This window comes from Sphaeramia orbicularis, chromosome 15, assembly GCF_902148855.1.
Source record: "Sphaeramia orbicularis chromosome 15, fSphaOr1.1, whole genome shotgun sequence".
NCBI lineage: Eukaryota > Metazoa > Chordata > Actinopteri > Kurtiformes > Apogonidae > Sphaeramia > Sphaeramia orbicularis.
This window is the reverse complement of record NC_043971.1, coordinates 36,771,666-36,832,613: the sequence shown is the minus strand read 5'-3', so window position 1 is coordinate 36,832,613 and position 60,948 is coordinate 36,771,666. Positions and strand designations below refer to the sequence as shown.

The 60,948-nt window shown below is 36.4% G+C and overlaps 2 protein-coding genes across 2 annotated transcripts; one reads left to right on the top strand and one right to left on the bottom strand.

The window, feature by feature from the left end:
• The first annotated feature begins 19,324 nt into the window (after nt 1-19,324).
• LOC115433777 (solute carrier family 22 member 7-like) lies at nt 19,325-31,880 on the top strand. Its single transcript, XM_030155269.1, has 10 exons — nt 19,325-19,713; nt 20,503-20,606; nt 20,727-20,881; nt 23,514-23,682; nt 24,089-24,212; nt 24,798-24,907; nt 27,358-27,572; nt 28,192-28,300; nt 29,072-29,278; nt 30,930-31,880. The coding sequence occupies exons 1-10, from the start codon at nt 19,333-19,335 to the stop codon at nt 31,006-31,008; spliced, it is 1,653 nt and encodes a 550-aa protein (XP_030011129.1). The 5' UTR covers nt 19,325-19,332; the 3' UTR covers nt 31,009-31,880.
• A 1,330-nt stretch (nt 31,881-33,210) lies between these two features.
• LOC115433888 (uncharacterized) lies at nt 33,211-50,408 on the bottom strand. Its single transcript, XM_030155445.1, has 3 exons — nt 50,265-50,408; nt 39,072-39,282; nt 33,211-34,025 (listed from the first exon to the last, which is right to left on the bottom strand). The coding sequence occupies exons 1-3, from the start codon at nt 50,406-50,408 to the stop codon at nt 33,301-33,303; spliced, it is 1,080 nt and encodes a 359-aa protein (XP_030011305.1). The 3' UTR covers nt 33,211-33,300.
• Nucleotides 50,409-60,948: the final 10,540 nt, after the last annotated feature.

Below are 60,948 nucleotides of genomic sequence, written 5' to 3'. Positions count from 1 at the left end.
ACATTAACATCAGAATCAGAATATTGTATAAATCCCAGGAGGAAATTATTGGGTGTTACAGTCGTTCCAAGAAAGAATTATCGATATAACAGAAGAAGACAAATATCTAAATATATATAAAGCTCTAATATACAAACATAGCTCTTCATATGCTTCCAGTCAAATCTCATATTGATTTAAAAATTTTACTCCTGACTTTCCAGGCACTGCATAGTCAGGCCCCCCCATTATATTGCCAACCTGTTGTGCACTACTCCTCAGGGTGCACCCTTAGGTCTTCAGGTCAGAGCCCCCTGAAGGTCCCACAGGCTCATTTTAAAACCCACAGAGACCGGTCCTTTCAGGCTGTAGCCCCCAGACTCTGGAATGACCTGCCCCTGACCCTCCGTGTGGTCGACTCCATGGACTCTTAAAAAGCAGCTCAAAACATTTTTATTTAGGAAAGCTTTTGGTTGATGGATTTATCCTTTTTATTTATTTATATTTATATTTATTATATATTCCTTTTTTTATTTAAATTATTCTTATGTTGTTTTATTGCACCCATTTTATGTGCAGCACTGTGATTTTTAGCTGTGAAAAGCACTTTATAGATAAACTTTACTGACTTACTTACGTATACAGCTTTGAATATATATATGTGTGTGTGTGTGTGTGTGTGTGTATACATATTAAACCTTTCATGCATTAATTGTGAGAACCTTAGTCAAGATTTTTTCCTTCAGTGTTTTTATTCCTCCTTAGGCATGAAAAAAACAATGCGATCGAGTTTTTTTTTCTGTGGAGTTACAAAAATATCCATGCATTTAATTTTTGAAGTAAAGAAACATGTGTTTAAAACCCAATATCAGAGAGGGATATGAAAACAATGAAATAAAAACATGTTTAATGTTGCTAATCTGATGTCGTCTCACATTTTAACATATTCTAATGCTATTAATTCCTCACTTCATTGAGATAATGTGCAAAAAAAAAAACCTTCTTGTCTAAGAAATAACAACTGATTTACACTCAAACAGGTTAGTGGAGATCAGGTTTATCAAGAACAGCACAGTTATAGTAATGGAATGAAAGTCAGGATATGAGATGATGTGTAAGTGTCCACTGTGTTGGGTGATATGGAACTAAAACAACTAAACCCATTAATATATAAGAGAACAGCTGGAGAATAACTGTCCACTGGAGTGACTTATGCATGAAAGGGTTAAAACTCTCTACTAAGACACAAAATTAGAGCAGCAATTTGTACAATATGTACTACACAATATATTATCAATATGATAATTAAAGAAATATTCATAATAAGTGTGCAAAAATATCGCTGTGTGTAATTCTGATTATGTGGTTATATGGTGGAGTTAAACAGTCTGATTGAATCATTTCCTGTGTGGTTCAGTGGTGTATTTAGGTGGAATCCGTCTGTCACTGAACATGCTCCATGCTCCTGTGGAGTTGTCCAGTATTGTCTTAATTCTGGACAACATCAGCTTCTCAGACACCACCGTCAGAGAATCCAACTCCATCCCCACAACATTACTGGCCTTACAGATCAGCTTCTTGAGTCTGTTGGCACTGGCAGCTTTCAGCCTGCTGCCCCAGCATGCAACAGTATAGAGGATAGCACTGGCCACAACAGATTCCTAGAAGATCCTGAGCATGATACTCACAGGAAGCAGGATTGTGTCATCGCCTTTAACTTGAAGATGAAAGAACTTGCAGTATATCGGTACGGTAGTTTGCTCCAATTTGGATTTTCTCTTTTGCTTCTACTCAGACATTTAGATACCAGTCATATAAAGGGACAATAACCCATCTGAATAGCATCCCAAATTAGAGTAACCTGTCTGGAAGTGGCTGAAAATGAAAACTCTCCATCCAGTTATTCCCAATAGAACCAAAAGAGTATGTATTACACATAGACGTGCACTAGGAGGTTAATGGGTTCAGCTAAATTGCCCATAGCTGTGAATGTGAGAGTGATTGTGTGATGGTTTGAGTACGAAAACTGAACCCACATGCAAGACCCAGAAACAGACGTAAAAGTATACAGTGTTTATTAAACACGAAGTTAACTGACAAATCACTGATAGAGTAAATAAACAGAATCTTGAAGACACAGAGTCCTGGGTTCTTCACGGGGTTCATGAAGTGGACCGGAGACGGGACCACACAGTTCGGACCGGTAAAACACGTCAGGAATCCGACTAGGGGAGAGCAGAGGGCAGTCAGTAGCAGAACCAGGTCATACACGGAAAGGCAGATGGAAGGGCAACGGGACACAGGGAACAGGCAAGCTCACATACCAGTAAAACAGGCAGAAAGGTCGAACACACATTGAATTGTTGGAGGCAGAGGCACAGACAAGGGTCAGGCAAAAAGGCAGGAGTCAGAGAGGACGATCTGGGTCAAAAACAGGCAGGCAGACAGAATCCAAACAACGCTGGTAAATATCACACGAAGGAGATTATGAACTGGCACAGGACAAAGGAAAACACAGGGCTTATATACACAAGAGGGAGGGAAGACAATGAGACACAGGTGGAACAAATCAGGGCGGGAACAGGTAATCACACAGGTGGGACAAATTAGAAACAGGAGGCAAAGACACCAGACATGACACATGAGAAGAACTTAACAAAATAAAACAGGAAACGACAGACAAGACAGACAAGACAGACAAAACCAGACTAACGTCTGGGAGCAGATGTGACAGATTGTCTCTATATGTCCAGCTCGTTATTGAAAATGAGAATCAGTTCTCAACTAGCTTACCAGGTTAAATAAAGGTTAAATAAAATAAACAAATAAGCACACTACAATTTTAATTGCTAGTCATCCAGGATAGGCATCCCCACAACAATCATAAGGAATATGTGGTTCAGAAAATGGATGGATGAAAACTCCAAGCCTCATTTTGGACAACGGCACCAATGGACTTAGAACAGCCATAATAATATAAATAAGAGCAAACCCATACGTTTGTGAAACAGCCAACAAAAACCAAACAACACTGAAATCAGCCAACAGAGGTCTTTGAGTAATAAATAGCACAATGGACATTTTGTATTTAATGTCCTGAAAACTGATTTCCCTGTGTCTGTTTTTGAGTCTTTGTTTTTCTGTGGGAATTCATTCAAAAATACAATGCTTGGCCAAATCAGGCCTATCCAGCTCAGAATTGTTGTGTTTTCTGCAATTGTTCTTTATCTGGGAAACATGGACACAAAGACCTTATGCAATGATTACTCAATCAACCTCTCTGTTTGACCCCTTCAGAGCCCAGTTTAGCTTGACCAGGGAAAAAAACGGAAGCCAAAATTGACTTTTAGAGAGGAGTTATGTGGAAAAGGGGGGTATGCTGTAATTCACAATCAATAAATATGAAAACACTGCATGTAAAGAGGATCGGACATCCACAGTTGATATAAACAAATTCCTTCCAGTAATGAAATTACTGGTCAGGATGTACAGACGCACAGGCCGAAGTTTATTTTTCTGTTCCTGTTCCTTGGTTATGTAAGTGCTGGATTAGTTTGGGACATCAATTGTCTCAGTCATAAACAACTTGTGATACAGTTGCAGCCAAATGACAAAAAGACCCAAAAATAAAAAATAAAAAAATTCTCCTGCAATAGCATCAAATTATGGTCATTTTTTTTACAATCTCATGTTTGGATTCCTGCAGTATTATCAAGCATAAAATTAGGACAATGCAATTATGAGAAAATTCCACTCTTATGTTAAATAAACTCTTTAAAACTCCTTTCGTATTAGGTGGGAAATACATTGTGACAAAGCTGAAAAGTGTCCAATGTGTGGCTCTCTCAGGACGACGACACTTCAACCATAGATGAGATGTGGATGATCCATGACAGTCATTCGCTGTCCTGTTTTGTATCAGGTTCATCTTAAGTTGTCAGACAGTCTGCATTTTCTGATCTCTGTGTGACCTTTGAACCTCATGACCGTCTGCTTTTCTAACATCTGAAAGACCTTGAAAACAGAGCACTTCCTGTGTGGCGGAAATGCAGACAGATGGTAGAGATGGTGTTCCATCCTCCACTGTGTATGTGTTTAAGTGAAAGCCACAGACAGAGCAGCGGCTATATGACTTCCGGAGGGTAAACATCAGCTTTCTCATGAGAATTTTCCCCTCATCTTGTTCAAACTGCTTTTGTGTGTGTTTCTCTTTGAAGGGACAACATACACTTTAATACACTTTTTTTTTTTTTTTTTTTTTTATACATAAAAATTAAATGCCCATTACTGAAGCAAAGAGGACATTGAAACATTTTTTTTTTTTTTTTTTTCATTTGGCTTTAGAACAAGTTATTATGAACATTTCTACAGATCAGTTTAAACCAAGGACGTAATACAACAGTGGATTTTTTACAAATAAAAACCAGGCATTATGTGTCAGTAATTGTAACTGTATCTCCCACCATGAAGCAACAGTTTTACTGGTTCTAAACTGCATCTGGATGATAAAGTTCTTCCAAATTTAATGGTTCTCTTTTTTTTTTAATATGTGACTGGTACACCATCTAGAGGACAAACAGTGCAGTACTCACCAGCAGTACCTGGGGGTGGGTGGGGGGCTGGAGGGTCTTTGCTGGTTGTTGTGGAAAATTTCTTGTGGAACCGATGAAGAGAAGAAATAAAGAGAAAAAGAAGTTGTCTTTGTATGAATTTAATTCTGCAGAAGGAAAACAGGTTTTTAACAGTGATTTTAACTTGTTTTGTTTGTAGTTTTAACTACGTTTTGACCCATGTTTAGTGTGTTTTTTTATCTTCTCGCCTTTCTCGTTTTTTTATTGATTTATATCTGTATTGTTGAATTTATTGCATTTGTTTTTGCATGTTGTCAGCTTGGTGATTGTTCTGCTGGCTGTAAGACAAATTGCCCATTGGAGAAAATAAAGATACTTTGAGAGTACATGGGTCGTCTGTGGTGGCCCAGAGGTGCAACGGCCTGAAAAATTATCCACTCTAAAATAAAAAAAAGAAAAAAAGATTGTGATTTGTTTAAAAAGAAGTATCTGAAAAAATAAATGTATCTCTTAAATAAAAATACACTGAAGCAAAATGACTCATTTTGCTTTACTGTGTGTTTTAGGGTCAAAACAGGGTGGAATAACAGAAAAAAATAAAGAGAGGAATTGATGTTTTACAGTTTTGGAGTTGAACTCTAAAAAGCAGTTACACGGTTGAAACTCATTAACAATACAAGAAAATAAATAAATAAATAAATAAATAAATAATATAAAAGAATAAAGAATATAAAATAAAGAAATCACCACAACACTGCAAACAACTGCAAAAACAAAAAACATAAAGCAAAATGGTATAAAAAATTTTTTTTTTAAAAAGCCCTAATTGTCTGTTTTTATAGTGAGTCGGTATCACTCACTGCTCTGTCTTTTGCCCCCTATTTCATGGGTGGTGGGGAGTGCACTGAGCATGCTCAGAGATCTAATCTATCAGCACGTCTTAAAATTTTTCCTATTGAGCAAACGGTTGAATTTTTTGGAATATTTAAAATAAATCACACATTCAGAACGCTCACCACAGACACGTCAGGGGCTAAAGGGTTAAATTAACTTTAAGTCACCCTTCAACATTAGTGCTTCATTTCTTTATCTTCGTATTGTTTTCCTGCAGTGACCCATAAAGTCTGTCCAAATGTGTAAAATATGGCGCATAGTTCACTCTGAATTGACGGTGGTGGAGGTCATGATGCCGAGCTCCTCCATAAAGTCCAAAAGGCACCAGTCTATGTGGAGACCAGGGGAAATCATAGCCTGAATGAGCCTCCACCGACAGAAAGATGTTTGCAACAAAGAGGAGCATCTCAGTGAGAGGATGACAGTCCAGGAGTGCAGGGTTCAGTTTGGTGAAGAAGCTGAGGCTCAGCAGCTCCCAAACCCCTGTGTTCTGTGTGGTCCCTATAAAAAGACACCAAAATGGAGCAAAAACACATTTGTCCACAATGCCACGACTACTGCAACCGGAGAGAGATCAGGCCATTGGCATGCTTCAAGCTGGACGGAGCAGACGGGCTGTAGCCAGGGTGTTTGGAGTCCACCACTCTACCGTTGTACGCCTTGGTGAGCGTTACCACACCACCGGCTCCTCCAACAACCGTCCCAGATCTGGTCAACCGCGTGTTACAACCGCTGCACAGGACCGTGTCAATCAGCTGTCACATCTCTGTGACAGGTTTCGGCCCAATGTGGTCCAAACTCTCTCCGGTTGCAGTAGTCGTGGCATTGTGGACAAATGTGTTTTTGCTCCATTTTGGTGTCTTTTTATAGGGAATGGTTGTGCACAATTGAGGAGAGGTCCAATTCATCTGTGAGTTTCACTCATGTGCAGACATGGGTGAGGAATACAGAAATACAGTTCTTATTGCTAATCAAAATCAGTCAACTGGAACCAGGAAAACAGTCATTTAATTTTGACTCAGAATAGTACTGAACTCATTGTAGTTTGCAATTTTGTAATAACTGTCATATTTCTGAAAAAATCGAGAAAATGAAAATGGTGCTTTTCTTTTTTCCTCGAGTGTAAATATACTGTATACACACACATACATACATATGAATGAATACAAGGAAGTACGAAAGTATGGGCACAGAAGCACAGTGGGAGGGGCTACGTGTTATGTAAACAACCAGGCAGGTGGCTACAGTCAGTGCAGTGATGGAAATAGGAGGACATATTAGATGAGTTATGGCTGATACGACATGAATTAGTGATGTCCCAATCTGAGTGATACTGATCTGTAGATCAGATCAGGACCTGCCTGATATATATACAGGGTGGGGAAGCAAAATTTACAATGAACATTTAGTTGTCTTTTCTCAGCAGGCACTACATCAATTGTTTTGAAACCAAACATATATTGATGTCATAATCATACCTAACACTATTATCCATACCTTTTCAGAAACTTTTGCCCATATGAGTAATCAGGAAAGCAAACGTCAAAGAGTGTGTGATTTGCTGAATGCACTCGTCACACCAAAGGAGATTTCAAAAATACGTGGAGTGTCCATAAAGACTGTTTATAATGTAAAGAAAAGAATGACTATGAGCAAAACTATTACGAGAAAGTCTGGAAGATACTATTAAAGAAGAATGGGAGAAGTTGTCACCCGAAAATTTGAGGAACACTTGCGCAAGTTTCAGGAAGCGTGTGAAGGCAGTTATTGAGAAAGAAGGAGGACACATAGAATAAAAACATTTTCATTCATTCATTCATTCATTTTCTGAACCCGCTTTATCCTCACTAGGGTCACGGGGGTCACTTGGAGCCTATCCCAGCTACATAGGGGCGAAGGCGGGGTACGCCCTGAACAAGTCGCCAGTTCATCGCAGGGCTGTAAAAACATTTTCTATTATGTAAATTTTCTTGTGGCACATAAATTCTCATGACTTTCAATAAACTAATTGGTCATACACTGTCTTTCAATCCCTGCCTCAAAATATTGTAAATTTTGCTTCCCCACCCTGTACTTTACTCCGAGGGCTGTTGGCATGCTGTTCCACTCCACGAGCCTATCACAGACTGTGTTCAGTTAAGTGACCAGTAACATGACCAAACATGCAGTTACATTCACACAGGAGTAAAAGTGTTAATGGTGACTGAACAACTGCACAGGAGCAGCTCTCTTTCATCGACATTCATTTTCTACATCTTCTGATCTCGGTCGAACAAGATGCCACTTGTCTTTCTGTTCTGGAGGGTCTGCCCCTGTCTCTACTGGGGCTTGAGGAAGGCCATTTGTTTCTTTGTCAAATAGAATAGGTTAACAACCAAAAAAGAGATGAAAAGACAATAAGTGGCAATCAGAAAAAAGATCATTTTGCTTTTAAATCAGTCCTCTTTGCTTGCGAGTTCAAAAGTTTTGTTTGCGAGTTAAACTGCACCTAATGGGCTGGGCCTACGCTGATGGATGAGAGAAGAGTTTTTATTGATGGGTTTGACCCAGCTCCAGTGCCAGCGCCACCTTCTGTGTTACACCCACTTCTCAGTTGTGTTATGCTACAGGGGGGTAAGTTGATAGTCTGTTGCGCTTTGAAATTGAAATGTTCCCCATATGTAATGATTTAGGCTAAATAGTGTCGGTTACAGCCTGCTGTACATTTATAGCCTGAGCAAAGTCATGGCCTGAGCAGAGTATGTCGGAATGAGTGAGTGAGTTACAGGGAGACGTATTCAACATAGGGCTGTGATTTAACCCTTTCATGCATAGTGGTCACTACAGTGGACAGTTACTCTACAGCTTTAATCTTGTATATTCATGGGTTTTGTTGTTTTGGTTCCATATCAACCAACACAGTGGACACTTATGCATCATCTCATAAACTGCAATTCATACTGTTATTGTAACTTTGCTGTTCTTGGTTTGTTCTTGAGTGGAAATCAATTGTTAATATTTATTTTTTGCATATCATCTCCATGAGGTGAGTAATAACTAGTATTAGAATATGTTAAAATGTGAGAAAACATCAGATTAGCTGCATTAAACATGGTTTCATTTCACTGTTTTCACATCACTTTATGATATTGGGTTTTAAATACATGTTTCTTTGCTTCAAGAATAAAATTCATGGTGTAGCTGAGTGGACATTTTTCTAACTCCATGAAAAACAGGTTGATTTAAAAAAAAAAAAAAAAATCCAATCACATTGTTTTTTTTTTCATGCCTAAAGATGAATAAAAACACTCAGGAAAAAAAATCTTGATTAAGGTTCTCATAATTCATGCATGAAAGGGTTAAACATTTAGTGTTGACTGGTACCCATGTTGCCTAAATGTCACAGTTCCTACTATACCAGAAAATCTACACAACAGTACTACCATGGATTACTAAACTACTGCTGATCTCACCTTTTGAACTTGCAAGCAAAGACAATATGCAGGGAAACACTGACCAGCACTGTCAAACATAGTAAAAACTAGGAGTCATAATTAGACATCAAGTGAAGAAATCTGAAGTAGAAGTTGTAAGAACAAAACAAAGATATACAAGAATAATAGAGGAAACTGAATGTTAAAACACTGTCTGTCACTGAGCGCCAAACCCTAACTGTCCGTCATGCACATTCTCTCCATCACCCTGATCCCAGTCCCTGTGGACTCTCTCCAGGTTGTGTTGTTTCTTCTCGTTTATTTTTCTGTTAAGAAAACACTTTCCCTTCATCCCCGTGCGTTTGAGTCCAGTCATTCACTCCATCTTGACAATTTGTATACGCCCCCCTCTTAGAACGCCACGAATGCCACATGAATACCATACAAAAGCCTACTACAAGCAATTTACGTCCACCTTAAGAACGCTGTGTGAATCTCTGTACATTCATTTGTGTAAACGCACAAGGGACCCCTAATAACAACATAATATGTTCTTGTGATCTACTTGCGACCATCACAGGAACATGGGGTTCTGGAATGGCCTCCTGATCCACGAATCTTGTGTATTGTTCTTAGGTTGCTCCTAAGGCATTCATTAGGGCGCCCTATGAAAAGGGATTAATTTGAAGGAAACCTTGCACAAATCATCCACCTGCTATGAACTTAGGAACAGTCTGCGAACTTTACATTCTTATAAAGCCGGCTTGAGAAGGTTGTACAAAATTATCTATAAATCGTTCGCACTGTGTTTGTAGCCATTTGTAACAGCATTTGTGATTGAGCCTTTAAGATTTTTCTCCCACAGCCCACATACATTGGGAACAGGTAGAGCAACTATCAAATGTACTGTAGGAAGGAAGGAGTGGAAAACCAACTGGGATATGTATGACTATAATAGTGTGAGACTCCTGCTTGCAGTTTTCAAGGTCAGTAATATCTCAACCTTATCTAAGACTTTTTTTATGACATTGAGAAAAAATAAATAAATTAGGGGTAGAATGTGCTGAAGCACAGGACTTAAATGAGAGTTTCACAAAACTGTGCTTTACTAAATTTCTTACATTCCCCCCTTCTCTATGGTTACATTTGTCAAAGAGCTTTAATTATGTTTAAGATTTATTAATGTAAAAATTCCTGGTTTAATATTATAACAGGCTTTTAAGAAACAAAAACCAGTGTGGTGGTGTTGTACATTTCAGATATTGATGAGTTGTTCAGAGCTTCACTAAAACAGCTTGGAGATTTTTCCGTCTGATTTTTTGTTCTCTTCAAATATGTTTAAATGATCAATTATTTCACCTAAAAAACAAATACTATTGAGAGAGTCTGGTTTCCAGATATTTCTGTGCCCTTTTTTCTTGTTTGTTCATCAAAAAATTATTATTAAATATGAAGGTTATAGTAATTAAACATGCATTGTGAAGACACGATGGGGATCTGTTTGTCATGTATACAATACAGTGTATACACAGTGTATAAGTATACTGAGCAAAAATATAAATGCACCATGTGCAGTATTTGTGTAACTCGATACACACGGCCTGAAATGTGCTCATGATGTCTTATAATTGTAAAATATTGTTAACTCTCTTGACTTATAAACAAACTTGTGTCCATCTTTGTGAGTGAGCACTTGCTCAGTGGTCTAGTGATTCCGCCCACAATACAGCTGTGGTATGTCCAGACGTTGCTCAAACAGCATTGACAGTATTCAGACTGTCCTTATACTGGGGACAATAAAAGGACACCTCAAAATGTCACATTTCCTCAGATGTCACCATGACACAGATATCACCAGTCATGCAGGAATGGTTCCGGAAAATATCCCATAGCTCCATGTAGCCCTCAGAAAGGGGCGGAATAACATTCCACGGGCCACAATTGACAATATTGTCAACTCAATGAGGAGACGATGTGTGGCTCTACGGGAAGCCAATGGTAGACACATGAAATACGGAGTTGTGATTTCTTTCAGCTGCCCCCCACCGTGTCCACATGTATATCTCTGAATACCAGATACCACTATCAGGTTCTAACGGACAGTAATCTGTACCACATTGATCAACAGAATAAACTTTGTGATTTAATATGTTGTGCAACACCTGTTGCTCTTAAAAAGTTAGTGTCACATGGTGCGTTTATATTTTTGCTCTGTGTGTGTGTGTGTGTGTGTGTGTGTGTGTGTGCATATATAGTGTAAATTGCATGGTATTTTCATTTGTGTTTAATCAAAAAACTGTGTTTTTGTTATGTTAAAAGAGCCTTTATATCTACAGAAAGTGCAGGTCTTTGTTTAGTTCCCTATGTAGCACTGCCATATTTTAATCAGCAGAGATATAAAGAGGAATGGAGTAAAAATAAGAAAGTTTGCTAAATACACCCATCAGTCATTATGTTATGATCACTGACAGATGAAGGGGGTACTAATGTTGAGTATGTTATTACACTGACACATCAGTGGGTGGGATATATTAGGCAGTAAGTGAATATTTAGGCCTCAAAGTTGATGTTTTGGAAGATTAAAAATAGGCGTAAGAACAGCTGCAGCTCATCAACAGAGGACGCCGCCCCACCTGTTTCACATGAAGATGATGATAGGAATCACATACAATAATTTTACAAAAACATAAATATTAAATAAAAGAGCTGCACATAATACAGCCAATGAGTAACAGGTATAATTTGCATTCAAGTGGAGTTTTAAAATGTTTTCTGTCTGTCAGTGAACAGTCAACTGATTAGTTTCCTGTCTGGGGCATCGCCTAAGTACTCCATACGCTCTCGTTATAAATAGCGCATACGCGGCAGACCCCTCCAATACAAGCGATAGGAGAGCCTCGGGGCACAAAAATGTGGCACCAGGTACTGCCCACAGGAGTAAACGTCACATCCCGAAAAGAATCAAAACCTTCCTCAGAAAAGGAATGTCACAAGGCTGTCTAAACCAGGGGTGAACACACTTTTTTGGCTCGCGAGCTACATTTAAAATGACCAAAACAAAATTATATATGTCCACTGTATATTATTATATATCAGTGGATAGCTTACTAGGTAATATTGCTAGTAGGTTTGCTAGAGGCCAGGGTTTGAATCTGGGCAGGACCAATAATAGCATTGTCATTTAGCCCATAGGCTGATTTAAATATTTTTAATGCCATGCAATCTACCTGAACTACCTTCAGCCCTGGTCTAAATGCACTGTCCATACTATCAGTGGAGAAGAAACTTGTTAAGCCTGTGACATGCCTAACTAACAATAGTCATGGAAAAATGTGCACGTTTGAAGGATAGGTGGGTGAAATTGACATATAAAAAATAAATGACTCAAAATATATACTGTGTATTTTTGTTTTAATTTAAATTACTATTTTAAAATAGTGGTACATAGGCTTTGGCATACCCTAGTGGTAATAGGTGGTTATTGCGCATGAACCTGCATACTGAGTGATACACCAAAAAATTATTTCATCAGCTGCCACTGCGTAAGGATTGGAGTGATATTGATAAGATTGAAATTGTGATAAATCACTGGGCTAGAGCATCTTCATAACTGGAGATCTTGTTGGATGATCCTGGTCTGTAGAGGCCAGACTCTTGCTAGTGGTCTAAGGGAGGACAGTCAGATTACAAATCAATCAAGCATCAGCAGGATACACTGGATAAACAAGTCCGTAGATTCCCCATTTAACAACATCCAGAATTTAAAGGATCTGACAGGTCTGGTGGACTCCAGGCCTCGGGTCAGAGCTGTTTTTGTTGACCAAAGGGGGACCTACACAATATTAGGAGAGTAGTAATGTGAAGTTCCCACAGACCCTCCACTGGTTGAGATCTGCTTATCCTTTCTTAAACCACTTTTGGTCAAATCTATCCAATGCAGACCAGGAACACCCAAGACCTGCAGTTTTGGAGATGCAGACACTATTTGGCCCTTGTCAAAGTCACTCAAATCCTTGTATATGCTTATTTTGTGGCTTCCAACACATCAAGTTTGAAGACTAAACATTTTTTTTTTTTCCTAATCCATCCCTTCACCCTGAAAGGTGGCATTGTAACAAAATGATCCGCCTTATTACCTCTTCACCTGTAAGTGGTGAGATTATGGCTGGTTGTTGTGTGTATACTGAACTATCATGAACAAAAAGAATAGACTTTGATTTGTAGATGCCAGCAACAGGATTACCACATGAAGTGATCTTATTGAGAACGTGTTTCCATAATGAGGGATGCGATGCCAGGTGGAACAGAAGAGGAAAACAGAAATTACTGCAGAGTGACAATGAAATGTATGCATGTGACTTAGAAAAACTACACACTGCACATGGAGTCTTCCTCACTGAATTCTTTGCCAGGCCTCATTTCTATAAATCATTTTCATGATGACATAGGACGTATGCTGCTTGTGCACCTTGGAGGCAGAAAGCACACCGAGTTAGTAGCAAAGCAGTGACTGCAAGTGTGAACTAGACAATTTCCACACGCGGAAATCGTGAGAGGGGCTCGGGGGGTGGGGGGGGCACGCCGTCGGTTCTATTCTGAGGTCGTTCACGACAACAGGTCCCGCTCATGATTGCAAGGTCGCGTCCACGTCCAGGCCCAAGCGGCACACAGCTGAGGCAAATTTCCGGGACCACTAGATGGCGCTATGAATCGGATTCAATATCGCTGTGTCATTTTGTTCGAGGCAGGAACAACATCAACCAGGTCAAGTTTGGTGGAGATGCGACCAAAAATGACAGGGTTACCGTGCAGGACCACTAGGTGGCAATATGAGCCTAATTCAGTATCATTTCATTCAGTCAGTATTTACACCTTGCCCCCTCCCCCCTTCTTAAATTCTACCTATACCCCTGCACCAATGTAATTTGACATCTGCCAAGGGCCTTACCCACCAACACAATGGCTATATCACAGGGCTAACATTATGATTTAACCATATTTGGAGAGCCATACTATTGTGTAAAGTTTTCTCCATCAAATCAATCAATCAATCAATCAGTAATATCTATGCAAAATACATTTTAATATAATGTTTATGTGTATTTGTATGTTTCTATATATTGTAAAAAAAGTGTATGATATTGATAATTGAAATTTTAAAAATTATTTGATATTTAATTTTTATTAAATATTATTTATTTAATTTGATATTTACTTTTGTCTGTGACGTCATCTGTGACGTTGCCATTTGCCGGTTGATGTTTGTCAAAACTCTTGCTTAATAGATATAATAACATATTTTTTTCCTCTAACCAATTATTAGGTTGTAAAATAGAGGGTATAAAGGTTTACACTGAATACATTTTAGGATGATAATGTCGTAGAAACTTAACTTTTGAGAACTTTGTTATTCTTGCAAAAAATAGACATAAATTTTTTGTCCATCCGTGACGCAGTAATTTTTGATATTTTTTCATTTAGAAATATTTGAAACTAAATTTGGCCCTTTGAGTATGTTTGAGATGGCATTTAGACCTTTACAATTATGTGTAATATTTGTCTTAAACTTGTCTGGTTCAAAAGTTATGAATCAAAAAGTAGTGGGCTGTCCATCTGTGACGCCCCTGACCTCACCCAGTAGTAGTTTTTTCCCTTAGTTTTTATGATTAGAATTTCTGTGAGCCTAAATACAACATTTTCAATCTGACGTATACATATATATATATATATATATATATATATATATATATATATATATATATATATATATATACATATATATATATACACACACATATATACACACACACACACATATATATATATATATATATATATACACACATATATATACACACACACACACACACACACACACACACACATATATATATATATATATATATATATATATATATATATATATATATATATATATATATATATATATTTATATACACTGCTCAAAAAAATTAGAGGAACACTTTTTAATCAGAGTATAGCAACCTATCAGTCAAACTTCTGGGATATTGATCTGGTCAGTTAAGTAGCAGAGGGGGTTGTTAATCAGTTTCAGCTGCTTTGTTGTTAATGAAATTAACAACAGGTGCATCAAAGGGGCAACAATGAGACAGCCCCCAAAACAGGAATGGTTTTCCAGGTTGAGGCCACTGATACTTTTTTTCCCTCCTCATCTCTTTTGGCTGATTTTTTACTGACTGACTGACTTTCTACTGCTGTAGTTTTTCATTTGGCTTGGATCAACATCTCTGTTGATAGCATGGTGCGGTACCTGGACGCTACAGAGGTTGCACAAGTAGTCCAACTCCTCCAGGATGGCACATCAATACGTGCCGTTGCAAGGTTTGCTGTGTCTCCCAGCACAGTCTCAAGAGCATGGAGGAGATTCCAGGAGACAGGTAGTTACTCCAGGAGAGCTGGACAGGGCCGTAGAAGGTCCTTAAACCCTGAGCAGGATCGCTGTCTGCTCCTTTGTGCAAGGAGGAACAGGATGAGCACTGCCAGAGCCCTACAAAATGACCTCCAGCAGGCCACTGGTGTGAATGTTTCTGTGCAAACAATCAGAAACGGGCTCCATGAGGGTGGCCTGAAGGCCCGACGTCCTGTAGTGGGCCCTGTGCTCACTGCCCAGCACCGTAGAGCTTGATTGGCATTTGCCATAGACCACCAGAATTGGCAACTACGCCACTGGCGCCCTGTGCTCTTCACCGATGAGAGCAGGTTCAACCTGAGCACATGCGACAGACGTGAAAGGGTCTGGGGACACCGTGGAGAACGTTATGCTGCCTGCAACATCATTCAGCATGACCGGTTTGGTGGTGGGTCAGTGATGGTCTGGGGAGGCATATCCCTGGAAGGACGCACAGACCTCTACAGGTTAGATAATGGCACCCTGACTGCTATTAGGTATCGGGATGAAATCCTTGGACCTATTGTCAGAACCTACACTGGTGCAGTGGGACCTGGGTTCCTCCTGGTCCACGACAATGCCCGACCTCATGTGGCTAGAGTATGCAGGCAGTTCCTGGAGGATGAAGGAACTGATACCATTGACTGGCCCCCACATTCACCTGACCTAAACCCAATAGAACACCTCTGGGACATTATGTTTAGGTCCATCCGGCGCTGCCAGGTTGCTCCTCAGACTATCCAGGAGCTCAGTGATGCCCTGGTCCAGATCTGGGAGGAGATCCCCCTGGACACCATCCATCGTCTCATTAGGAGCATGCCCCGACGTTGTCAGGCATGCGTACAAGCATGTGGGGGCCACACAAACTACTAAGAATCATTTTGAGTTGCTACAATGACATTTTTGCAGAATGGACCAGTCTGCTGCATCATTTTTTCACTTTCATTTTTGAGGTGTCTTTGATTTCCCCCCTCTATAGGGTGATCATTTTCATTCCTGTCAAATTATGTGGCATCATTTTGTTACTAATAAATCACCTACTTATTATCAGGAAAGATATTCAAGATCATTTTCCCCCCTGTTTAGATCTGATGTGTTTTGAGATCTGAGATCTGAAGTGTTCCTCTAATTTTTTTGAGCAGTGTGTGTGTGTATATATATATATATATATATATATATATATATATATATATATATATATATACATATATATATATATATATATATATATATATATATATATATATATATATATATATATATATATTTATGTGTGTGTGTAGAGAGAGAGAGAGAGAGAGAGAGAGAGGTCCTATTAAACTGTGAAATCTTGTCCGGAAGATGAAGAATTTGTGAAAGAGGCACGAGCAACAACAATAGGTGCTTGGGCCTAGGGCCCCGAGCCCCTAATAATGCCGTCGTCTTGCTGTGCTGTGGGTTGTCAGAACAGAAAGAACACACAGAAGGATTTAATCTTCTACAGAATTCCTGCTAGCAAACATCCCTTCCAGAAAAATCGGCGAAAGTTATGGTTGCAGGCATTAAGACGCGAGAACTGGTGTGAGGAGGAACTTCAGAATGCTAGTGTGTGCAGTGCACACTGCAGATCTGGAAGTACTGGACATCTACCATACACAGGTCGCATTAACCGGAAATATTCTGCCATTGACAGATTTTTTTTTTTAAATGATGGAAAATTCTGATGGCCGTCCGTCATTTTGACAGATTAAAATACTGAGGGTAATTGTTGTTTAGCTAACTTTAGCCAAAATTAGATGCTACTTTGCTAACACAAACTGTGCAGACAGCCCAGTGTCCTTAGTTCTTTTAAAGCCCAGTAAATGTGATGGCACTGATAAACACGGTGAAAAAAGAGGGACTGATGTGGTGAAGGATGACGGACAAGCAAGTTATACACCAGTTCTGATGGCATTTGGTGTGTTATATGTACACATTTTCTACCTTTCATGTGGTATTTGATGGCACAGCAGTTTGTGGCCAGATCTGTGGTTCACAGAACCTGAACCCTAACCCTCAGTGCATAGGATTGACACTGTGTAAACAAACACAAGGAAAGCTTAGAATGTTTACAGATAACACACTAATAAAAAGTGGCGTAAATAATTATGCGAGTCGTGATATCACGGTTTATCAGCCAGCAGCAACTACAGCTGCTGCATCAGTGAGATGTTTTTGAACATTAAATACTACTAAATATATCTCATTATCATTAAAAAATAAAAATTTGAAATGACGGATAATAATATGTTATGACGGAATTTTTACGACCCTGTCCGTCAAAATGACGGACAATAAAAATGTGTAGTACAACCTCTGCTGCCCACCTGTCTGTGCCAGTCTGCTGTTCTACTATGGGACAGCCTATTCCGGTGCGGTTAAGTCAAATTATGCAGCCGTGAAAGAGAAGATGGGATCGGCTTTTGGACAGAAACAGTTAATGGACAGTTTTAGAGCTAACATATTCGCTCGTTCACGAGTTCCGGGGCAGAGCCTGGAGGTGTATGTGAGCCGACTGGTAGCTGGTACTGGTGTTTTTGCCTCCGAGGTGTGCGCGCATCACTGTTGTTAGTAAACACTGAAACTCATCTATAGTAGTCTAGAACAGACAAACTAAACAGCTCTGATGAGGGCACATAATATTTATAATGGTGACGGTGGACAGAGCAGGAGGGTGGAGCAAGGTGCCTTCAGTTGTATGTAATCTACAGCTTCATCTCTCACACACAGTCATATCCCACAAAATACACCTTTGGATCATTGGTTTGGTGTATGGTTCATTTTTATAAGCCTTTTAAGAGGGTCATGATGAAGCAACACTTCAAGTTCTATTTTACTATCATAAACTTGCTTTTAACGCAGAAATCTGATCTTTAAGCCCAAAGCAGATTGTGAAAACCTCATTCTGTTAATGTTTTGCCTTTGTGAGGGTCCATTGTGGGTGAGGATTCATTGTCACTTCTCTAGAAATGAGCAGCGTTATGTTCGGAAAAACAGTCTCATATTCACAATATTCCCCCAGACCACCTTGAAATCTTTTTCCTTTTTTAATTTTCTTTAAAATCTGATTAAGTATTTACAGTTGTATCATGTATCCCCTGCAATACACTCATGTAGGGTTACAATAAATGACATAGAATTCATTTCTGTCCAGCATTGCATTCATTTTTCCAAAAAGTTTGGCCACAAGTATACACAACCTGCTTTCTGTGTTTTCCAACAACTACAGTTAATCTGTTACTAGTGTTTCAATACTGTTTATGATCGGGCTGATTGTAAAAATAATGTCATTATAAATCTAACTCTGGGCATTTAGCCAGTACGGGCTCTAAGTGAAAAATTGTCTCCACCTTTCCGGCATCAGTGCATTTTTTTTAAAAAAATGTTATTGTATTATACTATTATGAGGAGAGTGGATTCTGTAAGGGACTGACCAAAAAAAAAAACAAAAAAAAAAAACTGGAATGCCACTTGTTCTTGATTTTAATTAAGTGATGTCACGCTGTACTTTTCTGTCCATTCCAAATAAACATGCAATTAAAAAAAAAAAAAAAATCTAACTCCTAACTTATTCCTCAAATAACCTAGAAATATTTTTGACATTCCAGACCAAAAAGGCTCATGTTGATGTACTTAATATTATAATTATTAAACACGTATGGTTTCATATATGTAGTAAAATCCACTTGATGATCTTGAAATTCAGATGTCCAAAGGTGCTGCATCTTGTCAGTTCACACCAGTCATAAATGTTTTATGGGCAGGCAACTATAAAGAAAGGCATATAACTCCTTAAACATTATTGCTACTCGGTGACCAACAGCCAAGAGGCTAGAACACTGGCTCCTATTTTTTGTGTGTGGGTGCATGTTTCATGTAGCATTATAGACTTTTTTTTTTGTTTTTTGGATGAAACGATTGAGATTGAGCTACACAAAGTACAAAAAGTTTACTTATTTAATTTTTGGGTTTTTTTTTTTTGTGTGAAAGGCAGATTCTTTTCCTTGTTTTAGAAGCCATTGTAAAGATGAAGTTTGAGACTCTTCTGGATGAAGTTGACGGATTTGGACCTTTCCAAATTCTCATCCTCATCCTACTCTGCACACCTCGGATAGTTCTGCCCTGTCATTTTCTACTAAATATCTTCATTGCTGCTGTGCCTCCTCACCGCTGTGACATCAGTACACTGGATGGTGGAGGACTCCTCCAAAATCTGAGTCTGGAGCAGAGGCTGACCGTCAGCCTTCCTGTACAAGACAATGGGATTCCAAAATCCTGTGAGGTGTTTGCAGAGCCTCAGTTTCAGCTCTTGAGCAACAGTTCGTCCGGAGCCCACTTGCCTACAGTTCACTGCAGGAGTGGATGGGTTTATGACAACTCCACTTTCACCTCCACACTGGCAACAGAGGTATAAACACTTTATTTGTAAATGTAGTTAAAATCAAAAGGTATTAACGGCAAAAAAAAATGGATTGATTACACTGGGTTACAAAAAAAATGTTTTTTGCAAGTTGTCTAGGTTTTTTCAACTGAATTAGGACCATTTTGCACCGCTAAATCCAAAAATGACATCTGTTTTTCTCAATCAGGTCAGGTTTTTTTGCTAATTTGATTTTGAAAAATTTGATCTTCTCACAAAATTGATTACAGTTTTGTGACTTTATCAGTTGATTTTTTATATAGTTCTCACCCAAAATAGGTTTTAAGAGAAAAAAAAATCATTTTCTAACAGGATGTATTTATTATTTATTATGTATTCACTGCAAATGTAGCAGAATACGTCAGGCTTATTTTTGCAAGATCTTCTTGTCGAAGCCATTTCATTCACCTGTAATATTAAAAAAACCATTAATCATAAATTGGCAAAAGTAAAATCTTCAGAACTTGTTTACTGCAAGAAATATGAAAGAATTTTGTATGATATGATGTGAAAATGCCCATAAATGTAAGCAAAAATGTTAAAAAGCCAATATGTAGCACAGTTCAGGAAGTTGACCTGATTGAGCAAAATTAATGTGATTTTTGGATTCAGCACACCAAAATTATCCTAAATCAGCTCAAAAAACTTAAACAATAAATTTGTTGTTGACCAGTGTTATCAATGTCTGATTAAACTAAATATACTGAGTGTGTCCTTACCTGATTTTACGCTTTAGCACTAAAACAGTATAATTTTCTCTGTTATGTGTGTTTCCAGTGGGATCTGGTCTGTGATAGAAAAAGCCTGAGTAAAACCACAGCCACCATATTTTTTGCTGGAGTGATGGCGGGGGCAATAGCGTTTGGATACCTGTGCGATAAGTACGTGTAAACTAAAAACTGAATATACTCTTACAACAGTCATTAAATGTCACCAACAATAAAGTCAGTATTCAGGAAAAAAAAAATCACATTTCTAAATGATCTTTCAATTCTTTTCAGGTATGGGAGAAAAAATACCCTTTTGGCCTCCTACATCTTGTCCATTGTGTTCGGCTTCTGCAGTGCATTTGCAAACTCCTACATCCTGTTTACAGTGCTGAGGTTTTGCACTGGGTTTGGACTGGCAGGAATCAGCCTTATCTCTGTAGTTCTCAGTGAGAATTTATGAAACCACAAAGCAATACAGTAATCTAGATGCTAAACTTTTACCAAACCTTTCTTCAGATAAAGAAAACAAGTGGTGAATTGTGTTAAGGATAATAGGACAAACTTCAGACCTCCACTGAAGAAGTAAACATTATCTACATGTACAATCTGATGTATCACTAATGACTTTTACTGCAAGTTTTGTTTCAATCTGGATTTAAATTATTACAATATTGACAATATATACATGACCTAAACCAGTGGTTGACATTTTTGTCTTCATAAAATTTCAGCGCTGCCATTAACTACCACTCGCACTGAAGTTTTAAAGTTAGGTCAGGCAGGTTGGAGTTCAGAAGCTGGTAACTGATGGACTTCATTATCATCATTATTTCCTCAACAGAAGAAAAATAAAACTCTGAAAGTTAAAGCAGGCTAAAAAAAAAAAAAAAACACTTTAGTACAGACAGACACTAAAGCAGGGCTGGTACAATATGATCTGAAGTGGGCCAGACCAGTAAAACAGTAGTAGTGTTGTAGTCAAGACCGGCTAGACCAAGACAAGACACAGACCAAATGAGTTGAGTCCGTGACAAGACCGAGACCACAAAAAATTAGTGTCGAGAACTATATCACTAAATAGTAGGCATTATAATATAGAAATAATGTCATCTCCAGACTTTTCTCTATGTTTTAGAGTGAAAACAGTGAAATTATATTATAATAATATTTACATCTACAAACTATAAACTTTAAAAAAAATGTGACTAACATGAACAAACATGAACAAAATGAAATATATTAAGAAAAGTGAGTGCAATGTTCAAATTATTGTGCCTCAGCTTCTCATTTACATACGTGCATTACAACTTAGAGATCACATGGATGTACAAATACACAAATGTTTAGTAAATGGCAGAATATTGGTAAAATTACACTTACTGTCTTTTAAGACATTTCAGGTTGTTCATAGTTGTTCCGTTTTTTCACAATTTTACCGGATAGTTTGTAAATGCAAACATTTTCAGGTAATTTTACTTTTTTTTTTTTTTTTTAACTTTAAAACAGAGAGGAACAATTGTGACTTGTCAGTATTTATAGATAATTAAGATAATATTTTACCGGTCTGACCCACTTGAGATCAGATTGGGATGAATGTGGCCACTGAACTAAAATGATTGTAATATCTTCAGTGTAATTTTTGCATTTCACAAATTCGTCTCATGGGCTGCATTAGAGCCTTTGGCAGACGGGTTTTGGCCAGCGGGCCATACGTTTGACACCTGTGCACTAAAGTATTAATTTAGACAAACTGATTTTTACCCTGATGACCATTTAAAATGAATGTTAACTGAGTACAAATGTTTTGAAAGTGCCTTTATTGATTTTTTTTAATGATACTATTTTTATGACATTAAGTAGATCATTTACCAAATTAACATGAGGTGGCTCAGCCCTACTCACATCATGATCTGTTCATGCATTCATCTCAGTTACAAAAACAATAATGTGTTTTACGAGGTCACCACAACATTGACCAAAATCCCCCCAAATCTAATCAGTGAACACTTGAAGACACTGTGTCAGACATTATGTTCTGGAGATATTGTCTTTTAACCTATAAAGACCCAGTGCCCCTATTGTGGCAGTCCCCAAATACATTTTTTTTTTCTCTATTTTTAGCTTTTCCTAAGTGATTTATCACCATTTGTTCTAATATTTTGCTTAGTGTTTTACATTCTGAAGTGAAAATCAGATATTGTCCTGCATTTAATTCACTGATCGTGATTGATGTCCATAAAAGTTCAAATTAAATTTGAAGGTTATTATATCAAAAACAGAGAAAATGGAGGAAAAAGTGACTTTTCTGGTAAAATCTATCATTAACTGAACTTAAACCCAGTGTCTCCATCCACTGTCATTGATCCAACTTCATGGGTTTTACTGGTGAATCAATGTTGTAGAAGATGACGGTGTTTCCACGGTAACTACAGAGCCTCTGAATGTCCACATGGGTCATATGTGATGACCATGAAAAGATGACAAACTGCATTTTGCACCAATTATTTACATGTATTGATAAGATTTAGTGGATTAACAGGAATTTAACTTTATATATTGGTAAATGATTTTGGTCGCTGGTGTATGTTTGGGTCTTTATGGATTAAACAAGTTATAGTTAATCTCTTTAAATTTTGATTTATTGGTTGAAAAATCAAAATAGAATAATAATATAGTATGTACACATCATCATTTACTGAGTACAAATACATCAAGTATTTTTTTGCCATAGAAAAGATTTATCAATTGATAATTCAATACAGGTATATCTTGAGCCATGTAGTTTCATTTTTAAAAATTCTTTATACTGTATATTATCATTTCAGTACAAGTTAAGAGTTTGGGATAGAGGGCGCTGATGCTTGGGTTTATTTCTCATGTGTCTTGGTTAGCAACATGCATGATTTCTATGTCATATAGTCTGGGTCTACCTACATCAAAGTGTAGCTGTAGTTGCTGTTCTCCCAAAACCAAACAGATTCCAACACAGTGAAGCTTAAAGACAGTCAGTAACAAGGAGTGAGTGTAAATGCCAAGTGCAGAAGTTACTGATTCCCTTTTGCTGTCATGTACCTGTAGGTATAGAGTGGAGTGATGTCGGCCATAGGGCGCTCATCGGGGTAATGGGCAGTCTGGCGTGGTGTGTGGGTAACATGTTCCTAGCTGGTTTTGCCTTCCTGGTCACTGACTGGAGGATGCTGATCATGACTGTAACGTGTCCTCTGGGTTTCGCAGTTCTGACCTGGTGGTGAGTCCCTGTGCTGTAGATATAAGTCCTGCATAATAACTGCAAAAAGACCTTTGATGAAATATAAATGACAAAAAAAAGACAGAACCGGAATGAGAAATGAAGAACGTTATGGGTCACATAGAGCATGTACTGGAACTAAGAACATCAGTTTCACCTGTGTATTTTCATTCATTTTTTATGGTTGTAAATGTTAATTTAATTTAGTTTTATTTTATTTTATCATTCATTCATTCATTTTCTGAACCCGCTTTATCCTCACTAGAATCATGGGGGAGCCTATTTTATTTTATTTTATTTTTTAATTTATTTTATATCATTTTTTAATTTAATTTTGTTTTATTTTATTTCATTTATTTATTTTTAGTTATTTCAATAAAGTCCTCTGAACTGTCTGGTCTTGTAGGTGGATTCCTGAGTCTGCTCGGTGGCTTTTGGCCAATTCTAGAGCGAAAGAGGCCCAGACGTATCTCAACAAATGCGCCACATTTAACAAGAAACCTCTGATATCCAGCAAATATAAATGGGAGGTGAGTGTCAAACACTGGAATTTAACCGTAACCCAGTTAAATGACATAGTTAATGTAATATCAGTGTCTGCGCATTTATAGATCTTGAGTATATGTCCAGTCCATTTAATCGACTTATGACTCTTTGATAGTTAAATCAATGGATGTGACTACTATTATTTTATGGATTTTTATTGGTATTTTATTTTTTCTCTATATATCCAGGAAAGTGTCATTGAGATGCAAAACGTCTTGTAAAAAATGGCAACAACAACCAATTTCACACAGAAAAAACAATGCATTCATTAAAGCACCACAAAAAAGAGAAAAAGAAGAGAAGAGAGATAAAGAAATAGGGAAATAGACCTTATCTATGAGTCTATAACTCATACAGATGTTTATATGAAGTAGCAACAGGTTTTTTATGTGAAATTTGTTGACAGTCGCCAAAAGGAGCGTAAAAGGATAAATGCCAAAGAACAATATTATTGAATTACTGAAAAATGTTGTACATTTAAATAATGTGACTGTCAGCTTCTTAAAAATAACTTCTAGATGCAGAAGAGTTATTATTTCTCTAAACAAGACTTCTCTGGCTCTTTGCAGATGCTCTCCAATATGAAAATCAAGGACAACCAGGAAAAAAATTACAGTTTCATCGATTTAGTTAAGACTCCAAAGATGAGACAGTTAACGCTGCTGACTGGGATTATATGGTGAGTACATAATAAAGTATATAATAGTATATATTTATGTAATAGAAGTATTGGGACACATTGTGTTTCATTGAAAACAGCTGGCTGGGCTATTAAACCATAATGAAAAATGTCATAAAATTTATATATAATTTTAATCATTTCAGTAAATATTTTTAAATAATGTTTAGGGTTGTTGTTGTACATCATCTACAGTTATATGATTCATCCAATGATCTAAATATTCTTCCTCTATATTTCTGAAATATTTGTCTCATTCCGGCCATAAATAATCCGTTTGAACCATAAATTACCATCTGGTTCCTTTAACTCTCACTGAGAAAGGAAAATCAGCCTTTAAACATAGAAGAAGTGTTGATATTTACAGTAACATGAACATAATCTAATGTGATTACACACTGCTCGGCCAAAAAAAAAGTTGCATATGGAATATTTGACTGAACCACCTTTGGTTTTGATTACAGGAGACTTTCACTCTGACATCTTTTTTGCCTCATAATGCTTATGTAGTGTCACAATAAGGTTCATAATATTTTTCATCCACAGTTGCTTTCATTTTTGATTATTGATGATAGAGAATCAGACCGCTGCATCAAGTCTTCATCACATCCTGAATAAGAGTCTGGACTTTATGGAGACTAGTCCATGTGTGAAAAGGATGTCTCATTCTCCCTGAACCATTCTGTCACAAGCCATTGTCCAATCTGTTTGACATTAAAGACATAAGGGGACACTTACTGCAGGTAGAGTTAAATAAACAGCATAACTGCCTGGATTTAAAGGTACAATATGTAGGAATTATGTTCAAAGTAATTATAATATGGCCTTGACTGTTACCAGACATTAAGGAGTCATGTTCATTTCAAATCCTGATCTCACTGACAGTAGTAGTCCAACCAGAATATTTGCATTTGAAAAGCTCAGTGTCAGCCCCGAAATGACGTTTATGTTGACATTGTGTGTTTTGGTCTGAGGCTCCGCCCATCACCTGTCATCCAATCACAGAGTCAGTAGCCTTTCAGCATCCAGGTTTCCAGTTCCCACTGAGCTGCAGCTGGAACATTTCTGATCATAAATGTCTGACGTTAATAAACCTAAAAGGCCTCTTATTATTCCCAAATACGTCATGACAGAGTGAGAAACAAAACAAGGATATCTATACGAGATGCTTGTGAAACATGGAGACGGATGAAAACAGAGAAGAATTTGAAGACTGACGACAGCTAGTCTGACCACCTGGTAAGAACCACTGAGAGCCAGGGTCGCAGCCTCTTCACCTGGTCCCTTCTCCCGGGGCCGGGCTGCAGTCTCTTCTCCTGGTCCGGGGGGGGGGGGGGGGTTGCTGTTACAGTCTGTGTACTTTGTGGAAGTAAAAGTGAAACTTTCATTTGAGTGGGCAGGACGTTTGTCCTGGCCTGTTATATATTAGACTTATGTATAATAAGTCTGGTGGTGATTTTTTTGTATGAAATGTATGGTGTGGTGGCAAGGATTAGTGGAAACACTGTAGTAGACACTCCTGCTGGATCTGGTGACCCCTAGCCTGGGGGGAGGAGGAGAGGATACCACGCTCTACAGCAGGGGTCACCAACCCTGGTCCTCGAGGGCTACTATCCTGCATGTTTTAGATGTATCCCTCTTCCAACCCACCTGATTCAAATGATAGGCCTATCATCAGGCTCTGCAGAAGCCTGATAATGACCGTCAGGTGTGCTGGGAGAGGGATACATCTAAAACATGCAGGATACCGGCCCTCGAGGACCAGGATTGCTGACCCCTGCTCTACAGTATTTTGAATGTGATTGCAGTACCAGTTTTGGCCACAATCCTACATACCGCACCTTTAACTGAGCAAATAGTTCAGATCCTTCCATGGGTCAGTGCTGCAGTGGTTAATAATGTTTCCGTTTTAACAGGTTATTTAACTCTAATTGATGCACTAAGTGTCCTCTCATTTCTTAAATGTCAAACAGATTAGACAATGCCAGGATTGATCAGAATCATCAGGCTTGTGACAGAATGATTCAGGGAGAATGAGACATCCTTTTCACACATGGATTCACCTCTGTAAAGTCCAGACTCTGATTTAGGATGTGATGAAGACTTGATGCAGTGGTTCAATTCTCCATCATCAATAATTAAAAAAAATTAATGCAACTCTGGATGGAACAAATATTAAGAACCTTTTTGTGACACTATATAAGCATTATGAGGCAAAAAGATGCCACAGTGAATGTCTCCTGTTATTAAAACCAAAGGTTGTGCAGTCAAACATTGCATGTGTGACTGTTTTTTTGGCTGGGCAGTATATTTAAAATCACTGAGAATGGGAATTCCTAGAAAATGACATTGTGATGTGTCCCAATACTTTTCTCCATATGGTATATAAAGACACCCAGGTGACAAAGGTCTTGTAACAATGCAATCTTGTAATAATGTGTTTTTTTCAGGTACAGAGTTGCCACAACATACTATGGCATCAGTCTTAACATCACTGGATTCGGCCTGAACATGTACCTCACACATTTCATTTACGCTGCCATTGAATTTCCGGCCAAACTGATGGCTTATTTCTTTCTCAACAAAATTGGACGAAGGAAATGTCAAGCAGGCACACTTTTACTGACAGGAACCTGCATCTTCATTAACATCTTCATGCCAAAAGGTTGTGATGCACATTCATTTTTTTGTTTATCAAAATACAGTAGCTCAGTGTTTTTGATTGTGTATAAATATTATATATCTTTCTGGTTTGAGCAAGTTTTATCTGCTAGAACCAGATGTTTCCACCCTTACATGATGTCTTCAAGTTGACACGTCCATCTGATGGATCACATTTGGCTTCAAAATATGTGTTTTGGCCAAAGGTGACAAAAGTAGACCATTTTACCGAGGTATAAGTGCAGATACATGTGGGAAAAAAGAACTAATTCAACTTCTTTACTCAACTCAAAGTACAACAGCTCTGAAATATACTCAAACAGTATAGTATTTCCATGTTTCTACTGAGTGTTTCTGTGCTTAAATATCTGAACTGTACATCATCCATGTTGGTGTTACATTGTACTTCATGTCTTCTACTGTTTGTTTTGACTTCATATGTTTTTTACATATACATTGTTTCATAAAGTCAGGGATCGTCTTTACGTTCAGTACCATCTGTGACATCACATATTTTGTAGCCAGTCCTGGTGCAGTTTTTATCTTCTGCACCATGATGTGGAAACTTGAAGCCTCTTGTGCTCATGACACATCTTTGACAACATCTTTATTTTACTTTCCAGACCTGTGGCATGTGCGGTCCGTGATAGCGACTCTTGGAAAAGGACTTTCAGAAGCTGCCTTTACAACTGTCTTCCTCTACACCACAGAGATCTACCCCACCGTCGTCAGGTCAGTTAATCCCTGTTTTTTTGTCATTTTACTGTATAATTGCATTATTTGGGTCATAATTTACTTCCCAGCTTCTTGTAGCAGTTAAAATAACATGATATAGAATGAAATATATTCATGAATCTTAAAAATAAAGCAAAAAAAAAACAAAACTGCTGGATGAAGAAAAATAAATGTATTATTTATTTACCTGTTTTTTTGTGTTTTGTGTAATTATTTGATTGCACAAAATATTTTACTGAAAATAAACTCTTTTATATTGATTAATTATATGTATATAATAATAAATTGTTTATAATATGAGCACAATTGTAATTTTATTGAAATATTTCATGCAATATTTGATTTCTCATTGGATTTGTAAAGGTATAGTGTGGAGCATTTGGGGAGATTTAGGAGTATGCAGAGGTGGAGACAAAAATAATAATAACAATAATAATAATACCGAAATAAGAATCATTGAGTTTATTGCCACGTTGTCCTTCCATGTTTGTGAGGTAGCTCAGAACACAAAATCTTCTTTTTCCGAATCTTTTTCCATTTTATATCAGATGCATTATTGTTATAAATTATCTTTAAGTGTGAAAAACTCATTAACCAAGAAACCCTAAAGGGCAGATTAAAATAACATACTCAACCTTCAAACATACGTTTTACTCCTTCTGTAAAAGGATGTTTCATCTGGGTTATATAGATTTGAGGCCAGATTTAACCCTCTAACTCAGATAAACTCTTGCTTGTGTGTAAATGTTGTTCCTGTGATGTCCACAGACAAAATGGTGTGGGTTACACCAGCTTTGTGGGCCGTCTGGGGGTGGCAGTGGCCCCTCTCATCCTGCTGCTGGAGGACGTCTGGACTCTTCTTCCTCAGATCATCCTCTCCTCTGTGGCCATTTTCTCAGGCCTGGTGTCACTGCTGCTTCCTGAAACACTCAATGTGAGGCTGCCAGAGACCATTGATGACATTGAAAAGTCAAGGTTAGTGTTAATACAGGAAAGACATTTACTTTGGCGCCATGTGGTGGTGGTATGGAGAATTACATATACTGCCATACACTCGGAACACCTGACTGTTAAATTTACAAAAACACATCATGTACTATTTTATTTTATTGTATTATTACCTCCGCCAAGGAGGTTATGTTTTTGCCAGGGTTTGTTTGTTTGTTTGTTTGTTTGTCTGTCTGTTTGTTTGTCTGTCCGTTAGTGTGCAACATAACTCAAAAAGTTATGGACAGATTTGGATGAAATTTTCAGGGTTTGTTGGAAATGGGATAAGGAAGAAATGGTTAAATTTTGGTGGTGATCGGGGGTGGGGGGCCCACGGGGGGGGGCCACTGATCAGCCTTGGCGGAGGTCTGCGCTCTCCGAGTGCTTCTAGTTATTATTGTTTTTGGTTTTTTTTACCTTGTAACACATTTTGTAAAAAAAAAAAAAAAAAATCTAAAATAATATAAACTGTCCTGTCACTACTTGGCTGTTGTGACGGAAAACTGTATTTTCATTAAATGAGGTTTATAAATCTTTTCATCATTATAGATGTTTTTTGTTTTGTGGAGCTTGCAGGTTTTGTGTAAATGTATCTATAATTTGTAAGAACTGTTTATGTTTTAGGGACCCCTTAACCATTTCTGTATATTTTCATCATTTCTTTTTTGATTTGGTGTTCATTATGACTTATGCCACAGCTTATGCCATGAATTTGGCATTGTTTTATATCAGAGTAATGTACATGTCACATGTACATGTACAAGATTAGCAATAACACTGGTTTCATTGCATTTGTAGCTTTTGTACAGTTTAGGACCCTCATAGGCAAAAAAATGTATCATTTACTTACATTCAAACCACATTTTTTTAATCTCACATAAATATACTAAATCAGTGTTGTTGCTATTTTGACATATCTAAAACACGAATCACCACCAATGCCCCACCCCCACTATTCTTTAGATTAAAGATATCTTTTTTATGAAAAAAAAGACAAAAAAATTAAGGGTTGAAATCCTGAAAATGAGTAAGCTTTTGGTATTTTCGAGCAGAGATGTGGTGGTTTATGCAGAAAAAAAACCATAAAAACAAGTGGTGCCAGGCATAACAAGCCCCGCCCCTCGCACATATTATAGCTTATTTTGGCATCTATCCAGCTGATGACATCATGTTTATCCAGCTGATGTCAGCATATCAGTTGCCTCTATATATGTGCTAAGTCTGAAGTAAATTGAAACAAAATGGATGTTTTTATAGACATTTGAAATTTCACCTATTATAAGTAAATGGGAAAAGAAAAACATTTTAAAAATTCACAAAAAATTTGAACTTTGACCTACTTTTCCCAAAATGTATTGAGATCTATTCTGGGTCACTAGCAAGCTATAAACCCAATTTGGTTTGAATTCAACGCATAGTTTTGCTGCTAGAGTGTTAACAAACAAACAAACAAACAACCCAATACCCCTTTGCCTCCCCTTCGGGGGGCGGGGTAAATATCGGTGATTTGATCTTTTTTTTTATAGGTTTTTGTGCGTGTACATTTTGTCTCAATGGTCCTCAGTAGGTAATAAATTACAGGGATAGACAAGGGCTTAAGAAATGTACAAACTTCTTTTGCATTTTGGTCTCATTTCAGGAGAGACCATGTCACCTCTAACTGTGTGGAGTCTTCAGACGTTGTCCTGGAACCAGAGGACAAAGAAGAAGAACAGTAGCATCACACAGACACACAGTATCATCATGGGTACTTTTAAGATGTTTATAGTCAAAGTAAACATCCTGTTACATAACCAATAATGACATTTTTTGTATGGTATTAAATAGAAATTAAGAAATGCTCAGACATTGTTGCAGATTTGCCATAAAATGAACTGAAACGGACAAAGGTTAAATTTGTTGCAATTTGGTAAGATCTTTTCAATCAATTAATAAATCAATCAAATCAATCAAATTCTATTTTATATAGCGGCAAATCATAACAAAACTTATGTCATGACACTTTACATTTAGTGCTGGTCTAGACCAGATGCCAAAAAGTTTCAAAGTTTAGAAAAGTTGCGAAAATTATGGTAAAATCAGTATTCCCAAAATTTGTAATCTTAATTTGTCTTGATTTATCAAATTAAAATGATTCAGAATTAGTGCTAATAATTGAAGAATCACAGACAAATAATACAGAAACAGAAGTCAGCAAATAAATCAAATAAAATACATGTTTAATGAAAAAATATCTCTGTTGTGTATGCAAGTGTGCAGTTTTATAAACATTTTGCTGTTTTTTGTTTTTTTTTTAAGATATAAAATGCCTATTATTTTTAGCTGAGTCTGGATACATTACCTGTTCATTTTCCTTCATATCTCTCTGCATTAACTTGTTAAATTTTCTGAGCTGATCAATATGATATTTCTGCTTCTATGGGTCATTACATTAAGGCAATCCCAAAAGATGTCATGTAAAAATCAATATGACGTATCACAGGTGGAAATCATGTGTACAGATGAGTTAATGTAGTTAAGCTTTATACACATTGTGTTTTTTTTTGTTAAGGAGATATTATGCCATTAAAAATGAAAAGTTAAAATAACTTTAGAGATTTGTCTTCCATTGAACCAGGTAGAATAGTTAAACATTAAAGCTTGACATGTTTCACTTGTATACAAATGACACTGTTTGTTGGTCTTGGTTTTATTTATTTCATTGTCCTTATGATTATATTTTCATTTATGTAGGACTTTGAGTGACTGCAGCAAAATTTGGTGTGTGAGTTGACCCAGATAGTGTGTTTTTTTTTAGACGGTCCCCCACAGGGCTTATTATACAGTTCCGTACCCGAAAGGATCATCACATCCAGACCCCACCTCCTAATTTAGACCGGTCACAGGTTATTGTACAAGGGGTTTTTAACTGGACAAAGTGAATAACTGGATTTATCACTGCCTTATCATCTGTTCTCTGAGCTTGTATTGCATTAGTGTCAAACTCATTTAGTTCAGGGGCCAGATTCAGCTAAATTTGATCTGAAATGGGTCAGACCAGTAAAATAATAACATAATAATATAGAAATAATGTCAACTCCAAACTTTTCTCTATGTTTTAGAGCAAAAAAAGTTGATTTAGATTGTGAACAGGTTTACGTCTACAAACTATCCTTTCAGACAATGTGAATAACATGAACAAACTGAAAAAATAAGGTTGAAGGTTCACTTTATTGTACATGAAACGAAATCAGTACTCAGGTCCAGCAATGTACACGGTAAAAATCCTATAAAATGAAACCTATATTAAAGATAATAACAATAAAATCTGATAATAACAGTAAAACCTAAAAATAAATAATGAATAAATATGCATAAATACTACAGTGCAGGATTAAAAATGAGCAGCATGTTAAACCAGAATAAAAACAGCAGTGTATTTCATTAGCAGCGTGATCAACAGTAGTGCATCTGTTTTTCATGGAGTTCAGTAAGTGTAATTTTAACAATATTCTACCTCAATTTATCATTTACACATGTACATTTTAACTTACAGATCACAGTGGATCTACAAATGCACAAAATATTGAGTAACAGGCAGAATATTGTTAAAATTCTACTTGCTTCCCTTAAACATTTCAGGTTATTTGCATTTTTAGCAAAATTATACTTTATTTTAGTGTAAATACATTAAAATATTAACATTTACAAAGAGAAACATTTAAAGTTGTCATTATTTTTATGTTATTATGATAGTATTTAACTGGTCTGACCCACTTGAGATCGAATTGGTCTGAATGTGGAACCTGAACTAAAAGGCTTGTTAACATCTTAGTGTAATTTTTGCATTTCACAAATTCATCCCAAGGACCGGACTGGACCCTTTGGCGGGCCAGATTTGGCCCCCAGTCTGCGTGTTTGACACCTGTGTTGTGTTGTCTGTAAATGACTCTTGTGTGATTGATTCAGAGGATTTCCTGAGTGTCTTTTACATCATCTCATAAACAATAGGTTTGATAAAAATGTCCTCATCAGAGTCTTGTTTCCACAGTCTCAGCCACAGTGTCCACAGTGGGCCTCCTGCTGTCCCTCTGGCTCGTCCTTCGGCAGCAGGGCAGTGCTTGCAGTACCTCTCTGGGCCCTCTGGTCATAAATATGTAAAGGAAAGGGTCCACCAGTGGGCTGAGGTACAGCAGCAGGTGAGAAACAAGCCCCAGGTACTGCACCGCCTCTCTGAAGGACAGAGCCTCCAGGAGGATGCTGAGGATGAAGGGGACGTAGAGGAAGGTGTAGTTGGCCCATATGGCACCGATCCCCCACACGGTCCTCTTCCTGTCTGGAGTGGGAGGGCCGGACCTGGAGCAGATCAGGGCCCTGCAGGAGTCCACGGCAAAGAAGAGGAGGATGGGGAAAGGGGCGAGCAGAGACACAGCGAACCACAGACTGTATCGCAGCACGGCCAGAGCCAAGACAGCAAATGGAGCCGTCCAGGAGAGGAAGGCCACCACAGGACACCGCCGCACTCTCCTGCAGCAGCCAAGGCATTGTGGGTAAACCACCAGGAGATGGCGCTCCTGGGCTATGAACAGCATGAGGATGATATTTGACACAACACCGAAGTAGAAGATGAAGTCAGTGGTGTTGGAGGCGAGGACGGTGTCGGTCTGCATGTCCTGGTCCACACGAGGACGAGCGAAGAAACTGATGATGTCTGAGACCAGGAGGAACACCACATGCATGGGAACTTTATCCCCACCTGGACAGAAAACACCCAAAAGAACTCAGCTCAGTCACATTTAACCCATAAAGACCCAAACATCCACTGACAACCAAATGTAAAATGTTTAATACCTGTGGAGCCACTAATCCTATCAATACATGTTCAAATTTGGTGTAAAATCTTTTTCATCTTTTTATGGTGATCAGATTTGACCTCCCTGTTTTTTATATTCAGTTACTGATATCTTTGCTCTAAGTCACTTTTTCTTTAAATTTCTCTGTTTTTGATTAATAATGCTCAAGCTTTTTAGGAAAATCTACATGATCAGTAAATTCAATATGATTTCAATGAAAAAATGCAAAATACAGAAGATAATATTACAATAAATGATAATAAATCACTTAAGAAAGGTTAAATAGAGAGAAAAAATCATTTTGGAAGTACCACAAAAGTAACACTAGGTCTTTATGGGTTAAACCCTTTATCAGGCAAGTGACTATTTTTGGTAACTTCCACATACATTACAAGACAGTGGCAGCAACGGTTCCAGTGAGGACAGTGAGTCAACAATGTCAGGTCCAATGTGGTCTACAGGGTCTGTAAGGTCCACCTCTGCATGTACCTGCTTCATTAGGTACCATGAAGTAATGGTACTAATGTAAGGAATGATGTTCAAAGGGAGAATGTGAATATGGACAGGGGTCTGGATCAGCACTAATGTTGGTCTAATGTTCTAAAATATGTGTTCCTTGCACCTTACATGTGTTTTTCTTGTATTTTTTATCTGTACTTGGATTTTTTTCTTTTTTTTTTTTGCCATTTATGGGTAAGCAACCAAATATGTTAACTTCATTAACTTTAATTTTCTACATAACAATAAAAAAAAATCACAAACTAATAAGGTCTTGTTATGACCTCTAATAACAGACTGAGGTTGAAATTGTGAATTTTAAAGTACACTGAACAAAAATATAAATGCCCCACTTTTGTTTTTGGTCCCATTTTTCATGAGCTGAACTCTAAGATCTAAAACTTTTTCTGTGTACACACAAGGTTTATTTCTCTCAAATATTGTTCACAAATCTGTCTAAATTTGTGTTAGTGAACACTTCTTCTTTGCTGAGATAATCCATCCACCTCACAGGTGTGGCCTATCAAGATGCTGATTAGACAGCATGATTTTTGCACAGGTGTGCCTTAGGCTGGCCACAATAAAAGGCCACTCCAAAATGTGCAGTTTTATCACACAGCACAATACCACAGATGTCACAAGTTTTGAGGGAATATGAAATTGGCATGCTGACTTCAGGAATCTCCACCAGAGCTTTTGCCTGTGAATTGAATGTTCATTTCTCTACCATAAGCCATCTCCAAAGCTGTTTCAGAGAATGCATGAAGAAGACTGTGCGAGGAAAATGGTGGTCACACCAAATACTGACTGGTTTTCTGACCCCCCTGGACCACCCAATACAGTAAAAGTGCACATTTTAGAGTGGCCTTTTATTGTGGCCAGCCTAAGTCACACCTGTGCAATAATCCTGCTGTCTAATCAGCATCTTGATATGCCACACCTGTGAGGTGGATGGATTATCTCAGCAAAGGACAAAGGAGAAGTGCTCACTAACACAGATTTAGACAAATTTATGAACAATATTTGAGAGAAATAGGCCTTTTGTGTACATAGAAAAAGTTTTAGATCTTTGAGTTCAGCTCATGAAAAATGGGAGCAAAAACAAAAGTGGTGCGTTTATATTTTTGTTCAGTGTATTTCTATGAGTGAACTATAAAAGGTTAAGCAGGGTCAAATCAAAGCAAATCATCTCCAGACACTTTAACATATTTACAGTGTTAGACAATCTGAATTATCTATGAACTCTAATACAATCGACAAATCAATCAATCAAATTTTATTTATATAGTGTCACATCATAAAACAAGTTATCTCATGACACTACATTTAGAGCTGGTCTAAACCACCTTCAGCAAATTCTTGGTTGAGATATGTTGGGTGTGTGTTTGCTTTAGATACTGATACTAATACAATCAGTCCTACTAATAGTATACACAATGATATTAGCAACCTTTAACATATATTCTTCTCATGTGACTCTCATGTAGGGTTTGGCTTATAACAGAACAAGTGTTACAAGTGAAAATACATGTGTTCGACTGCATTTCAAACAATTAATCTTCTGTGTAGCTGGAAAACAACCTCAACCACAACAGTCCAAACATGGCTGTACTCTAACCCTATAATGGACCACTGGTAACATGGTGAAAGTTAAAAGGGTTTTAATCTGCTCCTAACTGTATGTCTGACCTCCGCCCCCCAGCAGTGGAATTTGGATTGCATAACATTTATCAGTATTGTAATTTTTCTAGCAGATACAGTTACACTTTTCCAGATACCAATGCGTTCAGATTCGGTTACTGCTAAGGCTTCATCCCTGAGCAAAGTGAACAAACTGAGAAATACAAAGTCAAAGGGCTGCGACTGCAAATGTCCCTTTCTGTCGCTACTTTTTCATCCCACAAAACAAATTTATTCTTTTCAAAATACCAGTTTTTTTAAGTGATAAACCTGCATACAATCAAATCATTATTCATATTTTGAAACCACGTGAGATGTTTGAATGTATTATTTTTACTTAATTGTTTTACTTGGTATTGGTTTATTGTTCTTATTTGTTGTTTTTGATTGTACAGCTTTTAATTGTTTTTAATCTATTCTTGTATTTTATTCTTTTATTTAGGTTTTTATCAATTCTTCCGTATTTTATTTATTTATTTTTTACAGTTCTATGTCTTTTAACCCTTTCATGCATGAATTATGAGAACCTTAGTCAAAAATTTTTTCTTGAGTGTTTTTATTCCTCTTTGGGCATGAAAAAAACGAAGCAATTGAGTTTTTTTTTTGTTTTTATTGAGTTACAAAAATGTCCATGCATTATATTTTTGAAGTCAAGAAACGTGTTTAAATCCCAATATCAGAAAGTGAGATGAAAACAATGAAATAAAAACATTTTTAATGCTGCTAATCTGATGTTTTGTCACACTTTAACATATTCTAATGCTAGTTATTACTCACTTCATGGAGATAATATGCAAAAAAAAAAAAAAAAAAAAGTAACAATTAACTGATTTACACTTAAACATAGTGTAGATCAGGTTTATCAAGAATAGCAAAGTTACAGTAATGGTATGAATTGCAGTGTATAAGATGATGCATAGAGATGATGCACTGTGTTGGCTGATATGGAACTAAAACAACAAAACCCATAAATATACAACAGTTTTGAATAACTGTCCACTGTAGTGACCACTATGCATGAAAGGGTTCATCTATTCTTGTATTTTACTCTGTTATTTTGGGTTTTTTTTATTTTTCTGTACAGCACTTTGGTCCACTGTGGTTGTTTTTAAAGTGCTTTACAAATAAAGTTGGATTGGAGTTGGATATTTTGGGCAGTTTTACCTTTAAATCTGTAATTGCTCTGCCCTAAAAGTAGTGATCATAAATGTGGTTCAATGTACATGTCAGTGTGTCACTAATACTGACTTTATTGCGCTATAAATGTAGAGAATCATAAAAAAAACAAGTGATGCCAGGCACAACAAAGCCTGCCCCTTGCGCATATTGTAGCTTATTTTGGCACCAGTCCAGCTGATGTCATCATATCAATTGCCTCTATATATGTACCAAGTTTGAAATGAATTGAAACAAAATTGATGTTTTATAGCAGGGGTGTCAAACTCATTTTAGTTCAGGGGCCACATTGAGCCCAATTTGATCTCCAGTGGTCCAGACCAGTAAAATAATAACAGTGAGAAATGTAGAATTATATTATGATCAGGTTTATATCTACAAAGTTCCTGTAAAAATCTGAATAACATGAACAACTTGAATTGTCTTACGAAAAAAAAAAGTTCAATTTTAACAATATTATGCCTCAGTTTCTCAGTTTATCATTTACACGTGCATTACAATCTCACAAAACATTTAGTAACGGGCAGAATATTGGTAAAATTGCATTTACTTTTCTTAAGACATTTCCATTTGTTCATATTTGTTCAGGTAATTCACATTTTTTGGAAAAGTATAGTTTGGTAATGTAAACATTTTCATGTAATTTTACTTTTTTACACCAAAAAACAAAGAGAGAATTTGGGGTTGTTGTTATTTATGGGTTATTACGACAATATTTTACTGGTCTGACCCACTTGAAATCTAATTGGACTGTACGTGTCTGTTTGTGGAACCTGAATTAAAATGATTTTGACATCATTGACTGTTAATATCTTCAGTGTAATTTTTGCTTTTCACAAATTCATCCCACGGGCTGGATTGGACCCTTTGGCGGGCCGGATTTGGTCCCCGGGCCACATGTTTGACACCTGTGTTTTATAGACATGTGAGATTTCGTCCATTATAAATAAATGGGAGAAAAAACATTTAAAAATTCATATGAAAATTTTTAACTTTGACCTACTTTTCCCACAAAGTAATGACATCTATTCTTGGTCATTAGCAATCTATAAACCCAATTTGGTATGAATTCAACCACAAGTTTTGCTGCTAACAGACATTTGAAATTTCACCCAGTACAAGTAAATGGGAGAAAAACAAAAAGATTTAAAAAATTCAGAAAAAAATGGAACTTTGACCTACTGTTCCCAAACTGTAATCAGATCTATTCTGGGTCACTGGCAATCTACAAACCCAATTTGGTATGAATTCAACCAATAGTTTTGCTGCTAGAGTGTAAACAATCAAACAAACAAATGAACAAAGAAACAAACCAAACCAGAAACAATACCCCTTGCCTTCCCTTTGTTAAAAATCTGTTTCAAGGTGAAGAATCAATGTTTAATGTACATGAATAAACACTTACGGAGTTAGTGGGACACATAATGTTTGTTTTCTTTGTATCATTTTGTGTTAAGAAACACACAAATCCTGTTTCATAATTATGTGTGAATTACATAAACCTTGAGGCAGATTTATTTCCTTTGCGTTAAGAATTTGTAAATCCTGTTTTGTAATTGGTGTGTGAATTCTAGACCAGCGGAGTGGAAGCAAACCTTTGGCCAGATTCTTCAGGGTATAAATAGCCAGTGCGATGGCGGGCAGCCCGATGCCTAAGGTCAGCCAGTTGATCACCTGAGCCACCTGGACCGCCGCAGGACTGCTGCTGTTACTGAGGTTGGCGGCGGTGCTGACGATGAGGACGGGATGAGCTGTCGTTACTGTGTTACTGTTAACGTTATCAATGACAAATGTGGAATGTGAGCCCTTTTAAGACAAAACAAGAGTCAAATATAATCTGTAAACACAACATTATCAGCCAGGCAAAGCTTAGTTTCTTCATGTATTGAGAAAAATAAGTGCAATTTTAACAATATTATGTCGAAGTTTATCATTTACACATGTGCTTTTCAACTTACAGATCATAACGGATCTACAAATACACAAAACATTTAACCCTTTCATGCATACTGGTCACTACAGTGGACAGTTATTCTGCAGCTGTTCGCTTGTGTATTCATGGGTTTTGTTGTTTTAGTTCCATATCAGCCAACACAGTGGACACTTATGCACCATCCCATAATACACTGACATTCATATATCATTACTGTAACTTTGCTGTTCTGGATAAACCTGATCTGCACTTATATGTTTGAACCCTTTCATGCATACTGGTCACTACAGTGGACAGCTATTCTACAGCTGTTCTCTTCTATATTCATGGGTTTTGTAGTTTTATTTGCATATCAACCACCACAGTGGACGCTTTCCTGTTCTTGATAAACCTGATCTGCAGCAGGGTCAAAACACGGTATTCGAAATCTCTCTGACACGACATTTTAGAGACAATTTGACAGATTAGTGTAGCTAAATGACCCACATTTTTACTTTTAAATTAATTTTTGCTTTAGTTGGACCATAAGGGATTATCCATAACAAGAAGCTACTTTATATTGAAATATGTCGGAATGTTGGAATGGCAATCAATTAAAGTTCGCTCTCTGATGGGACATTACTGTGTTTTGACCCAGTAAAATTTTTGAGTGTAAATCAATTACTAATTGTTATTAGACTGTAATTAACAGTTTTCTTACACAAAAAGTTTTTTTTTTTTTTTTGCATATTATCTCCATGAAGTGAGTAATAACTAGTATTAGAGCATGTTAAAATGTGAGAATTGTGAGAAATGTGAGATTAGCCGCAAGAAAAATATTTTTATTTCACAGTTTTCACACAGTATATCACTTTCTGATGATGAGTTTTAAGTACATGTTTCTTTGCTTCAGAACTTAACCCTTTCATGCATGAATTATGATATCCTTACCCAATATATTTTTCCTGAGTGTTTTTATTCCTTTTTAGGCATGAAAAAAACAATGCAATTGAGTTTTTTGTTAAGAAGTTAGAAAAATGGCCACTCCATGTATTTAATTTTTGAAGCAAAGAAACATGTATTTGAAACCTAATATCAGAAAGTGATATGGAAAACTATGCAATAAAAACATTTTTAATGCTGCTAATCAGATGTTTTCTCACAATTTAATACACTCTAATACTAGTTATTATTCATTTCATGGAGATAATACGCAAAAAAACCAAACAAACAAACAAAAAAAAAACTGTTACAATCTAATAACAATTAGCAACTGATTTACAGTAAAATAAAACAAACAAAAAAACAAACAAAAAAAACATGTCACTGCAGATCAGGTTTATCAAGAACAGCAAAGTTACAGTAATGGTATGAATGTCAGCATATGGGATGATGCGTAAGTGTCCACTGTGTTGGCTGATATGCAAATAAACCAACAAAACTCATGAATATACAAGAGAACAGCTGTAGAATAACTGTCCACTGTAGTGACCACTGTGCATGAAAGGGTTAAACACATGTTGTCCAAATGAGTGGACATTTTTGTTACTCCATGAAAAATAGGTTAATAAAATTTTTTTTAATCACATTGTTTTTTTTTTCATGCCTAAAGAGGAATAAAAATACTCAGGGAAAAAAATCTTGACTAAGGTTCTCATAATTCATGCATGAAAGGGTTAATGTAAATATTTGCTAACTGTTATTAGACTGTAAGTAACAGTTTTCTTAATCAAACAGTTATTTTTTGTGTGCATATTATCTCCATGAAGTGAGTAAAAACTAATATTAGAGTATGTGAAAATGTAAGAAAACCTCAGATTAGCTGCATTAAAAATGTTTTTATTTCATAGGTTTTGCACTGTATATCACTTTCTGATGATGGTTTCTTACCTTCAAAAATTAAAGGCATGGTGTCCAGCTGAGTGGACATTTTTGTTGATTGAATAACATTTCAATTGCATTGTTTTTTCATGCCTAAAGACGAATAAAAACACTCAGGAAAAAATCTCGACTAAGGTTCTAATAATTCATGCATGAAAGGGTTAATAACAGGCAGAATATTGATAAAACGGCAGTGACTTCTCTCAAGATATTTCAGGTTGTTCAAATTTTTGTGAAAGGATAGTTTGTAAATGTAAAAATGTTCATGTAATCGTATGTTTTTTTACATTAAAACAGAGAAAATTTTCACTTTTCACTTGAGATCGAACTGGGCTGAATGTGGAACCTGAACTACAATGACTGTTAAAATCTTCAGTGTACTTTTTGTAATTTCACATTATTCATCCCAGAGGCTAAACTGGACCCTTTGACGGACAGGATTTGGCCCGTGTGGCGTATGTTTAACACTCATGCTTTATAGATTTAAAAACATAACATGAAATTGAAAATATGTTTTCTAGGGTTTTAACTTCAACTGCAGATCTATGTCTTGTTCTTATGAATGTATAGTATTTGTTTCTCTCATATGTTCCTGTAAAAAATATTTCTGATTATTCATCTTGAGAATAAGGTTTGTTATAAACTGATTCAGTCAGATGTGATTTGGAGAAAGCATGAACCATCACATGAAGAGTTCCTACACTGACCATTAGGAAACATCTACACTGAAGTCATCCAAACACAGTTTTTGTTTTAACTTTTCATGTACTTAAACACAATCTAGTGCTACAACCTGGTACAATACATCTTTCCTTTTTAAAGTTAATATATATTGTGCATTGTCCTTGTCTAAATAAATAAAATAAAATAAAATGAAATCTATCAGGCTGTTTCGGTGAGATATAAAACACTATAAGACTAAAAAACACATGTTCTATGTGTAATAGCAACTATCAGTCATTAGTTTAGAATAGAATAGAATAGAATAGAATAGAATAGAATAGAATAGAACTTCATTGTCGCTGTCACAGGAACAATGAAAATCAGTTTAGCAGCTCAGTTCAATTTAGCAGAAAAACATTTAGTGCATCGGTGTCAAACATGCGGCCCGGGGGCCAAATCCGGCCCACCAAAGGGTTCAGTCTGGCCCTTGGGATGAATTTGTGAAATGCAAAAATTACACTAAGATATTGACAATCTTTTTATTTCAGGTTCCACTTTCAGACCAGTTCATTCTCAAGTGGGCAGGACCAGTAAAATACTATCATAATAACATAGAAATAATGACAACTCCAAATTTTTCTCTTTGTAAATGTAAATATTTTCATGTATTTACACTAAAACAAAGATTAATTTCACAAAAAAATGTGAATAACCTGGAAAAAATATGAACAACATGAAATGTCTTAAGAGAAGTAAGTATTCTGCCTGTTACTAAACATTTTGTGTATTTGTAGATCCACTGTGATGTGTAAGTTCTAATGTACATGTGTAAATGATAAACTGAGGCAGAATATTGTTAAAATTACACTTATTTTTTTCAGTTTGTTCATGTAATTCACATCTTTTGAAAGGATAGTTTGTAGATGTAAACCTTTTCATCATGTAAATGTATTTTTTTCACTCTAAAACATAGAGAAAAGTTTGGAGTTGGCATATTTATATATTATGTTATTATTTTACTGGTTCGGCCCACTGCAGATCAAATTTAGTTGAATGTGGCCCCTGAACTAAAACGAGTTTGACACCTCTGACTGAGTGCAAAGGGAATGTATTAGATAAATGTTGTACAGCATATTAAGAAAAAGTAATAATGTGCAAGGCTTCAGTATAAAATATGAATACACATGTGCTACTAAAGTACTACTAGAACTTCTGAAATCAACAAAATATACAAAATACACATACAAAACTAACTCTATACTACAGATAAGAGGTATGTACAATGACTAGGATACAGATAGTATCATAGTTTATTATTATTTATAATTATTCATTTCACAAACAATGCTCAGATAATTAACATATCAAGTTGGTTAAATCAAGCAATGACTTAAACATATTTAGACCTGTTTACAGTGTACTGTTTTTAAAAAGAAAGTGCAGTCTTTGAAATATATTGTAAGGTTTCAATTTGGACCTGACGCTTTATCACCTCATAAACTTTTTTTGGTAAATATGCAAGCAAACAAATGTCCGTGTGTGCACGTACGCATGCATAGTCGACATTCAGCGGGTGTGGAGGTGAAGGTGGATGTAGGAGCCGTTCTTTATGTTTGTTTGTTTTATGTCTGGTTAATTGTGGATTTCCGGTTTGAGCTGGGGGGGTGAACGGAAATCTATTTAAGGGGTAGATAACTAGGTCACTGGTTTTTACCGCTATCAGTTAGAAGTCAGCAGCATTTAGTAGTCATGTTTGTATACTCAGTGCCAATGAAAACGCAACACTTGAAGATTCTTATATTTTTTTTTAAATCGATGAGGATTTTTATTCTATGAGCTCTTTGGAATTAATCATAGGCCATTTCTATACAGTAAAAATAAAAAATCACATCCAAATTTGTTGATAAAATATAAGGATAAAGAAAGAAACTCAAGGACCCCCAAAACCAAAAGTCACAAAGCGGTCCCGGAGGTGCTGCAGCTCAATGTAGCGATCCTGCTGTGGCGTGGTCACACGAGCTCGTCCAGGGCGAGGTCTGTCTGCAGTTGAGCCAGTTTCTTCATGCCTCTGTTGCATCCTGACTATGGTGGACACATTGCATCCAAAACGGCGCGCCACCTGCCGAGCAGAGATTCCGGCCTCCAGGAGCCCCGTAGCATGGCATCTGTGGTCACGTGTCAGTCCAGGCATCGCTGAGTTATTGCAAATGATTTTGGTGCTTTTCAGCTTCCCTTTATATACAGAACATGACCACTCCTTAACTGACCACAGTTCCTTAAGTTGAGCAGTTCATTGCTGAGCAATGAGAAAAACAAGTCTTATGAATGCAGACAAGTTCATTCAAGCGTGACAATACCTCAACCCGTCTCAGGTTGTTTAGAAATTGTCTGGGATTATCTTATACAGGTGAAACTGAAACATACTGATGCAGCTCAGGAACAATAAAACACATTCAAATGTTGCGTTTTCATTGGCACTGAGTATATTTTAATCTTCATGAGACACTGATGTGATCATCTAAGAACGTTCAATAAAAGTGAAAAGCTCACTGAAGGATTCTGTCTGGACATTAATTGTTTGGACATTAACTGTTGGAAGTGCGTCAAAAACTAGGTCTCCACCCGCACCCAGCAGTGACAGGTCCATCACTATAGTGGAGGTCTGCTATTCTCTCTGCTTTGGTCTCCACCAAGTCCTGGAAGAAACATCTGGTGCTTTAGCAGTTAAATGGTCCACTTTGTTCACCAGCCGCTCTCACATTGTACCTGTATAGAGCTACTGTATTAACCCTGACCTTATCTATGTTTGTGGCAACTTCCGTATGAATTTCTTTGTACCTTTCTAAAGTGATTTATCACCATTTTTTTTTTTCGTAATATTATCAACATTTTTGCCTTTTTTCTAGTAAAAATCTGTGTTTTTTCTGACAGTTAACTTAGTTCCAGATGTTTGGGTAGCCAGTGGCTGTTCAGGTCTATGACACAGGTGTCAAACATGTGGCCCGTGGGCCAAAACCGGCCCTCCAAAGATTCCAATCCGGCCCGTGGCATGATTTTATGGAGTGTAAAAATTACACTGAAGATATTAACAGTCAAAGGTGTTAATCTAAAGTCAAATATTAGTCTAATAACCCTTACAATAAAATGAGTACAATTTTAACAATATTCTGTCTGTTACTAAATGTTTTGTGGATTTGTAGATCCGATTGTAAGTTTTGTTCATAAGTTGACACATAATATTGTAGACATTCTTATTTTAGTTACATATTCCAAACTTCAAAATTTCAACAATATTATGTTTGTGTAACATTGTGTCATGCACACGTACAAGTGATAAGTTGAGGCATAATATTGTTAAAATTTAGCTTATTTTTCTTAAGATATTACATTTTTTCTGGTTATTCACATTTTTTTGCTGAAAAGATAGTTTGTAAATGAAAATATTTTTATAATTTAATGTTTTTATTGCACTAAAATGAAGAGAAAACCTTGGAGTTGTCATTATTTATAGGTTTTTACGCTATTATTTTAATGGTTTGGCCCGCTTGAGATCGAATTCAGCTGAATGTGGCCCCGAACTAAAATTAGTTTGACACCTCTGGTCTATGACAATTAATTCAGTATTAATACTGGAGCCAAACAGTAAATTATGAGGCTAAAATGGCTATTAGCTTAAGAGTAAAAGAGTATGAAAAATTTAGTAAATTTTCTTTATGTTATTATCAAAAATACTCAAGATTTTGGTTTATCTGGTTTTGAGTTTCTATGGTTCTTTTCAAAATGTGAATATTACACAAATATAAGACGAAAATAACTGTATTAGCTTAAAAGTATGAGAAGATTTCTTTTAAAACTCTTTCTAATTTCAGGTATAAGTTTGTACCATCATCTTACCTGGGATCAGTGAATGCTGAGTCAAGCGCCATCCATCAAAAACACTTTCCAAAAAAAAAAAAAAACACTATAAATAAACAGCAGTGTTAGGATCAGTGTGTCCTTTTAACCTTTCTAAATATCTAAATTCACTACTGTAGAGTCAGATGTATTGTTTATATTTACCTGAACATGTAGACTTTGTATCCTTGTGTTTTAACTACACAGTTTCTTCTATGATGCCATTTTTTCAGCGGCTGTTTCTGCACAGCTCTGTCGACTACTTTGAATAAAGCCTGAATATTCTGCAGGAGTTCACATGGATCACTGTATGTGCTCATGATAAGGCAGGAAGTGAAGATTTGCATAAAAAAAACTGCCATAAAAACATCAAATAGGCCTTTATCTTCATTTCATTTCTGTATTTGTGTCAACCTGTGGTTAAGCTAATGCTCTTTCATGCTCTTGTTTTTAATTCACGGTGATGTTTGGTGTTTACTTTTGTATTTTTCTGGTCCTTTAACCTTACGTTAACAATTTTGGAAATAATTGAAGAGGTTAAGCCTTTCATTTTAACCCTTTATCAAGCACGTGACTATTTTTGGTCATTTCCAAATACATTACAAGACAGTGACAGCAACAGTTCCAGTGAGGACAGTGAGTCAACACTCTCAGGTCCAATGTGGTCTCCAGGGTCTGTAAGGTCCACCTCTGCATGAACAGTGAGTGTACCTGCTTTGTTAGGTACCATGAAGTAATGGTACTAATGTAAGGAATGATGTTCAGAGGGATAATGTGGATGTGGACAGGGGTCTGGATCAGCTCTAATGTTGGTCTAATGTTCTAAAATAATAATAATAATAATAATAATAATAATAATAATAATAATAATAATAAACTTTATTTGTATAGCACCTTTCATACAGAAATTGTAGCCCAAAGTGCTTCACATTGATTGAAAAAATACAATATTAAAATACATTAAGATTTGATTATACATCAAGAAATAAAATGAAATTTGAGAGAAATACAATAAAATAAAAATAAAAATAAAAACAGCGCACATTAAAATATTTGATTATGCATAGAATTTTTGAAGTGCAAGAAATAAGATGAAATTTGAAATACAATAAAATAAAAAAAATAAAAACAGAAATACAATAAAATTAAATAAAAATAAAAACAGCGCACATTCCTGGTTCCTGAATTGTGACCCCATTTTTATCTCCTTTCAAAGGCTAATGAGAATAAAAATGTTTTTAATTTGGTTTTAAATATATTCAGTGAACTGGCTTCTCTAATGTCTTTTGGAATTGTATTCCATAACTTTGGTGCATAGTTAGTAAAGGCTGCGTCCCCCATTTTCTTTGTAAAAGTGATGTTCCTTCCACCTTACATGTGTTTTTCTTCTAATTTTTATATATACTTGTTAGAACTCCTTGACATATGAAATGGAGGATTCAAATGCACGACTCACAAAAACTGAAGATTTGAACAAAAGTATTTTAATAACGGTTAGATTTATGTTCTCATGTACAAATGTTATTCATGCAAAATTTTGACTTATTTGTTTGTTCTTCTGTTACTTATTTTTTCTTGTACATGCACTTTATATTTTGTACACTTTTAAGTTGAAGGTCAATGTTCGATACTTCCGGCTGATGACCTCACTTCCTCACTTTGCCTCCTGCCAAAAATGAGAAATGTCCTCTTTTATGCATCTAACAGAGTTTCTCTGTGATTGACTTCTCAATAAATGCATTTATTTATTTTAACTCTAACTTTCTCTCCTCCTCTTTGTGTGTGGGTTATCAGTTGAACATTTCTACAACACAGTAAAAGTGAAACAAAGAAGAAAATACCTGTCTTTCTTATTGAAACATGTCAGAAGAAGAAGGAGAGAATACTACGAGCTCAACAATAATAAAAAAAATGTGATATAACAAAAAGCGCTCGCAATAGGAGGAAATAAAAAAACTACAAACAAATCTCTAGGATGAACAAAAAAACTCTTTCAGAAAAACTTGAAACATAAACCTGATGAACATGGAAAAACCTGTTTGGCCACTTGACGTGATCACAATGACGGAATCAGACGAACTGGCACAAGACAAAGGGACTATTTCTACATGAGGTAGAAGGAAAACAGGTGACAACAATCAGGGGTGGGGCTAACAATCACACTGATGGGAAAACACACAAAGGGAGGAAGTCAGGGTCTGAAACAAGAGGGAAGAGATGTGTACAAAATAAAACAGGAAGTGCAAGACAGGACCAAATGTGAACGACTCTAACTTAACATAAAGTGATTAATCAAACAAAGACAAAACCCTGAACACCAAAGATGAGACATGAAACACTAAACATTAACATGATTAACAGATCTGACGAGACATAACAGTACTTGATTGGTTTTTTTTTGTTTTTTTTTTGCCACTTATGGCTAAGGAACCAAATATGGTAACTTAATTAACCTTGATTTTCTACATAACAATAAAAAATATTGAAAAATTTGACAAATGTAATAATGTCTTGTTGTCTTCTCCAATAACACACTAAGGTTGAAATTTCTATGAGTATTTCTGTGGGTGCCCTATAAAGGGTTAACGCAAACACTGTAAACCACAGGTGTCAAACATGCAGCCCGAGGGCCAAATCCGGCCCGCGGGATGAATTTGTGAAATGCAAAAATTCCACTGAAGATATCACTGGTCTACAAGGAAAATGCTTCCAGAATAAAAGTAATGAAATTTTACCACATGAGTCACTGATAAAGAAAAATCAAGTAAAAATGCTGGTTGGCTGAACTTTCCAAGATACAGCTTTGGGTCAAAATGTGAAATTCAAGAATTAACGAGAGAATGGGTTTGACTCAAAAGGAATATTTGTCTCAGAGCTACAAGATCTACTTCAAAACATTGTCTGCACATTAGAATACATTCACTTTACAGGTTCTATTTAGTGGAAGATTTATAAAACTATTATATAAATGTCCATAAACCAATATATATGTGTAATAACACTTAATCATATACCTTGAAAACATCAGCAAACCGGCACTTTTGTCATTTATTTTCCAATTAATCTTATTAGAATACATAACATTTAGCACATTTAATCTCTGAAGCAAATCATTTCTAAAAAATTGTAGACCAGTGTATTAACAATCATTGGTGTCAAAATCATTTTAATTCAGGTTCCATACATACACATATAAACCAATTAGATCTCATTTGGGTCAGACCAGAAAAACACTATCATAATAACCTATAAATAATGACTTCTGCAGATTTTTTATCTTTTTTTTAGTGTAAAAAAGTGAAATTACATGAAAATGTTTACATTAACAAACTATCCTTTTACAAAAAATGTGAATAACCTGAACAAATATGAACAATGTGAAATGTCTTGAGAAAAGTAAATGCCATTTTATCAATATTATACCTGTTACTAAATGTTTTGTGTATTTGTCATTGTAATGTACATGTGTAAGTGATAAACTGATAAACTGAGGCAGAACATTGTTAAAACTGCACTTGTTTTTCGTAAGACATTTCAAGTTGTTCACGCTATTCAGATTTTTAAGAAAACGTTGTAGATGTAAACATTATTAGGGGCCCTAGGCTCGAGCACCTATTGTTGTTGCTCGCGCCTCTTTCAGTCACATATTATTCCTCATCTTCTGGACAAGATTTCGCCGATTAATTCAGCCTAATCCGCTGGGAGTAGCCCTACAATTAATACATTAAAATGTGCGGTTTCATCGGGAATAGTGGGCTATGACTCAAGGTAGAGATTCATTAATTTTTCGCAGAGTTATTGGCAAAAAACATGCAAAAAAAGTCCCATAGAAATGAATGGGGAGAGGAAAAAATCAGCCACAAAAATCCACTTGTTTCTGACTACTACTGCTTCACCATACTTTGACCTACAGACTTCATTTACACTTTAAAACGCAGGCATTTTTGTCGTCTCCGCAGAAATGTACGTTGTTTGAGGATGAGGTTTATGGTTTTTGATAGATGGGTCTTAGAAAAGTGTCAGATTTGTCAGAAAACACCAAAACAGAGCACACATTCCTGGCATACCAATCTCATTAGAGTGTGAGAACAGCTGAAAATCACCTCAAAATTTTGTGGATAACTCGTCCTCCCGGCCAAACGATACATAAGAGGCAAATGATTCTTTCCAAAAATGTAGTCACAGTTCCTGGGCTTCATATGAACCTAAGTTTGAAGACCTAGCTCTTTCTAAAGTGAAATGGCAGGCAGTAGAATGGAGGCTCACCCCTCCTCTGCCTGTAATCAAATCAATACAAACAGATTGTTTTCCTGAGAAGTTGACTGTTTTTACACTGCTGTAACTCTGACAGTTCTCACAGTACAAGGGAGAAAATACATGTGTGTTCCAGAGCTCTTCGTGCCAGTCATGATCATTTTAGTTTTCACCTACCTTTTACGGTTTTTCCATAATGAGCAGATGTTTCGGACCTATTCCAGAGCTCTTTCTGCCTGTCTCTGCGTCTTCTGAGCCCAAGTCCCCCTAACAGTCTGAATGTCACCGTGGCAACCACAGGTCTATTAAGGGTCATTGGCACGGCCATTGATCAGGGCTGTTAACCTACACAGCTGTGGGGGGGACCAAGGGAGAGGGGGGCCCATGGGAAGTTAAGATTTTTTTGGTAAAGTTTTTTTTTTTCCTGTTGTTCAACTAAATTATATGATAAATATGAACCTATATGCAAGCTTCATGCATTAGATTTTAAAAATTGGTATATTATTGTATTCCATAAAAGTACAGACTGCTGTCACTACTCTGTGAACACCTTTTGAGAAAAGAGCAAAATGGTTCACTTCACACAGAGTTTGAGAAACGCACTTTGCTTGTTAGGCTACGGTGACTCGTTGCATCTCTATGATAGAAGAAATCTTATCATGATGTCACAGTTAAAAAAATAAGTCAGGATTTCAGAAAAGAAAGGAAAGAAAAGAAAGGGAGAGAAGGCAAAATGAAGGAAGTCAAGTTCTGACCAACTTCTTTTCAAAGAAAGGTGAACACAAACTTTTAAACACACAAGATGAAATCGCATTTTATATATATATATATATATATATATATATATATATATATATATATATATATATACATATATATATGTGTGTGTGTGTGTGTGTGTGTATGCATGCATATATATGTATATGTGTGTGTGTATATACATACATACATATGTACACACACACACACACACACACACACACACACACATATATGTGTATAGTGCTGTGTAAAAGCTTTGGTCATCCTTTAGATTAGTTGTTTTTGCAGTGTTGAAATGAACATGCATATTTATTTCTCAGTCTCTTTTCTTCAGATACAAGAAAATACAAGAAATACGTGCACAGCCTTAAAAGGCACACAAAAAAACAGAACTAAATGGGTTGTAAAGGTTAAGGTCAGTACTTAGTGTGACCCCTGACCCCATGACAAGAAACAGAAAAATCTTATAGAAATATTTGGCATGTGTTGAATGAAACCTGGAATCAAAAATCTGACAGTGAACAAAAGGATTAAAGACATGTTAAGTGTAAAAGGAAGGTCACACTAAATACCACCACTCTGGTTTATAGACGCTGATTTTTTTCACTGAAACTTTTGTTCGTACTGCTGTACATACCACAGTAAAGTATGTACAGTAAAGTATGTACAGTAAAGTATGTACAGTAAAGTATGTACAGTAAAGTATGTACAGTAAAGTATGTACAGTAAAGTATGCTAAATTGCATTAACGTGTTCATTTTGACAGCCATATTTAAGACACAAAATTAGAACAGTTAGAATACTGTTTTCTTCTGTTTTCTATTTTCTACTGTTTTCTACTATTTTCTATTTTCTACTGTTTTCTACTGTTTTCTGCTGTTTCCTACTGTTTTCTTCTGTTTTCTATTTTCTACTGTTTTCTATTTTCTACTGTTTTCTACTATTTTCTACTGTTTTCTACTGTTTTCTACTGTTTTCTACTGTTTTCTATTTTCTACCATTTTCTATTTTCTACTGTTTTCTACTATTTTCTACTGTTTTCTACTGTTTTCTTCTGTTTTCTATTTTCTACTGTTTTCTATTTTCTACTGTTTTCTACTATTTTCTACTGTTTGTACTGTTTTCTATTTTCTACTGTTTTCTACTGTTTTCTATTTTCTACTGTTTCTACTATTTTCTACTGTTTCTACTGTTTTCCATTTTCTACTGTTTTCTACTATTTTCTGCTGTTTTCTTCTGTTTTCTATTTTCTACTGTTTTCTACTATTTTCTACTGTTTTCTACCGTTTTCTATTTTCTACTGTTTTCTACTATTTTCTACTGTTTTCTACTGTTTTCTTCTGTTTTCTTCTGTTTTCTATTTTCTACTGTTTTGTACTATTTTCTACTGTTTTCTTCTGTTTTCAATTTTCTACTGTTTTCTACTATTTTCTTCTGTTTTCTACTATTTTCTACTGTTTTCTTCTGTTTTGTATTTTCTTCTGTTTTCTACTGTTTTCTATTTCTACTGTTTTCTGTTTTCTTCTGTTTTCTATTTTCTACGGTGTTCTACTATTTTCTACTGTTTTCTTCTGTTTTGTATTTTCTTCTGTTTTCTGTTTTCTACTGTTTTCTATTTTCTACTGTTTTCTTCTGTTTTCTATTTTCTTCTGTTTTCTATTTTCTACTGTTTTCTACTATTTTCTACTGTTTTCTTCTGTTTTCTATTTTCTACTGTTTTCTTCTGTTTTCTATTCTCTACTATTTTCTTCTGTTTTCTATTTTCTACTGTTTTCTTCTGTTTTCTATCCTCTGCTATTTTCTTCTGTTTTCTATTTTCTACTGTTTTCTTCTGTTTTCTATTCTCTACTATTTTCTACTGTTTTCTTCTGTTTTCTACTGTTTTTTACTTGTTTCAGCTGTTGACCTGTTAATATTGGTCACATGTTCTCAGTCTGGATATAAAACTGCTCTGAAATGATCAAACATCTTTTTTTTTTTTTTTGCTTTTTTTCGTGAATCACTTAAACTTCAGTCCTGCTCAAATCGACCAAACATTCCATCAGTTTCAGGACTTTAACCCTTTAAATGTCAGTTTATTGATCTGAAATATTACTGATTTACTCCAAAAAGCACTAAACATTCATTGGTTCTTTTAAATAAACAGTAGGGGGTGGGGCTTCAGTGGTTAAAGGTGAGTGGTACAGGTGTAGACGTTAATATAGACGTGAGTTCAACTATAGAACCATAAATATTAGACTGTACATAAACAGACTAGTGTGTGAACTGCTGCTGTGTCTTAGATTTACCTTCTACAAACACAGAAACTCAGACCATTAAAGGGAAAATATGACATCATTTATTCAGGACTTCATGAACTATGATACAGATTTTATACTCATCTGTTTTTATTATTCATTAATTAATCTTTGACTGTTTTCATACTTTAATTCATGAGTATATATGTTCTATGTCTTTTAATTTTTGTCTGGTTCTGGTTCAGATGATGTAGGTGAAAATGTCCAAGTAAAGATCTGGTGGAATAAAACAAATAAGGTGTTATCAGTTTCATGATCAGAGGTGGATTCCACGGTACTCGTCCACACCTGTTGGTTCCAGATAACTGATGTTTAGAACCGATGTTTACTAACCCAACATGTTTACCTGGCAGAACAAGTTCTGTGGAATCAGAAGGTTTAATTTACTGAAGTAAACACAAGAGTCACAGTTCACAAAGGCCGAGGTCCAGACATGGGTTCCAGTGAAGGGTGAGGTTTCTGGTAAGTTTCCACCTGATCCAGGCAGTGGGTGGAGAGCAGTGGAGACTCCGCCTCCAGAGACTACACTGCCTGCTTCCAAACCACGTCCATCATCAGGTCCAAGGTGAGTCCAGTCCACGGACACATCAGACCCACATCCACAGACACACAAACACACACATATACACATCAGCATGTGTTGAAGCTGATTCCAACCATTGGCTGCATTTAGTTTTTGTGTGTGTGTGTGTGTATGTGTGTGTGTGTGTGTGTGATGGAGCCACACCTTTAGAACCGAACCACATTTAGACACAAATATAGTGTCGTAGAAACTTCTGAGAACTTTGTTATTCTTGCAAAAAATAGACATAAATTTTTTGTCCATCCGTGATGCAGTAGTTATTGATATTTTTTATTTAGAAATATTTGAAACTAAATTTGGCCCTTTGAGTATGTTTAAGGGTGTATTTACACCAGGAAAGTCCGATAGTTCACTTGCTTTGGTCTGGAACAAATTTTGTTTTGTTTTTTTTTTAATTTGGTGCGGTTTGTATTCACACTGTACATTTTTGTAAGTGGACCAAAATCTGTAAATAAAACCACGTGTGCTGAGGTCGTTCATCCATTGGACAGAAATGAGAAGTGTCCATTAAAGCGCTCAGTCCAAAGTGAAAGGACAGAATCATGGAAATTTTGCGTGCGGTTTTTGTTATCGTCATAGAGGTTTTTACAGATGCAGACGTCTGCACAAGTGTTTGAGCAGCAAGAGCGTCTGATGCAACGTCAGGTGTACAGTATTGTAGAATTCATTTCTCAATGACGAAGACACAGGGCAAGACAGCTATGGAGGACAGCGCTCATGTGCACATCATGTTGTGACTGTTGGTCTGATTCACGCAAGACAGAACAGGACAAGTGTGAATTCTGCTAGTATATGAAAAGACTGTTCTCCAAAAGCATTAGTGCTCCGTACTGCTTACCTATGTGTATCTATCCTATATCACCGTTCAGTTTCGCCAGGGACAGAATTCCTTAATGCAGGTAAAGTTTGCTGGGGGTGATGAAGTAGTTTATTATTTTTTTATTTCAAGCACAACAGACAAATCTAACCGTCATCCTAATCATTCTCTCGCTGAACAAGCTGAAAACGTCGGAGTTTTTATGTGTCCTTTCTGTCAGCTGTGTTATATGCACATCTGCCCAGATGTCCAAAAGGCAGCGTGTCTCTTCCGAGCTCCAAGTTTGACCACGGCTCATTTTCAGCTCCGTAGCCTATCCTCACTCTGAGCGCTTCTCTGGTAAAACTCTGTTGTCCATAATGCTCGACACACGACGGGAGCTTGTTAGGTACAAAAAACCCAACTGTGTCGGATCGGGCCTGGCCTGCTTTCACACCTCAAACGAACCGCACCAGGGTTTGTATGGAACCGCACCGAGACCACCTCTTCAACTGGGTCTCGGTTCGCTTGTTTGGTCCGGAACAGAGTTCGGTGGTTTTTATTCACACCAGCCCAAAAGGTCCGAACCAAGGGAGCAAACGAACTCTGGTCCGTTTTAAACTGACCGAACAAGGCAGGTGTGAATACACCCTAAGATGGCATTTAGATCTTTCGAATTATGTGTAATATTTGTCTTAAACTTGTCTGGTTCAAAAGTTATGAATGAAAAAGTAGTGGGCTGTCCATCTGTGACGCCCTTGACCTTACCCAGTAGTAGTTTTTTCCCTTAGTTTTTATGGTTAGAATTTCTGTGAGCCTAAATACAACATTTTCAATCTGACATATACATACATACATATATATATACCCATTGAGAAAAGCGCAAAATGGTTGAGTCCACACAGAGTTTGAGAAACGCACTTTGCTTGTTAGGCTACAGTGACTCGTTGCATCTCTATGATAGAAGAAATCTTATCATGATGTCACAGTTTTAAAAAAATAAGTCAGGATTTCAGAAAAGAAAGGAAAGAAAAGAAAGGGAGAGAAGGCAAAATGAAGGAAATCAAGTTCTGACCAACTTTTCAAAGAAAGGTGAACACAAACTTTTAAACACACAAAATGAAATGGCATTATTAGGTGCCGTGTTGTTTTCAAGATAAGTTGACTGTTTTTACACTGCTGTGATTCGGTCATTTCTCACAGTACAAGGAAGAAAACCACATCTGTGTGTTCCAGAGCTCTTCGTGCCAGTCATGATCATTTTAGTTTTCACCTATCTTTTACGGTTTTTCCGTAATGAGCAGCTTTTCCGGACCTATTCCACAGCTCTTTCTGCCTTTCTCTCTGCAGTCTGAGCACACTCCAAGCACACTCCCCCCTAACAGCCTGAACGTCACCGTGGCAACGACAGGTCATTAAGGATCATTGGAGTCACATTACATTGGTGCAGGGGTAGAGGTAGAATTTAAGAAGGGGGGGCAGCTGTAAATACTGACTGAATGAAATGATACTAAATTAGACTGATACTGCCACCTAGTGGTCCCCTATGGTAACTCTGTCATTTTTGGTCCAATCAGCACCAAACCTGACCTGGTTGATGTTAGTCTAGCCTTAAATGAAATGATACTAAATCAGGCTCATACTGCCACCTAGTGGTCCCGCATGGTAACTCAGTCATTTTTGGTCTGATCTCCACCAGACTTGACCTGGTGTATGTTAGTACTTCCCTGAATGAAATTATACTGAATCTGGCTGAGCACTGCCACCTAGTGGTCCTGCACGATAAGTAATTTTTTGTCCGATCAGCACCAAACTTGATGTGGTTAATGTTGCTCCCGCTCTGAACAAAATACTGAATCTGGCCCACAGTGCCACCTAGTGGTCCCGCACGGTAACTCAGTAATTTTTGGTCCGATCAGCACCAAGCTTGACCTGGTTGATGTTGTTCCTGCCTCGAACAAAATGACACAGCGATATTGAATCCGATTCATAGCGCCATCTAGTGGTCCCGGAAATTTGCCTCGGCTGTGCGTCGCTTGGGGCTGGATGTGGACGCGACCTTGCGATCGCGAGCGGGACCTGTTGTCGTTAACGACCTCAGAATGGAACCGACGGCGTGCCCCCCCACCCCACCCGACCCCCGAGCCCCTCTCACGATTTCCACATGTGGAAATTGTCTAGTTGTAATGTCATTTTACTTATTTCACTGGTATTATTTTACTGGTCTGGCTTACTTGCGATCATATTGGGTTGAATGTGGCCCCCGAACTAAAATGAGTTTGACACCCCTGCTGTAAACCCTGAATATTTTCTACATGATATCTGAAAAACCTATCTAAAAGACCTGAAGGTATTATCATAACAGAAGAACAACAGCGGGAATGAATGTGAGAGGGATTCAACGGTCCTGAACCAGATTCAGGTTCTAACTGTTGTCACTGTCGACAAAACCCGCAAACTGCCGGAGGCCGTAGCAGGTTTGACGGCGTTGCGCTTCGTGCTGAAGATGAAGATATGAGCTCATAGTTTGTATGTTTGTTGACACCAAGCACAGTATAGGACAGTATAGCAACGGTTGTCGGAGAGAAGAAACAAACTGATTTCAGACAGAACTGTCTTTGTGTGAAGAAGGAAACAGTCTGAGTACAGTAACACAGTCTGATCAGAGTGACCCCCCCGAAAGGAAGAAAGTAACAAACTTAAATATGATCTTTGATGGAGTGAACTGAGCCTACTTTACTCCTGAACATATAGGACAGTGTTTTTCAACCTTGGGGTCGGGACCCCACATGGGGTCACCTGGGGTCGTCTGAAATTTCTAGTAATTGATGAAAAATTTAAACTTACTAATAAAAATTTACATTATATAGCAGTGGTTCCCAAACTGTTTTGGCTCGTGACCCCATTTTAACATCACAAATTGCTGGTGACCCCAGACATTCAAAACAGAGACTTTTTCTTTTTTTGCTAAAATTAATTTGTTTTTGATCGTGTAATAGTTTGCTGTACTATGTTGCAAAGAAACGTTAGTTTTAGGCAACATTTAAACTATATAATGTAAATTTTTATTAGTAACTTTCAATTTTTTATCAATTACTAGAAATTTCAAGCAACCCCATTTGAATTCCAGGTGGGGTCCAAGTGGGGTCCCGACTCCAAGGTTGAAAATCACTGTTATATAGCCTAAATGTTGCCTAAAATTAACATTTATTTGCGACATATTATAGCATACTATTACACGATCAAAAACAAATTAATTTTAGCAAATAAAATGTCTACATTTTGAATGTTTGGGGTCGCCAGAAACTTCTAATAATTTATTAAAAAAAAAAAAATTTAATTAAAACTTACTAATAAAAATTTACATTATATAGTCTAAATGTTGTCTAAAATTAACATTTATTTGCAACATAGTATAGCGAACTATTTCATGACCAAAAACAAATTAATTTTAGGACCTTGAGATTATGTGTGTAATGAGACGCCTTAAACACTGAGATGGACCAAGTGGTTGCTTTTGACTGTTCCCCGATTTCTGACAGACTTTGAAAAAACAGCATTTTCCTACCACGCACCATGGTTGTGGAATAATCTTCAAAAAACTGTAAAACTGCATACATTCATTTCTACTAATGATTTTAAAAGTATCTTGGAGAAGGCGGTGAAGGAGGAAAGTCACTGTTTTTCTTGATGTCATTATGGTTGAATAGTTGTTATTGTGTTTTATTGTTCATTGTGTATCATGTATGTGTTTTATGTTGTTTCGACTTTGTATGGCTGCTATCTTGGCCAGGTCTCCTTTTACAAAAGAGATTCCTAATCTCATTGGGACTTCCTGGTTAAATAAAGGTAAAAAAAAAAAAAAATGTAAAAATTAAAAATAAATAAATAAAAAATGTTTTATTTACACTGACTGACCTACATAAGACCATATAATTTTATTCTTTAATGTCAAAGTACTGTTTACTTGTTGTCTGTTTTGTTTTTTGTTGAGGTTGTTTTTTTTTTTTTTTTTTTTGCTTTTATACATTACTGTCACAGAGGTTACTGACTACATATCTTTTCATCTTTACAAAGGTAACCTGTGACTGACAAAAACTCAATAGAATAAGTTGGAAATGAAATATGATCTTTGCTACTGTACACTGCAAAAAAAAAAAAAAAAAAAAAGGTAATATTCCGGCTGCTGGGATGCAAAAAAATACTGTTAAATAACTGAAAATAACCATCTAAAAAAATACAGTAATTTCCCATAATTAAAATACACTTTTTTGCCCTAATTTTACATGAGATTTTGCTTTTTTTTTTTTTTTTTTTTTTTACTTTTTAATGTTTAATAAAGAATATTTACATGTATTAAAACAATCAAATTACCTATAAATTTATATATAAATAATTTTCAATGAGACTAAGTTGTGCAATCCACTGATAAAAACTGTATTTGAACATTTTATCAGTGCTTATACATGTTATACATTCACAAAAATACATTTATTCAACATTTTTGTTGTGAAACCTCCTGTAATTACACAAGATATTTGTCAATTAACAAACAAGTCTGGTTAAACTTACAGAACAAATACTTCTTTTACAGTTAATTGTCAGTAATTTTATTTATTTATTTATTTATTTATTTTTACAGTATTAAACTTTAAATTAACAGTTTAATCTCATAAATAAAGAAGAAATATTTGTGAAATTACGATACATTTGCAAATGTGTTTTAACTGTATTTTTCTGTGAAACAAGAAAACATGGAAATTTTATGGTTATTCACAGTTACAGTTTTTTCCTGTTATTTTACATTTGGCGTGTAAAATCACAGTCTATTTTTGTCATTTCATTGATATTTTCCTGTATCTTAAAAATACAGGAACAATCTGTAAAATAAACAGTGAAAATTTTGTTAAATTACAGATTTTTTTTTTTTTACAGTGTATGTGTATGTGACAGTTTGTTTTGGCAAAGAAACACCTGCGAGGCGCTGGCCCTGCCTTCACGGCTGAAGGCTGTGTCTGTGTTATGACTTCTGTGTATGTTTGAGAGGGACGAACAAACTTAATGGTCAGTCAGCATGTTCATGTTCATGTTCATGTTCAGTAGTGAAAACAATAATAATGTGTAGCCATAGGTCATGAATTAATACAAGCCTAAAACTCTCCATTACATCTGTTATGTCAGTATTATGTAAGACTAAAACCAGACCTGGATTAAGCACCATGTAATGGATATTAACGGCATCTTTGTCATGCAGATAGTAACAGCATCCGCCTCTCCACCGATGCAAAAAGTAATATTACAGGAGGTCTGCATCGGAATGACAGCAGTCTGTGGTATTAACAGCGCCAAGGCAGTCCACCCCCACCCCCAATCATATTCCGCTTAGGGCATCATAAAGGCTTGGGCCGGCCCTGATCTGTGAAAATCCCTAACATGTGGTCTGTGCAGTCAAGTGTGTCTTATAGGGGGAGGCGGCAAAAGCACGCACATTCTTTACTCCAGTAGAAGTACACATACTTATGTAAAAAAAAAAAGACTCTGGTAGAAGTACTGATTAAACGTCTTTATGGCAGTCAAAGTGGAAAAGTACAGACTCTGAAATGTATTAGGTTAAGATGTAATTTTACCAGCTGTTTATGTACACTAACAACTGGACCTTACTTCAAAGTCATTTAATGCAAAGATTATTAAAAAAAAAAAAAAAAGAGTAGAAAATAAAATAATTCCTGTACTTTGTGCAGATTAGTTGTCATTATCTATGCTAATGTTTTGGGGGGCTTTTTGTCTTCTGTTTGTTAGGTTGTGCACTAATAAAATAAAATAAAATAAAATAAAATAAAATAATTCCTGTACTTTGTGCAGATTAGTTGTCATTATCTATGCTAATGTTTTTTTTCCCCTTTTTTTTTGTCTTCTGTTTGTTAGGTTGTGCGCCAATAAAATAAAATAAAATAAAATAAAATAAAATAATTCCTGTACTTTGTGCAGATTAGTTGTCATTATCTATGCTAATGTTTTTTTTTGTTCTTTTTTAATACTACTACTACTAATAATAATTATAATAATAATAATAATGGATTGGATTTATATAGCGCTTTTCTAGACACCCAAAGCGCTTTACATTATTGACCCATTATTCATTCGCTCTCACATTCTCCCTCTGGTGGTGGTAAACTACATATGTAGCCACAGCAGCCCTGGGGCAGACTGACAGACTTTTTTTTTTTTTTGTCTTCTGTTTGTTAGGTTGTGCGCCAATAAAATAAAATAAAACAACATGAAATAAAATAATTCCTGTACTTTGTGCAGATTAGTTGTCATTATCTATGCTAATGTTTTTTTTTTGTTTTTTTTTGTCTTCTGTTTGCTAGGTTGTGCACTAATAAAATAAAATAAAACAAAATAAAATAAAATAAAAATAATTCTGTAC

Bases quoted from the DNA above. Each gene is read 5' to 3' on its own strand.
- LOC115433777 (XM_030155269.1), top strand. From the start codon at position 19,333: ATGAAGTTTGAGACTCTTCTGGATGAAGTTGACGGATTTGGACCTTTC. The intron at 24,908-27,357 runs GTGAGTACATAA...TGTTTTTTTCAG, and splicing joins CTGCTGACTGGGATTATATG to GTACAGAGTTGCCACAACAT. The intron at 27,573-28,191 runs GTTGTGATGCAC...TTTACTTTCCAG, and splicing joins TAACATCTTCATGCCAAAAG to ACCTGTGGCATGTGCGGTCC.
- LOC115433888 (XM_030155445.1), bottom strand. From the start codon at position 50,408: ATGGCCGTGCCAATGACCCTTAATAGACCTGTGGTTGCCACGGTGACA. The intron at 39,283-50,264 runs GTAAAAGGTAGG...TTGTCTTAAAAG, and splicing joins CTGCTCATTATGGAAAAACC to GGCTCACATTCCACATTTGT. The intron at 34,026-39,071 runs GTTTGCTTCCAC...TTTTCTGTCCAG, and splicing joins CCTGAAGAATCTGGCCAAAG to GTGGGGATAAAGTTCCCATG.